We start from the raw sequence: 71,795 nt of genomic DNA, 5'->3' as shown, positions 1-71,795 counted from the left end.
CTGCTCTAGAGCTTTTGGAGGTCCAAACAAAGGGGCTTACAGCCACACCCTTAGCTTCATCATTTGATGTTGTTTTCTTTGCAGCTTCCTGGAGTTTATTTTTGACTGGAAGCCATTTCTTCATTTGGGCATTGTCATTTAAAGAAGATGGGAATAGTCAAATCTAGCAAGCTCTGGATCTCTTTTGTTAAAGTCCTTTAGATTATTTCTTTCTTCTCACATTTTTTAATAATCAGAACTATGGCATCAGTCAGCACCTGCAGCACCCTACCTGGCAATGGGCTAGGCTAGAACGCCCAGTTAGTTAGGCGCGTTTTCTACTTTATACGTTACTGCAGGTGATAGTGTTGCTAAACATCCTGCTGCTACATAACAAGGACCCTATTCCTCCAGTTTCTAATCACGTTTTCTTATTCCCCCTTAAGCATTAATCTACAGTATTTTCAAAAGGCATCAGAATTCTTCTAGCGGTTTCTTTAAGACTCTTCCATACTCCCCTCCAAGTCCTTTCAGCTTCTCCAACTGCCCAGTTCCAAAGCCACTCGAACACTTTGGGTTTTTGTTATGGAAACACCTTACTCTTTATAGTATAATATGCATTATTGTCTGTTAATTAATAATAAATTACCTCCAAACTTTGAGCTCTTTGCGGGGCAAACCACCACACTTGACGTTAGCATTGCCTGTGCATTGGGTTAATCACAGCTGTTAGGCGTTTGCAGGATGGTCAGCAGGCAGCAGCTGTGGAGGACAAGGCAGCTTACATTTGAGGCTGTTTTGTGAGTGCGTGTGAGACTTTGCAAACTGAACGGTGTACTCCTAAAATAATCTGGTGTCTGCTAATTATGTAGATGATAGCTCTTGAGTTATCAGACATTTGAACTCACCCCACATGTGGAAGTCTACGTTCAGAGAGGTGAAAAAACTTGTTAAATGTTAGTCAGCCAGAAGGTAGCTGAATCGGGACTCAAAATTGGAGCTATCCGAGTCTATTTTACCATGTTCGCCTGTGAATTAAATAGGGCACACCCCTCAATTGCCTGACTGCTTCTCAGTAACCTTAACTGTCTTTTTCTTCCAGCCAGGAAATCAATCCCTGTCCCCTTCACCTGTTCTAAAGAGACAAACTGGATTCAGTAAGATTCATAACACAGTACATCTAATTTTAAAAAATAAACAAACCCAACCCTCTAAAGTTGAGAGAACACGGTGGAATTTACAAGTCCACTGCTTGGCTAGAAGTATTTGTCCCCCCTGAGTTGGTCCCGCTTTTATGTCATTAGATTGTCACTTCAGTGACTGATTTCCTGCCCCCTAGCCCAAGCCCCTGCAGTCCCCTAAAGCTCATCTCGTGCCGTTATCAGATTAGCTAACATCGTATCCTATTCAAGCCAGTGCAGTGAAATATACCCTCAAGCCAACCCCAACTCTGCCAAAATATGAAGAATGAAAGCTTTATGGGTGAGCCTGGCCCTTTTTGTTCCTTAGAAGCTTATTGAAGATGGATACCCAAATGATTCCTCGGCCCAACACTCTTCGGAGTATTTTTATTTCATTCAGTTCTCACCAGTAAATGTTTCACTGCCTTGTAATATTATAATGCGCTAAACACCCCCAACCCCTTCAAAAAATAAGTGCATGTAAAGGTAACTCCAGATAAGCTCTGATCAAGGTATTTTAGTTTCAGTACATTCATTTAGTATGTTACTTGCTAAATGGTGTTCATTCCATAACCACAACAAAGAATAAAAATACCTCATTTTTATAACCACCATTTCACTGGCCTCAAGAATTCCATTGGTACTCGTTTCCATTTTCTTCAGATACTTTTTACAAAGTGCCTGCCTGTGCATGCCTCAGTTTTAACAGCGTGGAAACTAAATGCCAAGAGAGTTATTTAAAAGAACATCCAGTCAATTTGAGTTAATCTCTGACTTCCTCTCTGGTCTTCCAGCCAGCTCCCTAACCCCTGGGTGATGTTAATTCTTTTTGGCAAAACGATGTTTTTTAAACTTCTTTGTAAATGCTTTCTTACGGGTGGTCTTAACTTTCATCTGAGTGGGCTGCAGGGAATAAGAAGGACACTTAATCACTTGTAAAATCAGTAATTTGGGGGAGTGAGAAAAATCCCTAAATTTGCCTTCCATTTACTCCAGTTGGAAAAGCAGTCACCTGTAGAGAGGAAGTCATGAAAGACTGTGTTTCAGAGGTTAGTGCCCTGCCCTCCTAGACCAGAAATCTCCCCGAGGTTTGAGCCCTCTGTTAATTTGTTTGTTTAGGAACCCAGGTGCAGATAGGCTAGTTAATCAAAGCACTCAGATGAAAACTTCAGTTGGTGCAAGGACGCTTTCTTACTTCACTTCATTTTAATCTAACTTTATTTTTCCTCTAGCGCCAAACCCCACTCCCATCCCTGCAACTTTTCCCCACAGAAATTCTCTGATATGGTTGATGAACGTCCTTGAATATGTATGTATCTTTAAGAAGTATTCAATTGTGTTTATGCATGTGTTAAAGTCTACATACACTCAAAACTGATTTCTGTTTCTGTTTTTTGACCTAATGCTATGATTGTGAAAATCTTGCATATTCATTCTTTGACATTTGGTCGCATCTGAAATTCTATTTTTTTTTTTTGGTCAATTTAATGCTAAATTGGTGTACTTTGATAACTCGTTGTGGTTTTATGGCAGTTCTTGGGTTACTTTTAAAGATGAATCGTTTTTTTTATACCCTAGCTACATGATACCAAATGTCAAAACTAAAAGAATTTAGTCATGAGTTTGGCATCCTTTATTCAAGGGAAAACAGTCCACAGACTGGGGGAGTGCAGTGCCTCACCAGCAGCACAGCATGCTTCCAGAGAGATTTTGGGCAAGAGTGAGTTTGGTAGAACATTAAAAGCAGCGATGGGGAACAGGGCTGGGGCTGCATATCTGACCTTATTTAGAAAGACCGAGGGACCAGGAAATAAGCATAGAGCCCAGAGTTGGCTGGGCGTTTTCGTGGGCTGATGGAACAGCCTTTGTTTCTGGCCGAGCAGCGCATGTCCAGGGACATCAAAGTGCGTTTTGCTGGCATGGCTCCCTGAGCAGGAGTGCTTCCATGTTGGGCCTAGAAGTATATTTCCATAGTGAATAGCCTACTTTTAGCTTTTGCCTATTTGTTCTCTTATTGTTTTGCAGGATTTTCCGGTACCCTCCAGATAATACCTCAGGCCAGTTTTAGACACTGCAAGTATCTTCTCTTGACCTGTCACTGGGCCATTGACATTGTCTGTAGTGAGGTCCTTTTTGAAGAGAGAGCTCATGTTCTGATGTGGTCAGACCCATCCTCTTTAAGAAGTCCTGCTTTGTCCCAAAATTGTACATCTGTACTTCAACATCTTTTTCTTTCATCTCTATGGTTTTACTTTTCACATTGTGGCCCATGTAGAGGTCACCTTTATATATGACTTGAGATAGAGATCCATCCAAGTTAATTTTTTTCCGTAGAGTGAAATAGTTTTCTCAATATCCTGACTCAATTTTTAATTCTAACCATGAATGAAGAAATTTGTCTCATGGGAGTTACCATAATGAAGTGATTAAGGGGGAGGGGAAAGTAAACAGGTGACTTACTCCTTTGAAGTTTGCTCCCTAAAAGTGGTACCTTTAAAAAAAAATTTAAGGTGATATATTTTCATAGTGTTACAGAACAGACTGGGGTGGGGGGCGGGTGAATGATATGCTATTACTGAGTGGACCCCGCCTTGTGGTCCACCAACCCCTAGCCCCATACTAGGTTTTCCTTGCCCGCCACCAGGGTGAAAAGGAAAGGGATTATTTATCTAAAGAGTTATACAAATTTAAGACTAATGACTTAATGTCTTCACCGAGATCCCAAAGTCCCTTAGAATACCCACAAATGCACACAGTCCTCCCTTTTCCCCTTTGCCCAGTCTGGGTACCGTATCTCAGGAAAAAAAGTAGAAGTCCATGGTTCTTCTCTGCCCAAGCCACATGGTCCCAAAAAGATCCTACATGGCTGCTGAGCCTGGGTTTAAATCCCAGCGCCAATCTTCCTCTGCCGCACCATTTCTGACTCGGCCCACAATTAGACACAGCTGTCGCATTCCTGCATGTTTCCAGCTTTACTGGGCTGCTATAGTAAGTCCCTGCAGGTGTGGACCTGTGTCGTGGAGCCAATCATCCCCAAGCTCTCTTGCAGGTGCTGTAACCAGGGAAAGTTGCCTCCCAGTTACATCAGGGGTTGCAGTCACTCCCATCCCCCTGGCTCAAAGCAAGACCACAGCTATCTGACATATCCATGAGACCAGTTAGAGGTTATAGATATGTTAAACCACCGTTCTAGGGGTTATCTGCAAAGCTGTTGCTATTCAAGACAACTCTCAATGGCTCTGCTCCATGCATCCCATCCCTCAGCTCAGACTTGTGAGAGTGAGGACATTCTACACATACATATTTTTCTAATATTTCCTGGACCCCATTACAAATTCCTATTTGGCCCCCGCCCCCATTGGCTGCATCCTGTTACAACAGTTGTCATTTAGACTATAATGAAGAAGCATTAGAGGAGTGGAACTGATTTGAAGAATTGGCTTCAGTTCAGGAAAAAGACAGATAAACCGGAGGGAGCACAGACACAGTCGAAAGCTGAAAGAGTTATCCTGGGAACTCCTGAGGTAGCCTCTTCTGATGAGGGTGAAATGAAGGGTGAGAACACGTGGTTTCACAGTGGGCCATTCCTTCACTCCTTCACTCATTTAATAAGTTTTCATTGCTTTGCATGGGCCCGGCAGTCTTTGGCTCTGAGGATGCAAGCACAAAACAAGATTGTCGAGATTGTTGCTTCTAGTGTGCTTGTGTTTCTAGTATAAGTTGACATTCTTACATTTCCGGTTCCCCCTCTGCATTGTCAGGATAACAATTCCTCCAAAGTGCAAATTTAATTAAGATATATTGATCTTAAGAACCTTCATCAGAAGATTTCTATGGCCTACTGCAGACTCGGAATGTTATGCAATGTCTTCCCTGCTTCGACCACCTGCCCATCTCTCTACCTTCATCTCTTGTTACTCCCCCACCTCCAGAGGCTGCTCCCTAATAGAACAAACTGTTGTAAGCACTAGACCTTTAGTGACCCTAAATGTAAGACAATGTCCCCATTTTCTGTGGGAGGACAACCCATAAAAACTCAATGGACAACTCGAATATATATATATAAATGTTTGGGAATGTAGCTGAAAATTTTAAATGTATACTTGAAATATCTAACATATTAATTTAAACATTTTAAATTAAATAGTACATGAACTATTAATGTATAAATATTGACTCCTTTTGTCTCTCAAATTTCATGAAATAATTATGTTCTGACTCTTCGTTGGTGGCTCTGACAACAGTATTTGTCTTCGTCATCACTAAGTTCACTCTTGGAGTCACAGGATGCTGGTTTTCAGAGCATATTGTCTTTACAGCTTTGTTTGTTGTTTGTCATATACGGAACTGTTTGAGACTGTGGGGATGATGCCACCAGAATTTTTATCACAAGCTAGCCAGCCACCCCCGTCCATACCCCTTTATTTAACAGTCGGACATTTCAAAAAGTCTCCTATAAATGTATCTACGTATTCTTCATGCTGTAGTCTTGTGCTATTTTTTAAAAATTGTCTTTAAAACGTCAGTTTATAATGAAACGTACTACTAACAATTTTGAATACACATCCCAGGCAAGGAACAGTACTAAATATGCAATGTGTTTAGATCATTTCTCTCTCTCTCTCAAATAATTTCATTTTCTTCCCCCCAAAGTGATTTATTTTATTTAAAATAAGGTAACCAAGAAATCACTCCACAAAGTGAGACTTTGGAAAAAAATAAGATATGACATGACCCTTTTCAGAAAAATAATTTGGGGGAGCATCTTGCCTTACACTTGGCCATGAGGGGGAATTGGTTACTGTGGTTCTCTAAGCTATGCCTTCCCATATGTCCGTGCCTTTGCACTTGCTACTCCCTCTGTCTGTAGTGCACTGCCAAGTCTCTCCCCCAGCTGTTGCCCGCCAGTGCTCCCAGAGCGCCTCTGTTACTGTGTTTCATGGCTCCAAAAGCTGTCTTTCATACTGTGCAGTGGCCTTATTGAGGTCAAGGGCTGTATATGCTGACCATGGTGTCTTCAGAACCTCTCAGAGCATCCAGTACCCATTTTACCCCATGAAACCTGAAGTACTGGGCTAAGAGTGACCCATGAGTGATGAGGTCACCTGATGCGGACCCGGCCCTCGGGATCCGTGTGTTGTGGCTGCGACAAACAAATTCACACGGACTACAGAGTCCTGCAGAGAAAACGGGATGGTATGGCCACTCTCTAAGTGAGTGAGAAGGCCCTGACCCCTGCCTGGACAGGCTTTTATTGTTTTTCTGGGCACATTACATCGAGGACGGTCCTCATTTACTTCAGGTTGGCTGTAGGTGATTACTTTTTACAGATAACGAAGGAAAAATGTTGCTAATTACTTCAAAGAGAAGTGTGTTTCAGATGCAAGGGGAAGCGTGGTTGAACTGGTTACACTTCATACTGGGAAGGTTTAGCTCAGATGTCAGAAAGTGACTTTAAAGATTCGCAGTAAACATTTGCTGCCCCAATCCAGGGTGAGGGAGTTTTAGCAAAAGCAAGTCTCATAGCAGCCCAGATACAATGCAGGCCTGATTCCCCATGGGAAAACCTATCCATGGGTGTGGATCCAAGTGTGCCAGGTGTGCCGACTCGCTCCCCACTGGATTTTCCAAGTCAGAGGCTGGGCTACATTCCCCATGCCACATGGAACAGTTCCCTATAGTCACCATATGGTTTATCACCCAAACTGGGACCCCTTGAGGGTGAAATGGAGCACTATGGACAAGTAGGCCAGGACACTAGCATGGACCAGAATGGCCCTGGGTAAGCTGGAATGCAGTCATCCTGACAAGGTGGCTAGGGGGGCAGCCTGAGGTTCCTAGTCCAAAAATAATAGATCAATATTTTACCCTTCACTTATTCAGCTTACTTCCTGTTTACCCGTTCTTTTCCATTCCTCCTCCCTTTCTTATTTTCTCTCTCTTTGCTCGGTAAGACTCGCAGATTTGCTAAACCGCAATCACTACAATCCCCATCCTTTATTTTACAAGGTAATTTAAGGGTGAGAAGAGCCCTCGAACCCTAATGGAACACACAGCAAGCGGGGGTAGGGAAGTGCCTTGATTATGGTTCTTATGTGGAATATAAACTCAAGACTTTTTAATTTCTTTCCTCAGAAAGAGTCTTAGTGCCTCTGACCAAATGTTCAAGGAGGGAAAACTCTTAGAAGAATTCATACAGGTCTACTCTGGCTTTATTCGGAAATCCATAATGACCTGGAGGCACGTTTAAGAAATAAGTTGCAGAGTTGGGCTGAATAAGAGGCAGAGTTGGGCTGAATGGAAGGAAGAAAAACTTGATTTTTGAGGAAAGGGCCCTTGCAGTGAGTGGAAGCTGCGAATCATGACGGTTAAAAGACCAAGTAGTTCAGAATCTGACCGATCCGGGTATGAACCCTGACTCCACCACCTACTTAGCTGGGTGACTCTGTGCATGTTACTTAACCTCTTTAACCTCAGTTATGTTATTTGGAAAGTGGGGGGCTGTGCCACACCTATTTAATAGACTCACCCTGAGGATTAAATGAGAGTGCATTTATCATTAAGCCAGGCACATGCAAGCTACTACAGTCATGCACATTAGCAAAAGTTGAAAAATGTACTATGTTACCTGTATAAATAGTTATTCCAGGTTTAATGATCAAAGCAGTGTACTGCGAGCGCAGAAATCTGAGATTTTTGCCACGCCTGGGCCACTTTTGGACTGTGTGGCTCAGAGCGGGTCACTTCTTTTGTTTTACAGTCTCCTCTGTGAAATGAATCTCAAACACTTTGTGGCTTAAAACAATAATGATTCCCTGTTTTTCGGGGTCTTATGAGTTGCCTGGGCCGAGCTGGGCGGTTCTTCTGCTCTGTGTGGGGCTGCTCACGCAGCTGCTTTCAGCTGGGTGCTCAGCCGGGTCTGGACCAGCCAGAATGGTGTCACTCACATGTTCGGCAGCTGTATTTGTCAGCCCCTGTGTGAACCATCATCCTCTAGGATCGTTCTCTCCCTACACGGCCTCTCCAGCGTGATGACTGAGACTGCTTTACCTGGCAGCTAGCTTCTGAGAGAGCAGAAATGGAGTCTTCAGAGTTTCTCCAGGCCTAGGCCAGATGGCACACTGTGTTACTTCCACTGCAGCGTATTTGTCAAAGCAAGCAGGCCAGCCAGGATTCAAGGGTTGGGGGAAAGACTCCACCTCCTGACGACTTTCAAAGTCACGTTGTAAAAGAGCATGCACTGTGGGAAAGCCTGTTGTGACTAGTTTTTGAATCAGCCTTCACAATCCCTAGGGCACATGCTGGCTCTAACAGTCCATATTTAGACCTGCATTTCTAAGGTAATCCCACTTCTTCTCAATTTGGCTTATGGACTCCATGAATTCCCCAGTGAATTCTTAGTGTGCTCCTGACCTTGAACCCTTCTCTGCTCTCTGTTTAGCCCCAGTAGATTTTTTTTTTTTTTTTTTTTTTTTGCTTGCCACCCAGTACNTGGGGGAAAGACTCCACCTCCTGACGACTTTCAAAGTCACGTTGTAAAAGAGCATGCACTGTGGGAAAGCCTGTTGTGACTAGTTTTTGAATCAGCCTTCACAATCCCTAGGGCACATGCTGGCTCTAACAGTCCATATTTAGACCTGCATTTCTAAGGTAATCCCACTTCTTCTCAATTTGGCTTATGGACTCCATGAATTCCCCAGTGAATTCTTAGCGTGCTCCTGACCTTGAACCCTTCTCTGCTCTCTGTTTAGCCCCAGTAGATTTTTTTTTTTTTTTGCTTGCCACCCAGTACGCCCTCAGCTTCCTTCTGGTAACTAAACTCCCCCCTCCCTCCAGGGACCTGATTACAACCCAGCTGCCATCCCGCCTGTTTCTGTGCAGTGTTGATTTAGTTGTTTCCATGTTCTTTGTACAGTCCACCTCACATTATAAATTATCTGAGGACCAGAACTGTCTGGGCTTATTTATTCAGAACAGAGCACCAGGAAGCTTAATGATTAAGACCACATTTCATCAAATCTTAGATGCCACCAATTGGAATTCCATATAGCACTACGAAAGAGAAAAATGCTGGGAATTGTAAGACTTCCCAATTTGAGAGATGTCAAAATGTGGAAAAATATGCATCTTAGAGTTCATAAAACAGAGTCTAAAGATTTTTTTTTTAGTGTTGATGTTGATGAACTGTCAACTTCCAGATTGCCAATTCACTCCCAGGCTGAACAATGATTTAGATTTCTTATACTTAAACCCAGACTGTTTCAAATGTCTTAGTAAGTTCCCCTTGAACAATTCCCTTGGAAGTTGTTCACTGTTCAAAATAAAGTACTATTAAGAAGTAGCTTCACGCCCTGGCTGGCATAGCTCAGTGGATTGAGCGCGGGCCTGTGAACCACATGATCACGGTTCGATTCCCAGTCAGGGCACATGCCTGGGTTGCAGGCCGGTTCCCAGCAGGGGACTCACAAGAAGCAACCATACACTGATATTTCTCTCTTTCTCTCCTTCCCTTCCTCTCTTAAGATAAATAAATGAAATCTTAAAAAAAAAAAAAACTCTAGTATATAAAAAAAAAAGAAGTAGCTTCACAAACATTACTAGTGAAACATAGGACTTTTCCTGTGCTGGATTCTGTGCTCAGTGTATCAGATGCACAATCCCTCTTGATTTCTCATGATCATCTTGTGAATAGTTAGGGTTTTAATATTGCCATTTGCAGAGGAGACCGTTGAGGCTCATAGACGTTTAGGTCCTTGTCTAAGGCCACCCAGCTGGCACACGGCAGAGAGAAACTTTGAGTCTCTGCCTCTGCCTTCAGTGCTTATGCCCTTAACTGACGTTTCTCATATAAGCAAAAGCAGGGGGCAGAACACCTCCCTTTCCTTTATAAAATGTTCCCCTCCAATACTCTTTGCATCATATAATTTAATGCCTGTTTTTTCTCAGTCTTTCTAAGCTACTTACCCAGTTATCCCTCCAATAAGTGCTTTTACCTCCCAATACTCATTTGCTCTTGTTCCCTTATAAATCAGTCTCCAGAATTTTAATCATGCTTGGCTCGCTTCTCTAACAACCTTACCAAAGACATGGGCTGGAATTGCAGTCAGAAAAGGGCCCCGAAAACTTTAAAAAACAAAACACTTTTACAGTCCATCTGATCTACACAGGAAATTAGAAAACACCATATACTTAAATGGAAAAATACTCAAAATGAAAGGCGAGGTTTGCTGTTATTTAGATTCTGATTTAAAAAATGTTCATCGCTTATCTAAGGCTCGAGGAAATGAGGGATCTGAAAGCTCGCTTTATAGAACTTTAATGATCTTCTCTTATTATGTTATATTACCGTTTCCTAAGCCTGTGGTCAAATACGGTAGCTTTATTAAAGATGTGATTCAGTTAGAAAGGGGAATGAATTTTTCTGCCACCGGAGCCCTGGTGAGAGATGAGGGAAGCTGATAGTGCTGTTCTCAGGGAGAAAACTCCTAAACAAAGAAAGGGTAGCTGCCCCCCAGGGGCTCACTCCACCAGGGTTTATTCTTCCTTCTCCTAGGAGCCAGCTCTCTTGAATTCACTGCTCAATATCCCAAGGGTACCTTAGCTTGGAGTCCACTGAGAGAACGAAAATAAACAAAACAGAAAGGTGGTCTGGGGTTGCAGTCTGGATTTGAGATAAAGCTGTTTATGTTCCTCCTCCAGTTCTTAAGTATGCGGCATCAATAAAGATAAACACTCCCCCTTATCAAGCATTTCCTACGGGCCAGGCGCGGCGCTGAGCACCGTCCACTTGTTATATCATTGAAAGCCTTCAACAACCTGATAAGACGGATACTGCAATCTTTTGCATTTTCCTGGGGTGGAAACTGAGGCAGAGAGAGTTATTTGCCTCAACTTCACACAGTAAATGGTGGAGCCAGAATGTGAACCAATATTTGACTCCAAAGGCTGTACATGTGCTTGGCCATGACACTACACTGCTAAACACCCACCTGCCTTTGGCCGCAGACCATGCGCCCTGGAGGCGAGTTAGGAATGGGGGAGGGGGAGCCTCTTGGAGAACCAGTCACCTGAATGCAGTCTGAGAAAAGAGAGATTTGGAAGGAAATGGTCGTGGAGCCTTCTTACTGAAGCAGTTCCGGCTTCCTCTGAAGGGAGAGAAATGAAGCAATTCCAAAGAGTACAGGGGGGTTAGAGGTCAAGACTAAGCCACCGTAGCTAAGCGATGCAGTAATGCAAGCCTGTCATTGCTAAAGTGACAAAATAGAATATCAGGACCCATTCGAAACAACCTCGCATAATTATTATGGAAATTAACTGTGGCTGTTTCGGAGCCATTTTTCGCCAGCAGTGTGAGGGACCTACGCCATCACGAACACTCCCTGATGTAACAGAGGCCGAGGGATGGAAATTTGGGACAATTATATGACCTTGACCGGTTACCCTCTCTGAGCCTCCGTTCTCTCACTGTAAAATGGGAATATAAAAGCATCTACTGCTCAGTGTTCTTGTGAGGACTAAGTGGTGATAACGCAGAGAAAACGCTCAGCATCGTGCACAGTGCACAAAAGGTGTCCCAACCTAGTGGATTCTCCCTCTTGTTCCCCTGGCAGTTCCCCCTGCTGTAAAACTGAGCCCTGTCTGGCTGAAGGGAAATACATTATTTGCCCACGAAGAGGTGGATGTGACTATGAATAACAACCGGCATTTGTTGAGTGCCCTCTGTGTCCCGGGCCGGGGGGCGGGGGGAGGGGCGCAGGGTGCCAGAGATACAGAGGTACTCTTGTGGGCCTCAGTTTCTCAAAAAAAACAAGGAGGCCTTTTCTGATTCCCAGAATACCTCAGGCCCCCTGGGATAAGCTCCCAGTCACCCCGTACAGTGCCTTTCTTACTCATTGTTTGCAGTGACTCCCACCTGTAAGCCTCCCCAAGGAGGTGACTAATTAATGCCTCAGGGAGACATGGGAAGTGATCGGAGGTGGGCAGGACCCAGGGGTAAGAGGCACTTGGGGTAGGGGAAGAGCTAGTATCAAGTCTCAGAGTCAGTGTAGAGTGAGACGCGACAAAGAACCAAAAGCCAAAGTGGCCCAGCTCGGCTGAAAATCGGAGAGCAAGAGGTGATCTGTCAGGTCACAGAAAGAATCAGAGATGAGGTTATGGGGGTCTTAACACCCTGTTGCTGAAGCCAGCTCCTCTGGTGAGGCCCAGAGGTGACATTAGGCCTCAGAATGGTAGGATCCTGTCTGTGTGTGTGTATGTGTGTGTGACTTTATATTATTCTACCCAGCCAGGGTTCAGTCAGGAAAACAAAGGCCACTCCACATAGTCCAAGGCTGAAGGGTTATTATACAGGAAGCCGTAGCTTTACAAAACTGAGGGGGTGGCAGAGCCAAGATCAGAGAAGCAGCTGATGGGGTTCAGGACACACTACCTTCAAAATATGTCGCCTTGGTGAACTGAACATCTAAGCTGAAGGGGTCTGAGAAAACAACAAGGCAGCAAGATCACCTGCCCTCCCACCTCCACACACATACTTGTTCCCTGAAACAGGTCATAAATCTGCCATGTGATGGGGACCCTCCCTGTACCAGGAAGAAGACATTCTTTACTGGAGATGGGGAGTTAGGGGCCAAGAAATCTGTACAAACAAACCTTGTAAAACTCACCCTCGATCCTTGTTACTACATCCATTTTCTACCCATGGTCCAGACCGCTCTGTTCAATTCTCCACCAGTGTGCTGTGTCTCTGCCTGAAGGTGTAAAAGCTTTCTCCTCTGGTCACTCCCTGAAGTTTTTGTTCTCTTGTGAAGGCTCTCATCTACATGTAGAATTTCAATAACGTGTGTATGTCCTTCTCTCATTAATCTGTCTTCGGCAGCTTAAGTTTTAGACCTAGCCAGGAACCCTAAGGAGGTTGAGAAAAGCTTCCTCCTTCCCCACTCGGCCTCTGGCCAACTGGTCTGGCGGCCTCAGAGCAGCGGATTCTCAAAGGTCTGCCTGGCAGACAGAGCGGACCTGCAGCTCCCTTAGAAGGAGAATGTCTCCTGTCCTACCTTCCCAATGCACCTGAAACCTCGCAAGGAAGGGGGTCTGGAAGACCTAGTGGCTGGCTTCTCCCCTGTGGGGCAGCTGGCAAAGGCAATCTCCCTGTACAGAGATGGACCGTGTTTATCAAATCTAAGGCACGCTATTATTTTATGTACCATGAAAACGAAAGGGAAAATGCTGCCAATTTCACTGACACATTACTTTCTTGTTATCAGCAGTTAGGTACATCTCCATCTGAAAGTCATGAAAATGTGTGTGTGTGTGTGTGTGTGTGTGTGTGTGTGTGTATTGTGTCTAGGGGAAAAGGGTCTCTCACAATAGATTTTTTTTAATGAATTAAGAAAAAAGTTACATAGTGACTGTTGTGAACTCATCTTCTGGAACAGCCGTCCCCAACTTTTTGGACACCAGGGACCGGTTTCCAGGAAGATGATTTTTCCTCGGACTGGAGTTGGGGAGTGGGAGACTGGAGGCAGAGCTCAAGCCGTAATTAGAGCAGCGTCCACAGACCGGGAGAAGAGAGGCTGGGGACCCCAGTTCTGAAAGATGGTGCACCTTAGGGCAGCCGAGGTAGGGCTGTGGCCTGGCCCGTTGTCAGGACCCAGGCACCTCGCTGGGTGGGAGCGGACAGCCTTGCTTGCTCCTGCCCTGCGCTGACGGCCTTGCTTCACCTCTCAGACTTCTCTGAAGTGACCGGAGGGGGACTGCAGACTCAGACAGAGCCAAGAGAGTTGATTGCCCTTGCTCGCCTCAAGGCCACCCTTAAGGTGTTTTTGTTTGAATGTTTTATTTTTTGTGAACTACACAACACAAACAAAAAATAAACAAAACCACCACCTAGTCAAGAAATGGAGTGTGACTAGCACCCCCCAAACTCTTCCTTGTATCTGCTGCCAATCAAATTTTCTTCCTCCTCCCTAAAGGCAGTCACTAGCCTGACTGCTCACCCCATGGATTAGTTTCGCAGACTTTGAAGTTTTGCATAAATCGCATCAAACAGTAGGTTGTCTTTTGGGTCCGGCTTCTCTCCCTAACATCACTGCCGAGACCCACCCGTGCGGTGTGAGGTCCGTTCGTCCTCTCTGTTGTTCAGCGTCCCCTGGTACTGGCATGCCTTTGCACCGTTGGGCAGCCGGGCGATTCCCAGTTTGGGGCTGTTGCGAAGAGTGCTGCCGTCGACATGCTAGTGTGTATCTTCTGCGAAGACGTGTGTGCATTTCTATTGGGTACTTACGTCCCTAGGAGCGGAACCGAACGCGTATGGCTTCAGTAGAGACGGCCCAACCTCAACTGCTGTGCGCGAATTAAGCTTCCTTGGTTTCATCCCTCGGGAATCACAGCCCCAGAGCGTTTTCAGAAAAGGTTTCAAGTAAGGACTCGAGCCCTTGGAAACATTTCTTTGAGAAAAAAAAATTACTTTCATGACAGCAGAGGAGGCAAAAATGGAGTTGACACATTCTCTCCTGCCAAAAGAAAAGAGCGTGGTGCTGGCGAATATAGTAGGGCAGGCCTGCTGCAACTGGAGAACTTTCCCTGGGAAGCGTCTTTTGGGAGGGTCGGCTCTTCCTTTTGCTTTATTCAGCACCTTGCTACCTGGGCAGATCCAAAGTTACGAGCTTCAGAAACCTCCAAATGCATGGTTGGGTTTTGCGTCCATGACAACGCATGCCTTACATACCATTTTATTTCAAACAATGAGAAACTAAACACTGGATGTGAAGCAATGCCGGGTTTTAGGTTGGAGGGTGGGGGAGGGGGTAAGACTGTGTCTCCCAGTGGCAACTTGTCAGATGGAATGCCTAATGCAATGCACTTAAGGAGAGGTGTTGATAGACTCCTCGTTCTGTGTCACGCATAAAAAATGTCTCTCTCTGCCTGTTTCCTTCAGTCTTCCCTATTCTTGCATGCTGATTGCATCTCAGCATGTAGACTGTGTACAGACACACACACACACACACACACACACCCATGCACACACACAGTAAACCTTGGGATAAAGCAGAAAAACAAACAAGCAAAAAAGCCCCCTCTGTTCAGAGTGTCCGACCTTACAGGCAGGAAAAGAGCTGTAGGCGCTCGCTAAATATTTGGTTAACAGAGAGATGAATAAATGCAACCCAGAGCTCCACGGCAGGAAAAGGGTGACTTTGGGGATCACATTTCACCATGAGCACCAGTTTCCTTATTATGGCTCTTAATGACTTAATTCTGTGATTCTTTATTCCCTAATAAAAACACTTCTAACAATTAGGGGTTGTCTCTCAGAAGTTGTATTTTAAATTAATTAGGCAATGTATTTACCAGCTTCTACTGTCTGTTGAGGCCAACATTCTGGAGAGTGGCAGGTGGGGAGGTACATTCTTGTTTATGGTGACAATGCTGCTGTCTATCTCTTTTCTGTTCTTTTTTCTTTTATAGAAGTGACAACAGCTGGTGGAACTGGAAGGACAAGAAATCAACTGCACTGTTGAAAGGCAAACAAATGTTGGGTTCTCTCTCATCTCCTTTCATGTTGAAGTCACCACTGGCAATAGAGTTTCAGGTGTATGGAAACTTCCCTGGCTCAACAGACAGCATGTGGTTTAGGAGTAGCAAGTCGCAACTCCTTGTCGCTTGCAGAGAATGGTTACATTTTGGGGCAGGTTTTTGTTTTTCTTGTAAAGACACATAAACACACACCTACCCACAAATGTGTGAATGCTTAATATTTAGAGAATCGAGCCTGGCAGGTGAAAATGAGCCCTTTTGACAAATCTCTATTTATTGTATTATTTCACCAACAAAGGCTAAAATGCTAACTTTGGGAATAATTTGTGGATGGGAATGTGATCATTTTTCTAAGTCAGCCAGTGGTGTCAGTTCATTGCACTCCCCACCTAAAAATAAATTCTCTGGCTGACTGCGAACATACCGATACTTGCTGCAAGTGAAGCAAACTTATGGGGACCATTAAAGTGCCAGGGCATTGGAAAATAACAGTGAAGGGAATGCTGATTTGCATTTATGTCATAAAATAACTTGTCACCTTCAATTTATCACAGTAATTGGTACCAGAGGAGAATGTACGATGCTGATACTTGCTTCAGAACCACCTTTCTTTACCTGCCAATCCTTGCCTCTCCCTCTCCCGAAATAGTGATGGGTGCACTTCCAAAGAGATATGACCTCGGACCCTTTCTATGTCCTTGGAATTTTAGAAGTCAGATGCATTCATGTATTCAAAGAAATCAAATCTCACTACAATCCAAGGAAGCATGCGCTGTTATTATCCCCATCTCACAGATGAGAAACTGAGACACAGAGAAGTGAAGCAACCCGCCCAAGGTTGTATAACCAGTAAGTGGGAGAGCCAGGACCTGGGCCCCAGCAGTGGGACCGAGAGCCCACCGTCTTCGCCACTGTGCAATATCCCACCAGTTTGGACAGACTGTAACATGCATCCCAATATACACATGTGGGTGAAGACCAATACCTGGGGAAAGCATACATTCCCAAGATCTTCAAACCTATAAGAAGAGCACAGTGAGAATGACACACCATTACCATTTTAAACCAGGAGAGAGACATGGCCAGGGATAAGTTATTCCAAATGGGTTTAGAAAAATAGCCGGTGGGTTGTGGTTATTACCGATGCAGTTCAGGTGTGGCTTTCTTGACTACAGTGGAATGCTGGGAATCCTGTGATTCTATTTCTACAAGCCAACCAAAGCCAGACAGGATAGGTAGTTGCATCTTTCTTCAGGAAGTTCTCCAGGTTTCGCTCCATTTAGCTATTATCAGAGCATCTATATATTTTAGTTCTGTAAACGAATTGTAAATTGACTCCTCCTACCAATGAATTCTAAGGTATCTCTGAGTGTGGGGCTCACATGTTTCAGAGAGCACGTAAATTGGGCTCCCTCTGAACTGGCATATGAACACCCTGAGATGGGGGTACTTTTTCCAGGCATTTGGGAGTGTGGGAATTGTGCTGCCTTTGACAGCAAGCAGGTCAAGGTTCCAATCCCCCTCCATCACTGCCAGGCCTGGGTCACTTAGTTGACCTCTCTGAACTCTGATCTCCCCTCTGTCAGAAGAAGCTTAAGGCAGGGAAGGCAAGTGTGCACCCGTAGCTGACCTGCGTGGCTCACTTTACAGATTATGGCAATGCATGCCAAGCTCTTTCATTTGGTTCGTGCTGTGTGAGTACTCTGACTACGTATACTGTGCTGTTGTCTTCTTAAAAAATTAATGGTGAAATAAACCTAACATGAAAGTGACCATTTTAACCATGTTTAGGTGGCATTAAGTTAGTTCACAATATTGTGCAGCCATCACTACCATCCATTTTCAGAATTTCTTCATTTCCAACTGAAATTATGTACCCATTGTTAGGTTGGAGTGGCTCATGAAACCGGACGGACACAGGCAGCTAAGGAGAACAGGGTTTATTAGCGGGGAATAAGAGGGAAAGTGGAGCCTGCCAAGGAGCGTTTGGACTTGCTTGGTTGTTCTTAGGTCAGGGTTTTTAAACACAAAAGCTTGCGGTTGGGGTATTAGAGTCTGATTGGCTAGAGCTGGTTGCTGGGTGAAAGCTACATCCTGTTGTGCCGGATAAGCCGACCCCAGACCCTAATCTTCCTGGGTAGGGTCTGCAGGCAGCCTCCCATGGTGCCATTTTCTTGCCTGGTGATTTTCATTCCTCCTAGGCCTGCCTAGATCTAACACCCATTAAACAGTAACTTCTCATTTCCCCTTCCCTCCAGCCCTTGGCAATTATCACTTTACTTTCTTTCTCTATGAATTTGACTATTCTAGGTACTTCATATAAGTAGAATCACAAAACACTTGTCTTTTCACGTCAGACTTCTTTCACTGAGCATGTCTTTAAGTTTCACCATGCTATATAGCATGTGACAGGATCTCCTTCCTTTTCAAGGCTGAATAGTATTCCACTGCATGTATGTGCCATATTTGTTTATCCATTCTTCTGTCAATAGACATTTGGGCTGTTTGGCTATTGTGAACATGGGCATACAAATCCCTGCTTTCAATTCCTTTAGGTATATATATGCCCAGAATTGGGATTGCTAGATCATAATCTCTGTTTAATTTTTTGAGGCTGGATGTCATATATATAAATAATTTGGAATAAAAGAGGTGTTGAGTGGTACCCTGGGGGATGCTCAGGTACTCCTGTAGGACTTCCTCACTATCAGTTCCCAAATTACTTCAGGGACCTACCAGGCTGCTCCGTAAAATCAAAAGCATGCTACTTACCTATTTAGGATCTCTGTTGCCTGCCTGTCCTCCCCTGTTACAGGTGACAGATTTCCAGAGCAGGGGAAAGCAATCCCAAAGATATTAGTATGCAAACCAGAACAGGGAGCAATATGGTTTGGAACTGTTTCTCCACTATTTTGCTATGAATTTGTGTCTGAATGTGACGCATACCCCTCCCCTACCCCACCAGCTCCTCTCTCTGCTGGAAAAGGGGAGGCAGGCACATTGGGGATGTTAACCCTTCCCGAACCTGCATCAGTGACTTCCTCGAAGCATTTGATATTTCAGCAGCCCTGCCTCTGAGCAGTAAGTTAGATGAGAAGCTGTCAAATCACTTGATGGTTTCAATTGTTCTATAACTGACATACACTGCAAAGTCTCATTATCACCAATCACTAGCACACCTCATCCATATCACACTTGTCAAGGCCGTACACATATCCAAAAGGCCAGCTCCAGCATCACACACAAGAAGAATCCTGCTCGGGTAATGCACCTCACCACCATTTAGCCAGTCCCCACGGGGAAGTTGCAGAAGGTCAGAAGTCACCGCTGTTCGGCAAACAAACTCATTCTTTGGATGTTGCTTTTAACCTGTTGCTGACTTTAGCAGACAAGTGAGCTTTTCAGAGAGAAAAGCTCTTAGTGGATCACAAGTAAATGCTTAGGAGGAAGCCCTCTGAGCGGTGGAATTGCAGCTGGTCCTTCAATGGGTTCTTGCCAAAGTCTCCTACCCGAGTCACCCAGCTGGGGTTTTCTAGGAAAATCACCTCTGTCTACTGATCAGGGGTCTGTTTAGGTGGAGGAGTCACTGATGTGGCGTGACTACCAAGGGCTTTGGCATCAGGACTAATTATGTCACATAGGAAAGTACTTAACCTCTTTCTGCCTGTTTCCTCAGCAATAAACAAAGAGAATTTCTTTAAAAAAATTACCTTTCTTTGGGAACTTATTAGCTATATGGGCTTTTATAGATCAACTTTTTAAAATAGAATTTTAAAAAGATTGCATTTATTTATTTTAGAGAGATGGGGAAGAGAGGGAGTGAAACATCAATGTGTGTTTGCCTCTAGCACACCCCACACTGCAGATACAGGCTGCAACCCAGGCATGTGCCCTGACTGGGAATCAAACCGGTGATGCTTTGGTTCACAAGCCTGTGCTCAATCCACTGAGCCACACCAGCCAGGGCCTGGAGACCAACTTTTAATGAGCCTTAGTTTCCTCACCTGCAAAATGGGTAGAATAATTTCTATCTCTAAAGGATTGTTGTGGAGATGAGATAAAATGTAGGTCAATGAAATGGTTCGGAGTAAGTACTCAATAGTTGTCAGATATTATTATGTCAAGCTACCTTTCATCTTTTTGATGGTAGATAGGGCATAAATAATCAGAATGTGCATACAAAAATAAAATTTGGACTCAAAACATTTAAAACCTGTGTTGAATTTATCTGGATGTTTGAGTCTGAGGCCGCCTCCTGCACCCTAGGGGACAGAAGCCTATTAGGATCTGATTCTCCCTGTAGCACAGCAAGAGGCCTCTGGAGTCAGTGACCAGGAATGAAATCATGGCACCTCAGCTTCTGACCCTCGTGATTTTGAACAATTTTCTATTCTCTTTGTATGTGAGTTTCCTGATCTGTAAAACAGGGATAAGAATTGTAGCTGCCTCCGACGAATTGATTAAACAAGACGATCCGTGCAACGGTGCCTACAACGGTGCCACACACCAGGTAAAGCGTTTAATAAATGTTAGCCATTGTTACTATCCAGAAGCTTCCCTGGGCAGCTGCTGTGGTTGGAGGGGTGGATGGGAAGCTGGCTCACACGAGTTCAGAATGGCTTGTGGTTCATATCTTTCCTGGTGACAGCACATTAGTTTGAAATTGGGATCATTCACACCATAGAAACTAGCAAACATTACCCATCAGCCCTTCTCCTGTCTTCCTACCCGAATTCAGTTAAACAAACATTTACCAACACATTCCTGGGTGCGAAGAAACCCATGGTGCCACTAGGCTTGCCTTTCCACAGTCCCAGAACCAGGCAAAAACAGGGATGCTTTTTGAAGGTCACTGCCCAACCAAGCTGATGGGGAGAGGCAGACACCCTCCCCTGACTCTGTCATTGTCACCCCTATGCGTCCCTGTGACAAGGCATTAGGTGCAATATCTGTTGTCAGGGACAATCTTCCCAGACATCAGTTCTACCCCTCCTACTTCCTGAACACTCTCTTTAGTCAGGGACCTGTAATTGTAAGCAACAGAAGCAAACTGATAAACACAAGCAAAAGGAGAATTTAATGGTAGGGAATGCTACATTCACAGGCTTGACAGAAAGTTTGGGGTAGGTGCTTTGGAACAGGCAGGTCCTAGGCAGCTGTAGAAAGTTCTGGTAGAAGGAACAACTTGACTGTCCCTCCAGCTGGAATAATCAGCTTTACTCTTCTTCTTTTTTTTTCCTTGCTTAAGTCTTTTTCTTTCTCTTTAGACACAGTCTTAGGAGGAAGAAATCAAGTGCCTGAGTTGAGATCACATGCTCACTCTTTGGCTATATGGGGCATCTCGATTCAGGACTCAAGAAAATTACCCCCAACTATGTGATTTCCCAAAGTAAACCACGTGCTCTTGAAGAAACAGCGCTCTGTGGCCACAACCGTGACCAATGTTCACTCCACCTTCTTAGCCCTCCTGGTGGGAAATGTTTGGCGGTCCCTTTTTTTGCAAAGCAGATGGTCATGCCAACTGAACTTCACACGCATGGTCTCTCACAGAACGTGGTGCAGCACAGATGAGTGGGAAAAACCTGAGGCCCGTCAGGCTGAAGAACAGAAGACCCCCTGAAGGAAGAGAACCTTGCCTATAGCTCTAGTAATCCTGAAGTTTATGGAGTTCAGGAGAGCACTCACTTCACCAACCGATCTCTGCGTGGTGTCCTCTGGGGAAATGGCCCTTTTCACCTTCAGTTTCTCCTATTCCTGCCCAGGGTGATTAATGTGGTGGTGGCTTTGGTGACAGCTTCACAGAATCTCCGGGGAGCTATAAACCTGGGGTGGCATCCTAGGGCGATTGGTTTCTTCCCAGGCCTCTGTCCATTTCTCCAGGCACCAACCAGGCACTCTGGAAAGGCTTTTGCAAACCCGTCCACAGTACTGCTGGGCCAGGGTGTGCCTTTTCTAGTTTCAATGTCTTTTGCCTTCTATTCCTCATTGTGCTTGATTTAGAAAGGTGGTTTTATCTTCTTTAGCTCAGTTTTTTAACAGTGCTGTAGATGATGGCCTCGTTTCTTTCACACTCTGTGGATAACCCCCCTTTAGCAGCTTACCACTGTGTTTTTTCTTTTCTTTTTTTCTTTTGAGGACTGTGCTAAGAGATTGGCTCAGGAAAGATCAATAATGAACCACCAAAGACATACGGAATCTGCTTTTGATAGAATGGGTCATGGACAGGGGGTCAACAAGTAGCCTTCTCATGAACTATTTTATTATGTAACAACAACACAGACAACATTGGGCATCCTCAAGTGGGACTATTAAGCTCAGAATATTTTATTTCACAGCCACCTTTGATCCAGGTAGAAGGGGGTAGAAGAGGAGCCACATATCTGTCTGTGCCTTCTTTATTTTGTCCTAACATTTCCCTGTCTCTTTAATATATGCTAGGCATTTTTCTAAGCGTTTTGCACGTGTTAACTCGTAAAAGATAGGTCTCATTATTTTCCCTATTTTCCAATGAGGAAACTAAGGGTCTAAGGGCTTAAATTCTGCCCTAGGTTACAGAGCCCAAAAGTGGAGGAGCCAGGGTTAGAACCCAGAGGGTCTTGCTCTAGAACCTGGGCCTTTACCGCTATGGTACAGCATCTCCTTACAGGGCAGGGGCTGTGTTCGCCATCTGCTGCTCTCTGCGCATGGCACTTAGCTAGTGCTCGCTCGACTTTGCAGACTCAAATCCTGCAGTTCCCCTTGTGGGACCACATTCTCTAAAACACTGGCCTGCCTTCCTTTTTGAACAGTAAGCTCCTTCTCTCAGGGCCTCCAACTTGCAATTTCTTTTGATTGAAACTCTTTCCACTTTGCCCTCTATGCTGGCTGATTTCCACTCATCATTCTGGTCTCTTTAAATGACACATCCCTCCCCTATTAACACTTTCATACATCCACCTGTTTTCCTGTCCCCCCACTTATTACAATAACGGTTGGTTTAATGTCTGTCTCCTCTACCAGACTCTACACGCCAAAAGGTCAGAGATCATGTCTGATCTTAGTTTACTCGCCTGTCCCTGCCACCTGCCACCATGCTGAACCCAAAACAAGCGGCCAGAAAATATTCATGGAATAAAAAGATGCTCAGTATCTACTTGCCAGATACATGAATGCTTCGAATAAAGCAGGGAGACCAAACATAGGATTTAGGATTACAATTCCCTTGTTTCTGGGAATTGGTACCATTATACCTCCCACCCAGAGGGTATTATTCAAACGATAGAAGGAGCAATCAGAACTTACTATTGGACTTAGTGCTCAGGCACTGGTCCAAGAGGTTTCCTGATGGTCCAGGTGTGAACCTTTTAGTGGCTGAATCATGGAAGGCTGTAGGGGGTTGCTCAGGAGACAGACTGGGGTGCTTGGGAAAGTGGGAGGGGCCCTCAGGACTCAGGGCAGCAGACATTTATCAACCCAGCTGGAGGTATTTCAACAGTCTAATAACCAACATAACTGTGCTGATACAGACTACATATAACCTGGGCCAAAAATAATCACTTGAAAATAACCCAACAGGGACTTCGCATGGAGCATCAACTTCTGAGATGCTAGATGTGGAAGCATTACGATAATTTGCGTGGTGTGAGTCATGCACCCAGGATCCTAGTATCAAAGATACAAGCTTTATGTGGGATCGGGTCAGACAGGCTATTTTATAGGAAGACTTTGGAGGGGCCTCAGCTACAAACAGACGGAAGAGAAGGGAGCCGAAACATATTTTTGAACATCTTTTATTAGCCGGATGTCTTGAGAAGGCAAAGTTGCTTATAACTTCTTCCTTCATTAGCATCTTCGATGTTGTTCAGAGGTCACTAGAAATGGACTGACTAAACGGTGAAGCCAAATGTGCTGGCCCTGGGAATGCAGGGTTGACACGCGTGACGGTGGCAAAGGCTTTGCTTTCTTCACAAAGAGAATGGCAGATTCTGGTTATCAGCGTCGAGGGGCCAAAGATTAAGGGGGGATGGCCAAACTGGGCATATTTGAGAGCTGTTGCGGAGGCAGGAAGCTGACTACAGACAGAAAGTCATTTTCCCTGAAGTTACTTGACCTTTCTTTAATCCTAAGTGTAACCCACGGAGGCACTAGCTTTCTACCTACAATGTGACATTACTTTTGCTCTGTCTGATGGTGATCGAAGGTCAGTCTGAGGGCTGGACATTCCAGAGGCAAAGGCTGCCCGTTGGGCGCTCTACCACTGTGAATTTTTTAAACAATCCCTTCTCATTCCCCTTTTCTCTTTTTTCCAATATATTCCTTTTTTCCCTCTTTTTAACCATGTTCCTGGTTTATATTTCAAACTTGCTAGTGGCAAACAGAACAGAATTTGTTCTTGACTTCTGGCTCACTTGTTTCATGAATTATTTCAGGTCAAAGTCTATTAAAGTAAATGTCTCCACTGTGGGGAAATCTCTCTGAATAGGGCATCTAGCCCGCAAGTTAGGGCCAGCCTGTTCCAAGCAGGATTTGATAGCAGGGTGGAGAGAGAGCTCAGGAGGACGTTGCTTCTAGCAATAAGGCAAATGACCTAAAATTCTCCCCTGTATAAAACACCTATACATGTTTCATGAAATATAACAAACATTTTTTAAATGCAAAAATGAGTGCATAAAAATGTAAGGAATATCCCCATGGATCCAAAACAGAGAGAGAATTAAAATCAGAGTGATAGGTGTGAGCTGAAACCAGGGTTGCCTTGACTGTGTGTGTGTGTGTGTGTGTGTGTGTGTGCACAAGAGGGAGAGTGGGGAGAATCTTTATATTGAGATGATTTTTTTGCGGGGGGGGGAGTTAGATCTTTTCAAACCAAATATGCTGCCCATGGAAATAAAGGGAGGACCCCCTGAGAAAAACTGTAGCCTTTCATCGAAGGCAGATAGAAGAGGAGGTTGCTTGTCTTAGCCTGAACTCTGGTCGGGGAAAAAGAAAAGTCTCTGGGAAGATTCCTATTATCATATATGTTTAGTATTTTAGTTTATGCTACTTGCTAGAACCTTGACTTCCTGGAAAAGTAATTAATATAAAAGTGAACCAGTTTTGGCTTTAACCCTGGAGGGCCTGACCCAAGGCAATGAAAATCTCTTGGGAAGGACAAAGCTTCAACCCAAATGAAATGGGAGCCACACAGACACCTGGATGAATGTGAGTCTAGAACCCAAAATAACGAAATACGAAGCTCCAGTAAGTCAGGTCGCCCGATTTAGGAGAGTAAAACAAAATAAGACACCAAGGTGGCTTTGAATTTCAGATAATCAACACATAATTTTTAGTATAAGCATGTCTTAAATATTGCATATCACTGACTTATACTAAAAATAGTTTATTATTTGTCTAAAACTTGAAGCTAAATGGATGTGCTGTACTTTGCTGGGCAACCTCACATGCGTACAAGTCAGGACACCTAACACCACGGTTAGACTGCCACAGAATTTCAAATAGTGGAGCAATCAGATGTATACTTTTAGATCATTGAGTACATCTTGAAAACTTAAGAAAAGAAGAACCAAATATAGCTTTGTGAGACAGTTCGGCAGTTTCTTGCAAAACTGAGAGTACTCTTACTATACAACCCAGTAATTCAAGTCCACACAAAAACCTGCACACAAATGTTTATAGCAGCTTTATTTATAATTGCCAAAACTTGGAAGTCACCAAGATGTTCTTCAGTAGGTGAATGAATAAGCGGCAGTACACTCAGACAGTGAAATATTAGTCAGCATGAAAAAAAAAGAGCTATCAAGGCATGAAAAGACATGGAAGAACCTTAAAGGCACATTGCTAAGTGTAAGCAGCCAATCCTAAAGGTTATGTATTATATGGTTCCAACTCTATAACATTCTGAAAAAAGCAAAACTGCAGAGATAATAAAATGATCAGGGGTTGCCAGGGGGAAGGAGGGATGAATAGGTGGAACACAGAGAATTTTCAGCACAGTGAAACCATCCTGTGTGATACTATAGTGGTAGATACCTTTCATTGTACATTTTTCCAAACCCATAGAATGTACCATTTTTCCAAACCCATACAATGTACCTTCAAGAGCGAATCTTAGAGTAAATATGGACTTTGGGGGATGATTATTTATTAACGTAGGTTAATAGATTGTGACAAATAAACCACTCTGGTGGGAATGTTGACAATGGGCACTTTATGCATGTGTAGGGGTAGGAAGTATATGGGAAATCTCTGTACCTTCTGCTCAATTTTGCTTTGAACCTTAAATTTTCTGTCTTCCTCACTAGACTCTATGCTCCGTGGAGGCAGGTACCTTCAGCACCTGGCCTGCTATTGAATCCACAGAGCCTAGCACATGGCCTGGGACGTTTTCGGAGGCACCTTGAAAGTCAGAATCTTCAGGTAGAGAAAAGAAACTGGAAGTTAGGCATGAGATTCGTTTTTCAGGACGGCTGTGCATCCAAACATGGTGTTTTTCTAGAGCTGAAAGGTCTCTAGAGAACACCTAGTGCTGCCGTTGCTTTTCCAGATGAGGAGCGTGAGGAGTGCATCCATTGGCTGAAAACCTAGGACGACTAGGTGGTGGAAGGCAGGCTCAACCCCAGTTCTGCCAGTTCCCAAATGACACTGCTTACATTCTGTCGTGTTGACTTTAGGCTCAAGGTCACGGCTGTGTAAGTGAAAAAACCGAGGCATGAAAGGACAAATATTGCATGCTTCCTTCCAGTTATATGAAATATGTAGAATAGGCAAATACATGGAGACAGAAAGTGGGTTAGAAGTTACCAGAAGCTGGGGGAAGGGAGCGATGGGGTTTATTGCTGAACGATGAGAAGTTTTGTTTGGGATAATGAATACATTTGGAAATAGTGGCACGGCTGTGCAACATTCATAGTATCATATTACTGAATTGCACACTTAAAAATGGTTAAAATGGTAAACGTTAGGATGTGTATGTTATCACAATGACAAAGAGGAAAAGATCATGGCAGTGGTCATTCCCACTCGCTTTGCTTCTCCAGGACATTTGTAGGATGAGGACAAAGACCTCAATGGGCATTTTAAAAAGTACATGGAGAGGAAGGTCTAAAACAAGCAGAGACAAATGCCTGATGTAGGGCCATCAAATAAAAAGTGACACTTCTCTATTATTAGCCTGCAATTTCTCAGCAAAGTAAAATCTGTGAGCTGACACTGGAAAAATGCCAGTTCCATACATAAGCTATTTAATTTTTCTGGATAGGGTGTAAAATAACTGTTAAAACTATAAAAGATACCATATGGCATCAAAGAAAGAGGGGGGGAAAGAGTTGTTGTTGTTGTTGTTATTTGATGAATAGTGAGTTCTCTACTCTCCTAAAAAATAAATAAGGTGCCATTAAGAGAAAAATTTCCAAAGTGTCAAGAAGACGTATCCAAAATGGAAACAAACTTGAAAAGATAACTAAAATGAGCATTCCTTTAACTGTATTTGGTGGAGTCCTGCCAAGGGCAAAGGTCCCGGGGAGGCAGCGTTGAGATGTGGTTTGTCGATACAGACTCCTCCGCAGCCGGACACAGAGAACTTGGTAAAACAATCACATAAAAAAAATTACGACTCTTCCATCTGATCTTTACGCCTACACAGAAAAGAAACTGTCCTCCGGATTTGTCCGTGGGCCATGTTGAGGCAGAGATTAAAGAACTAATTTTTCCCTTTCCAAGCCCCACCATCGCACGGTTTGCTCAAACACGGTCGGAACAGACCGAAAGCAATGTCTCATGTTCAGACGACTTGGAAGACGCTCACAAAAAGCCCTTGTGAGAGGGCTTGTATGAGATTTCGAGCAGTTCTCCCAGTCACATTTTGAAAAATCACTCCTTTTGTTTTTAAAGAGTACACACAATTGAAATCTGTATTCCCTTTGGGGGGAAATGGTAGTAGGTGGTAAACTGCTTGTAAGTGGAATCTCTTAGAATCTCAGATCTGGAAAGGAGTTTACCGGTCGTTCAACCTACGCCGGTGCTCTGCACACTGTGGACTGAGCCGCGCCCATGAATTGACATTGGTTTACCACTGGGAGGCAGAGGACGAGGAGAAATAGAACAAGCTTGAATGGAGTATTAAAAGTGTGGACAGAGACTTCACTTGAGGTGGTGAACACACAATCTGAACGTACATGTACAGATTATGTGCAATAGAATTGTATACCTGAAACCTGTATAATTTTGTTAACCAGTGTCACCCCAGTGATTATTTTTAATTATTTTTATTTAATTCAATAAAAATTAAAGTATTTCTGTTCATACATGGAAAAAAATAAAAGTGTGTGGCATATACTGCTTTGTGAGACTTTGGTTTCAGCTGTATGAGTGTGTATGCGTGTGTGTGCATGCCTGTTGGGTCACAATGCAAAGTCTGTGATTTTCTGTAAGTTCTGGTAACACACACACACACACACACACTGGAAAGTTACCAGTCGTATCAAACACCTCCTGTTCCTGGTAAGTCACCTGGAGCCAGAGAGGGGAAATGACTTTCCCAAGTTGTGTGGGAGTCAGAAGTAGCTCAGGTCTCCCGACTCCCAATATCCTCTACTGATCAAAGCATGCTTGCAAGTGGCGTCTGGGGTTTCCAGACCCCCTCGGCAGCTTTAGTCTATTCTCTTCTGGGGTAATTCCTGCATTTCTGCATCAAATGGACTCCCCTTTCTCCTTATCTAGTACTACTCCAGACCATATACCATATAGGATCACTGGTTCTGCGGGATGGGGTGGATATGTGGGGAGACAAACAGGGAGTGCCCAGGCTTAGATCGTCCATGACTACTGGGTACCTCAGAGGGTGCAAAATTCCACAGTTCCCTGGAGTTGATAAGCCACAGGAGAAATCGAGTCACAGCCTCCCTGTGAAAAAGAGAGGGTGCCTGTCAAGACTCATACTGAGGGCATTCTCAGAAAGGAGACAACCAGCTGACAATGGTGGGCTTTAGGCAATTCCTGCCAGACTCAGGCACTCTGGCTGGTCTTCCTGAGCCAAAGTGGAAGCACGTAGAAAGTCTTCTGTGACTGCAGAGCGTAGCAGGATTGTGAAAGAGGATTCTGCCTGGGACTCCACGTGCCTCTGGTTTTGACTTAGGGGAGAGAATTATCGGGCCCACCAATAAACAAACACTTATATCACACTTACTATGTGTCGGGCACTGTTCTTGAGAATATCACAAATATCTACTCGTTTAATCCACACAATGACCCTCCAGGCCTTAGAGGGCTCTGCTAGCTGCAGTCTAGGCAGGAGGTCGAGAAGTGTTGAGATGTGTTAGAATAATCTGTTTTTCTTCGTGATTCAGGAGGGCGAGCACCCTTAATAGAGTTTAGAACTATGCCATTGACAATGTGAATTAATCAAGTCAAATCCAGGGAGAAAAGGTCAACTGCCCACTTTCTCTTGGCAGGGGAATCGGGAGGATTGTTCTTCTTGCGAAGATTCATCACTTTTTGATGCGTTCCAGAAGTGGTGATGAATTCGCAAGGAGCTGTCTCCTTTTTTTAATCTCTTCATATATTTGTAGGACAGCTCCCTTGGTGCTGGGGAGCCTGCTTAGACCCCGAAACAACCCACTCAGGCCCATACAGAGGTCACGCCTGTGCCCTTGGCCTTTTTGTTCCAGGACTTGGCACAGCGCTGGACGACGTCCTCAATAATTTGTTGAATTAATTTATTACCATACTTCAAAAACTGAACCTGACTTTGGACACTTCTGGTTTGGATGATGAAATTAGTTGAAGTTTACTGAAGTGCAAGAAAGGAAAGGGTTTCTCCCCCCGCCCGCCCCCCCCCCCCACCGCCAAGATGAATAGGAAGTGAGGGGTTTTTTTTGAAGTACTTATGAGGTGCCCTTATGTTTTATATGTTAACATTTAAATCCCACAATACTCTGATCGAATCTCCATTTCCTAGAAGAGGGAACTAACTTAAATGACTTGCTGAAAGCAAATAGGTGAGGGGCAGCATTCCGAATACAGTCTGCCTGCAGAACCCATTACTCTTTCCACATCACGCTACAGAGGCTGGAGGTCGTTCCCTGCTTCATGTGAAAAATGAGTCGGCCCTAGTGCCATGCACTGACCAGGGCAAAACTTTAACTGATCTTTCCATGCCGCAGCCTACTGAGTATCCATGTAGACTAAGCAACAGTTAAAACCTGTTCTCTGTAATTAAGACTGGGTTCCTTTAACAACTCCACCATGCAATTAAACTTATTTCTTGAACAGGCAGATATGATTCACCAAAGGATCTAAGAAGCCATTTAAACCATGTCTAGTTTCTTGCTCTGGGTTAACCCTGGTCAAGTCTGGGCTTGGACCTGAAGTCTAAGGAGGAATGCAGAGAATGCCGTTGGCCCAGAACTCAACAGCATGGAAGTTCTGTGGGAGTCAGAGTGTATTTCCCCGGACAATCTGTGAAACTTCTAGCTCTGCTCATCATTTTCCTCAATTAACATGTTGGGTAAAAATGCAGGTTGCTGAATAGTTATCCTTTTCTTGGAGCAGCCTCCACTGACTTAGGCAGCAAATCTTACATCGCTATTCACTGATTACCAGAGATGGAAATTGTTTCTTGTCTGGAAGGTAATTATCAGAGGTCTCACACTAACAATGTCTTGGAAAAAAAACACCATATATTTGTTGTTATCAGTGCATTGTGGCTGTATTGTGAAAATATTTGGCTGTCACCACAAAGTTGATAATTTTTTTCGGTTGAGATAAGATTTGGCTTAGCAGAAGGCATTGAAATCATAAGAATGGCATTAAATAGTAGTTAAATTACACGCAGTGTCATAATACACAGTGAGAAGGGAACCCACAGAGATTTAATATCTTCAGAAGTCTGTAAAACTCTAGGTTTATAAATGCTAGTCAAATAAAAAAAATTAAAGTAAACAAAAGTTGCTTTGAGTTAAAAGCCATTACATCAAAAGAGGATAATAGGCAAGATCACTTGGCCCCAGATATCAAATAAAATGCCAAGATAAAAAGCCAATGGAGCTGGAAGGAAGTATTCCAAGTCATGAAATCCAAAGACCTACATCCAAGACTGCTCTACCCAGCAAAGCTTTCATTTAGAATGGAAGGGCAGATAAAGTGCTTCTCAGATAAGATCAAATTCAAGGAGTTCATCATCACCAAGCCCTTATTATATGAAATGTTAAAGGGACTTATCTAAGAAAAAGAAGATAAAATATAGGAACAGTGAAAGGACAGCAAACTCACAGTTACTAACAACCACACCTAAAACAAAAGCAAACCAAGAGGACAGCTAGATCAGGAGTGGAACCATAGAAATGAAGAACACATGGAGGGTTAGCAACAGGGGAGTGGGAGGAGGAGAAGGGGGGAGAAGAGACAGAAAATAAGTAGCATAGATGGTAGGTAGAAAATAGATAGGGGGGCAAGAATAGTAGGGGAAATATAGAATCTAAAGAACTTGAGACACATGGACATAAAGAGGGGAAGGGTGGGGGAGGGGTGTGTAGGGTGGAGGGGAATGAAGGGAGGAATTGAACAACTGTAATGGTATAATCAATAAAATATATTTAACAAAAAAAAAGGCCAATGGGTTGTCAAACAAAAGAACCACCTTCCCCCTCCCCCATGGGTCAAAAGCAGTTTAAGGCAATCCAAACGTATCTTTTAAATTTGCAGTACCGAAGAAGAGCCCAATGTCAAAGACAAAGTACTGCACACTTGCACTGTCTCACAATGGCTGCTCTGAGGGGAAGCACACAGTTAGTACCTGGACCCCCCGCCCCCGCCCGCCACAAAACAACACAGTACAGTCTCCTAACAGAAATGGATGATGACTCCAGATGTTGGAGATTATCATCTCCTGGATGCAACGGAACTTATGCCAGGAAAGCGAAGAATTAACGAATGACTTTCTCTACTTGTTTGCAATGAGTTTGCTTATTATTTATTATTTGTTCTCATTGTGATGCATAGTAATTACAATGCTGAAAATCATGTGTGACATGTGACCACCATAGTTAAGTTTAAAAAGGGGGGCGTTTGTCATTTTAGTCTGCACATCTGGTTCTATCATAGCTGCCACATGGTTAATACAGGAATATATTACAGTGAAATTCCTTTATATCAAAGTTTTATTTTCCAGACTTTCCTTGCCTCTCTCTACCTTCTCCCACATTCTGTGCTGAACTCTGAAATTTCCAGCATGAAGGTTCATTGCAGTGAGAACAGGGAATCTGTTCTCGTCTTTGTTCACTTGTGTTAAGTTCCATAGTTACAAATGGGGTACACATGCATCCTTTGTTTTAAAAGCACACCCACAAGGGGGAAACCCCAGAGCTCATTCTAAAACCAGGCAGGGCATCAGATACCTCAAACAGTTAAAACCACAGGAGTTGAATTGTAAATTTTAAACTCCCTTTTATTGAAATATAAGTTTGTTTAGTATATTTACACCACACTTTATGCACATATATACATACTAGGCAAATTTCGTCAAATAAAAAAGTTTTTCTTATTACAAAATTAAAAATAAAAACAAAGTAAAGTGCATGAAACTGATTTTTTTCCTTCTGCTGAACATCATCCTTGTCAAAATTTTGGTCGACTGGGGGAGGGGAGAGGAATCATTCTGTGGCTCAGTGCACACAGCCAGTCAGTCCCTCATTTGCAGCCTTCAGGCCAAAAACACAAGCGGTAAAGAACAAGTGAAACACACAGTCGGGGTCCGCGGGGGTCCCCGGGCTCTGGAGGTCCCGATCTCTTTGTCCTATCCGGATCCGTTCCCCAGCTCTGTACGGTGATCTCACCACCACCAGCTGGAACAAAGGGAGAAGACAGGAAGGGGGCTCCACCAGCCAATGTCACGGCTGTCTCTGGGCCGCCAGAGCTGCGTTTGGTAGGAAACTGCAGAATTAGCTCCAAGGCTCAGACAGAAGTTTTCCTTTTTGGGAAAGGTGGGGCGGGGAAGGGCAAGGAATGGGATGCATCTCCCACAGAGACGGCCACCGGGGGGCCAAACTCGGCAGCCAGTTTCTTCCGATCCAAACTCCCTGCTGGCGCAGGAAAATCATCTTTTTATAGACTAGGTGGAAGGGATGTTGTACTTCTCACGTCGGTGAGTTCTCCCAGAACTTTGAAAGGAAACAGCATGAAAGTGAAAGAAAGGGCCAGGTGGGTGAAACGGAAGTTTTCAGCCGCCTTTTGGCTCACCCCACTGGCTGGGCGTTGGCCGGCTGGTCCTAGGCGGTGGCAGAGGCGACAGCCCTTTTACCATCACCCACTCCCCAGCGAGGGATGTTTCTCTCCCTTCCTTAGGATAATGCTAAGTCCCAGGTCGGCGGCCGTATTTGGCCTTACAGTGCAAAATGTGCTTGGCGAGGAAGTCGAGGCGGCGCTGCAGTAGCTGAGCGTGGGGGTCGGCGAGCTCCGCCAGCTCCGGGAAGCGAGGCTCATGGTGCTGATAAAGGCGAAGCAGCCGGGCGGCCGCGTCCTGGCCGCGGTGCAGCTCCAAGACGCGTCGCGCTGTCCGCTCTCGGAAAACGCACACCGACTGCAGCAGTGGCTCATTATACTTGTCCCACATGCCCGCTACCCGGTAGCCATGCACCAAGCCCGCCTCGTTGTCCAGAAAGACCAGCGCCCCGCCGGGGCCGCGGTGCAGGTTGCTAGTGGCACGCTGCATGACGCGTGGGTCCCACTGCAGGCTGAAGAGGTTGCTGACCAGCCGGTCGAAGTTGGCCGTCAGGTAATCGAACAGGATCAAGTCGGTCCATTGCACCAGGTCTACCAGCTCCGCCTGGCTGCGGTTAGCTAGCTCGTCCCCGGCGGCGCGCAGGGGCCGCAGATGGCCATCCTCCGAGCGCCAGGGCGCGGGCACCACCACGTCCGTGAGGTTGGGCAGCCAGCTCGTCAGGCTTACCACGCTGCCCTCCGTCCAGTGCGCCGCACGAAGCTCCTCCTGCACCTGCACCCACTGCGCCCCCCGAGCCTCCACCCGGGCTAGTGCCAGCGGCGGCACGTGGCGTTGGAGGCCAAGCAGACGCGCCAGGTAGTAGGACAGGGCCTCGCCCTGAATCTGCTCCGGGTTGATGCCGTAGCGCACGCAAGCACGGGTGCCGTCGGGGAAGAGCGCCAGCCGGTTGGAGCTGCGTCCGCATCCCCCGCGCTGCAGGGCCACCACCCGGGCTCCGCGCACGGTCTCCAGCCACGCCGCCGCCTGGTCGTCCGAAAAGCCCCGGGGCACCTGCTCTTCCAGGCCGGGGCTCCAGAAGATGCCGCCGTGCACCACGGCGCGCTCCTCCAGCCGGGGCCGTCCGGCTGGCACGTGCCGCTTGCGCTTGTCCCGGGGCTGCCGGGGCGGACTGTCTACGCCGGCCGCCAAGGTGAGCAGGGACCGGAAAGTTTTCAAGGAGCCGCCGCGGGCGTCCCGCGCCAGGAGCGGGGGCTGAGGAAAGCCAGGCGCGGATTCTGGGCCGCTGCTCCCGAGCGGACGCGGCGGGATTCCGCCTTCGAGCGGCCCGGGGAGGAGCAGCTCAGTCCGCGGCGGCAGGAGCCCGCCCCACAGCGCCAGCAGCGAGCCCAGCACCAGCAGCCAGAGACCAGCGGTGGTGGCGGCGCCCCGCATCCTCCTGCCCATGCTCCCCCGGCTGTGCTGGTGCTGCCGCCGCTTCAAGCCGAGCCCGGGTGCCCGGGTCCCGGCGGCGAGGCGGTACCGGCAGCTCGTTGGCTCCGGGGCTCCGGACGTCTCAGCCCCATCGCGGCTGTGAGGCGGTGCGGGGCTCTGCCCGGCGCTGGGAACTCGCTTCGCCGCCGCTTCCCAGCTGCTTTTGTATTTCGCTGTGAGACCCTCCGGCGGGCTCGATTCACAGGCGTCCGGACCACGTGGGAGCGAGGGGGATCCCACCCCTCCCCTCCTCCGCTGCGTTCCCCGCCCCCCACTCCTCCGCCCCCTTCTCCTCCTCTTCCCCTTAAAGCGGCGATGGCTTCTTCCAAGCTGAAGAGTCGGCCCCACACTGGGTCGGGGACTTAGGGGCGGGGAGGAAGTCCGGCTGGCGGCGCCCGCGCAGGGGCGTCGGAGGGGGCGGTACTGAGCTGGGGTCCGGCGGTTGGGAGAGTCGCGCCCCCGACACTCGCTGGGGTTGGAGCGGTCGCGGGGGTCTCTTGGCCTGGGCAGCGTCTGGCCACCGCTGCACTTCAGACCAACCCTCCGCGTGTTCTGGGTGCAGCCGGGCGAGGGTTAGGGCGGGTCCCTTTGCCTTCTTCGTTTCAGGCGGTGTGATTCACTCTGCCTTATGTAAACCTCCGGGAATTTCTCCGCGCCGCCGAGAATGCGACTCCGGAGGGGAGAGGAGTCAGTTTCGAACCGGCACCCACTTTCCCGGGGCGTGCTCACCACCACTGGTACCTGCGGCTTTCCCAAGGCACTGACAGGGATTTAAACCTCACTGTGCAAGTAGAGCACCTAGGTCCGCGCCAGTTCATTCGTTCATCCGTTCAACAAAGCATCTGCTCTCGGTTCTGGTCTCAGTAAAATCCGCAGACCCAGGGCCCTGGGGTCATGGAGCTCACCTTGTAGGGGGACGTTCAAGTCGCCATGAGAGGCTTATAACCCAGGATGTGATTTAGCGCGGAGTGGGTGGGTGTGTTGGGGGGCGGGGGGAGAGGGGTGTCAGGGAGGTTTTCTTTAAGGAAATGATACTATTCTAATGAGGAAACAGGCACAGAACAGGGATGATGTTTGCTGAAGATCCCACAATTAGCAAGAGGAGAAAGTAAAGTTCAAACTCAGGTCTCCTGGCAACATGCCACTTGATTTTCTCTCCATGTTTTTATCAAGTTGTTGGTGTTTTTCTCTTACTAATGGTGATTTACTCAATCACTTCATTACCGAAATGTGATTTTCAACTCAACGAGTAAAAAAAAATCCCTATATTGCATTTGACTTAATGCTGTAATGATTGAAGGGAAAAAATAAACAATTGGGGGAGGGGTGGAGGAGCAGAAACTAAGAAAACAAACAAATAAATAAAACAACAAACCACGTTGTCTTCCAGGCACCTGTGGTTGAATCCACCAGGAAAGCGCTTGGGTAAGAACGGGTGCCCCTCCTTCCCTCTCTGTACCGGGATGTGTTCCAGGCCCAAACCAAAATTCCCAGGTAAGATACATGATTGCTGGTGGTGGTGGGATCCACCTCCTGATTTCGCAGGAGTTTTAAATGTCTCCTTACATGTGTTTCCATCTCTCGTTTTTTTCCCCCATCACTTGCACATGGGGTTTTCAACTGTATTAGGTCATCACCTGGCACTGAGCGTATTTTATTCACCAGAGAGTGAACGTTCTGGAGTTGTAGGGCAGATACCCTAATGCCTGTGGCAGAGCAGAGGCATCAGACCACACAGAGGGCCTCCGGGTGCCGACTCCGTATACCCTGAGTGTTTCCATATTGATCTTTGTTGCATCTGTTCTGCATCAAACAGTGGCTATATCATTGCCTTTTTATAGATCTTATCTGATGATGAGATTACTATTGCTCCCATATGGACACATCAAAAACCCGTGTTCATTCATTGAAGGGTGCTCTCTTCCTGCTCTGTGCAAGCTCCCTACCCTAACATCCCCTGGAGGGCAGGGACTATGTCCTACCAGCTTTCTGTTTCTCTTAACAGCTAGCATGGTATATCATACTAAAGAGGGGCTCAATAAATTCCATTTAATTTTTTGTCTTTTTGTTGTAACTGCCACAGAGAATTATTTATTTATTTTTCCTTTCCCCAAATGCATTACTTTCAACTTGGGCAAACTGTAAGCAAGATCGCCACCTTGTGGGCATAAGTAGAATATCTAATTAGAGAAAACGACATTTTTAATGGAGCAATTAATGGTTTAAGTTCAATTCTGAGAATGTTATGTGGCTACCATGGCGCACACCATGTCCTAGATTCTGTGGGGAAATACCAAGTAGTTGGGGTCCCTGTCTTTTTAGCTGTTAACAAAAACTGCACGTAACGGCAGGGATAGTTCACTGTAAGCTCCACGAGGAGTCTGTCACAGCTTTGTGGTTGCCTGACGTGATGCGTGGCGCTTGGTAGTGCTCATTGGCAATTTTCTGAATCAATCGCTGGAATGTTAATGATATGAAGCTCTGCAAGTAGCACATCTGAAATCTTTCTTTAAAACACCTTACTGCAAAAGGATACAAAGAAGAACCAAAAGGAACAAGTATCAGTGAAGCCTCTGCTTAACGTAGGAGGAAGCACATGATTTTAGTCTGGGAACACTGGCCTCAAATTCGGATATCCCAGCTCGCAGAATCTTCCAATCACATGACTGTTAGCGGTGGAGAAACTGAGTCTTACAGACGTCGGCTAAGATCTTACACCTGAGAGGACAGTGAGTTGATGGTAGAACCTCTGGCAGTACTGAATGCACAGAGCACCAGAACGGGAGGCGCTGACAGAGACTTGAACAAGTTCATTGATGTGTGGGATTACAGAAAACTAAGGGAATAAATCAAAAGCAAAAAACAAAAGACAAAACCAGTGTGGAATGCTGTTTTGAAGTGGCGTTTGCTTATTTTAGACATTGTTTTCACACGCTCTTCTTTTTACCTGTGAGAGGAATACACTCCTGCTCTTCTTCACTCCTTGGTCTGAGGACACCCCACCACACACCCGTGTGTGGCTTCTGGGGTAGCACAACTCGTCACAGTGTGTGACCTTGGTCCCATCTGCCCCTCTGTCAGTTGCTTGGGGATGAGGCAAGGTGCTGCTCATCTGTCACTACATCGGTGCTGATTTTCACCTTGAAACCTTGCTTAATATAATTCCTCTGAACCGCGACTTCCAGTTGCCTCACAGTTTTTCATGGTCTTGTTTGAAGAATGATCTGCTTCATATAACTGTGCCTCCCGAGGAAGAGAGAGGAGGTGGAGTTGAGGGCCGGGAAAGGGCAGCAGGCTTGGAGTTGGAACATTTTTCAAGTCTGGTGTTTCCATTTTCTGGCTGTTTCCTTTCTGGCTAGTCATGTCTCTGCTCTGCGTGTCGGTTTGTGCGCCTGAGAAATGAGGATAGAGAACTTTACCTCACACTGCTGCTGGGATGTTCTATGAGATATTAATAGTCACCACCGAGTTAGCTGCAAACACTGAGGGCTTATGATGGGCTTGGCCTAGGGCTTTAACCCTCCTAACAGGTGGGTTATTGTCCCCACTTCACAGATGGGAAGACTGAAGCTTAGCCAGTAGCTGACCTGAAGTCAAGTAAATGGTAGTGCTGAGATTCCAGAATGATGGGACCAGAACTCTAAACAAATTGTAAACTGCTAGGGACATGTCGGATGTAAAAGTATTGCATTAAATCGAAGTAGACTCAAAGCAGATTAAGTGTGGATTTGAAATGTTCTCTGGGGTTGCTACTAGGCGAAACGGTTAAGGGCATGAACGCTGAAGCCAGACTGGCTTTTAAAACAAACCAGGTGCGTGACCTTGCGTAAGTTACTCAACCTGTCAGTGTGTACTCATGTGCAACATGCAATAATAATAACGGTATTGGTATTACTAATACTAATTATAAGTTATATAACAATCTCATAATGAATAGTAGTAACTAACAGTTACAAATCCCATAGTTTATTGTGGTGATTGAATCAGTCCCTGTTAGGTGTTTGAATGACTGCACTGTTATCCTTACTCCCTTTTCTTCCTGTGTCCGTTTCATTGCCCAGGTGGGGTCTCCGCCCCTTCCTGTTGCTGTTCTCCAGCACGCATTACTTGGGTCTCGAGAGACCTAATAAACTGGTGTTCCCGCCCAGGATACCCTCTTTATGCCCGGATGGGCATCTTCTCTGAAAATTTTGCTCTTGTCCTTCCCCGTGGAGCTGGGCCAGCTGGACCCTACCGAGGTTCCCAGGGCAGCCCTTCTTGAAAGCTAGCGCCTCCAGCTGGCCAGCCAGCCTTGAGCAGCCGGCTTCCTTCCTCTCACTACGCTGCCTCCTTCAATCCCAGATTTTTCTGGGTCTTCTGAGTTGCAAGTAACCTCCGAAAGACAGAGGCTTCTAAATGCACTCTTCCAGATGCTTCTATGAAAAGGAAGAGACAGAAAGACCATGTCAGAGAGAGGACTATAATATTCCTTGAAACAGGGTATATGGCTCCTGCTTCACCACAGGCTGTGTGACCTTGGGAATAGCTTTCTTGCCTGGGTCAGTTTCATTCTGAAAGTCTCCCTCTTCTGGGTCAGTTTCATTATTCGTGTATTTCTCTTCTCCATTCTTTCTCCCCACCAGGGCAGGTTATTTTTGTGCTTGGAGATCGTTGTCTTTTTCTTGGTGTTTCTCTATATGACCATGATCTGGATCTTCCAAGAATTGCTTAAATGATCTCATTGTCACATACCTGGCTGTCGGGGGCCGGTGTATACACATCTGGTTCCAGGTAAATCCTACTGGATACCTAGAAGGAGGTCAGGAAATGTAAGAGTCTTTGCAACTCACCTGTCTGCCTGAACAAGTCCCATCTTTAAGAATACACTGTTGTGGAAAGAATGTCCAGGTTGACGCGAACCCTTAATTTATGAGGAGACTAATGTTTTTATGATTCTCTTTATTCCGTGTAGCTCTCCTTTTGACCTGATTTTGAAAAAGTTTCCGTTAGAGACCAGAAGCTAAAGGTTAGAGCGCCAGTGGATTTCGTAAATTTTAGAGCAATTGTCACACACACCTCAGTCACATGTCATCACACCCTAGTTTCAGGGGATGATGGTAAAAACTCTGGACTGGGCGCTGGGGGACATGAGTTTCTTTCTCTACTATAATTTAGTTCAACGGACATTTATTGCTCACACGCTAAAGGCCAAAGAACTGGGCACTAGGTGACAAGGCATCAAATTTACTCTGTCTGGCGGGCCCGATCAGGGGGTGTCAGCCATCCACTCTTCACCTTCCACCTTCCCTTCTGCTTGGCAGGTGTCCATGCCCTCGCGCCCCCGCCCCGGTGCCTCATGCGGGAGGGGAGGCTGCATCCTGACGGGGCCAAACCAGTCATGGTGCCTTCAGTCCCCTTGCCACTGTTTGATTTAGGCATGGTCATAAGCATGTGGCACCATGCTGGCCAGTGAGACCTGAAGGAGAGTCTGCAGGGAGGTTTTCTGGAAAATATGTGTGTGCTGTGACCAAAAACCACAGACGGCAATGTAGCCTGTTTCCTCCGTGGGTCAGGTCCGGATCTGAGGCCTGGAATTGGGGCATTAGGGCTCAAGTGCAAGGGGAATGAAGTACACTCCAAGGGTGGCAGAGCAAAAAGATGGAAGGAACCTGGATCCTTCTGAGGTCACCGTACCCCCGAATTAATCAGCTCGGGAGCTGCCCTTCTCGGGACTTCTGCTCTAGTTTAACCCCCTCGGAGCTCGGCTGTCTGTTGTTTGCACCCTCTAGATTCCTAATGATGTACCTCTCAGATGGTTAGCTTACCAACCAGAGAGGGGGCAAACATGTAAACGCGTCTCCTGTCACAGCTGCGCTGCTGGGGAGGCAGTGTGGTGAGGTCTTTTGCAACACGTGTTCTGCAGCCAGGCTGAGTGGTGCGCTTACTGTGCTACCTTGGGGAAGTCACTGAACCTCTCTGGGCCTGTTAACTCATCTGAAAAAATGGAGATGCTAACGGCACCTGCCCCATATCATGATTGTGTGGATGAAATGCACACGAACCATTTAGGAGGTGCTCAGTAAATACTATTGATAAGAAATATAAACTATGGGAGGGCCCAGAGGAGGCAGCAACGAATTTTACCAGGGAATCCAGGAAGGCTTCACCAGGGGGACAGATGTTGCGTCCTGAAAAGCAAACAGGGTTTGCAGGTGGCGGTCTGGGGGAGAAGGACATTCAGGCCAGCCGTGGGAACAGCACATGAGCTCAGCAACCAAGTGCCACCCTTCAGGAGCTCAGTGTCCTCGTCCTTACAAAATGCGTGAGTGCGTTGGGTTAGCCTAATCCTCTTTCTGCAAAAACAGATCTCAGGTCCCCTGCCCAGATTGCAAAGTGCCGGATCAGAGACTGTCCATGGCCCCTTCATCACTCCCTCAAGGTTCCACCCACCCTGAAGAAATTCACTCAGCAAACCTTTGCCGCTGACCGAGGCTTTGTTGCTTTCCTTGTTCATTACCAGTCCCAGCCTTCACTGTGCAATTAGAATGCTGCTCTTCCTCCGCTTCCGGAGGCCCCGCACGTCTCATCAGTCAGATAGATGCTGAAGCTTAATTAAGCTTGTAAAGCTTTCTGATTTCTTTAGATGAAAGGTGGCCTGTGAGCATGTACCAGGTTTTATTTTGGTGCCAAGGGTTATTATAAATAGCACTAGTGTGATGTGGCTGGATTCTTAGGGTGGTAATGTGTCAAGACCAATCATGGCTGCTGAGAGCTGTGATATTATCATAATGGTTCCATCATAGGCGGTGGGTGTTAATGGAAGTGGCTGTGAAAAAAAAAAAAAAAGCACTTCAGTGAGTGAAGCCAGGATAGAGGTGGGGCTGCAAGTGAAATATCGGTTGCTCGTGGGACCTCCATCATAATCATTAGCTATATTAGTCTCAGAGCCATTTTTTTCCTGCCACCTCTTCCACACCAAACTCAAATTCGAATAAAAAATGGACGCGCTAACTCCAAATGAAAATATATGCCTTTGCTGCTTTTTAAAATCCATTTACATGAAAATGATGGCCAGCAGGTAAGTCATTTGTAACTGGGAGCTCTCAGTGGCACAGGCGCCTGTCATCAGAATAGAGAGCAGGCTCAGTGGGGGACCGGGGACGCCTGGACGAGGGAAAAGCCATCCCCGTTGGACTCAGTAGGCTGGGAGAACGTGCGAAGGCAAAGGATGACTTACGGGTGGGGAACAGTGATTGGAGAGAGAGACAGCTTCGTATTTCAATGACGCGGTGGGTGGAAACCAGGTGGAAGGTCTTCAGTCATGCCGCCCTCCTTAAGGATGTGCCAGCGGCCTCAGCCCAGGCTTCAATGTCTGAGACCGGTTTTCTGCATTCTCTGGGCAGGTAATCCATACATCTGGTGATGATGACGGTGGTGATGGCATTGTCAGTGATGATGAAGACAGTGGGGCAGCTCTGTGTTTAGGACCTTTCCTACTCTTTTGATAGCCAGTTATTCTTGACCCAAATTCCTATTCCATTGCCTGGGAGGGTTCAGAGACTTTCCCTCTAATTCTGAGAGTCCCTGGGGCTTTGTTTCTCAAGTTCGTGTTTTTGCTTCCACTTCCTGCTTCTATATTTGTTGCATTGATACCAACACACATTAACATGGGTATGCAGTTCAATGCCTGAACCACTCCCTGCCTCACCAAATCCACTTGTACCAAAGACAGGAATTCAGTGACTTTACTGAAGACTACAGGGGAGAGGGGTCTTCCGGGATAGGAGGGTTGTACATCACTGTGCAAAGCCCTCCTTTGTCATCTGGTTGTCCCCTCCCTCCTTTCTCTCTTCACACCCCCTTTGTAGACACACAGACAAAATGTCCCTCTTACTTCATGTAGCTCAGGGCTGCTCCCATGCAGCTTTCTCGGGCTCTCAGATGCTACCTGAGCTCAGCAGACCGTCAGGGGTTCTCTTGTGATCCGATGGGGGAGGGAAATCTGATGGACACAACATTTCCAGGGTCCTTCTGACATGCAAGGCAGTGTGCTGAGAGCTTTCCATGCGCTTAATCTTTAAGACCACCCCACTTCTGCCCCTGGAGGTGTTGCCATTCCCCCATTTCATTGATGGGAAAACTGGAGCATCATGAGAAGTAAGACTGTTAATTATAACACTACGTGGCCTCTGGGGCCAATAAACACCCTAGGGAGTTAGCAAAGGGACCTCTTACTGGGAACTCTCTCTTCCTGGGTTCTGGCATATTATCTTATTCCAAGAATGCTCGGGACAGGTGCTTGCTTACCTGTGTCCTCTTCGCTGCTGTGTGATTGAGCCCATCTACTGAGAGAGCTGCTGCAGCGTGGGATGCTCCCTGTTGCCTTAGCAGGTGCAATGACAGTGGTCAGAAAGAAGCGGGCTGCTTCTAATAGTCTTGGGGATGGCACTGTCCCTGCCTCAGGACCAGAATGGCCTGAATAAGGATGGCAATGCAAGAACGTCCATGTACCCTCTGGAATCACAGATTGCCACAGGGAAGTAGGGAAGGTGCCTTTGTGGGGCAGGGTGTGGATGTTACTCCCCGTGCACTGAGACTCACTCCTGAATACCTCTGGTTCCTTTCTGTTTCACCCAAGGAAATGAGGACAGAGGAAACCTCAGCGGTCATGCCTTGCCTGCCTGAGTTTCAAGAACGGCAGCATTTTTAGGGACGACATGTGCCTAAGGAATAGCAGGACAAGGGCTGAGGAATAATGATGGTGATATATTTATATAGCTCCTCGCAGTTTGTCTCAGCACTTTCCCATGTCATTCTGGCTGCATTTTCACAACAACCTGCTAGGGAGGGAAAGTGGATGGCTGTTAGTGACTGTTTCTATTGGATGGAAGAGAAAGCTGAGGGTCAGAAGGTTGTGAGAGGAGCCCAAGGTGCATAGCTAGTTCCTGGGAGACCTGGAACTTGAACTCACTTTACCTGGCTTCCACATCCGGTCTCTTCCACGACATTCTTCTTTGCTCTGTTCTGTTCCCATCTGCAGACTGTCACAACTTCTAGTTTTCTACATGGTTACATGTCCATGTTACGTGCATGTTATAATGTTTGCAAAAACTCCAATTTGAAGGGCAGAAAAAGGAATTCAGGGGCCATTCCTAAAAAGCTGGAATATTTAAAGCTTTCTTCCCCTCTAATGGTGCCTTCTATTTCTCTTGTTAGCAGCCAGAACAGTAGGAGAAGGGAAAGAAAAAGCAGAAGTGTTAGGGAAAAAAACATTATTTTGAATTTTTTCTTTTTGCTTGCCTGTGTCTGTTGGTTAACAAACAGAAGATTTCATCAAAGGGAGTCAGAGAGAAAAAGAGGGAGTAATCACTGATCATTGAATCTCCTAATGAAAAAAGTCATAAAACAACTCTCACATGGCAAAGAGGAAATGGTGAGAAACAAAAGTGATTTCTTCTCTACTCCCATGCATGCTGCCCTTGCTCACACAGGGTAAAACCAAGCCAAGAGGCCAAAGCAAGATGCTTGACTTTGTCACCTTTCCCCATTGAGAGGGCCGTTTCAGTAGGGCTGATGGCAGGTCAGCATGGCTGTTTGGGGTCAGGGAGGGTAGGTGGAGTTCATGGAAGTCTTCTACCTTGCTTTTCTCATTTGGAAAATGGGATGTTATTTTTACCTCGCAGTGAGAATTAAATGAGGTACAGGATTAGATAAAACAGAGCGAGTGAAAAGTTCCAATCCAGGTTCTGGCTTATAGTAGGAACTTAACAAACATTTATAACCACATACTCAGCTGTATAGAAACATGTCTGGGAGGGTGCACACTAAGCTGTCAACAGTGTTATTCCTTGAGTAGGTCTCGGTGTGTGGGGGGCACTTTTTACCGCACACATTTTCACGTTAGACATCAGAGAACATTTCGGGGAAGCATGCTGCGCAAGAATTAATGGGTGTATGTGCATGTGTGTGTGGGCTCAAGTTAAAATAAGATCACATAGAATAATCAAGAATGTGACATTTTGGCAACCCCGTCTTCGTGTGATTGTAAGATTTATACTCACTGCACTTGAATCAGTGAAGACACCTTTGGCTAAGTCGAGAAGCAAAAACGGCATTTGATGGGATGTTGGAATACTTCTCAGCATCAGCAGAAGAACTGAAAACTGGGCGTTGGAAAGCACCAGAACGAAGTATTCCCAGGTAGGTAAGCACCTTCCCTCAGAAGTGCAGGTAGAGGATGTCTCAGCTCCAGTCACCTTCCACTCAAACTTTTACATTCCACAGAGGGGGAGTCTGACTGGTCTCTTCTGGGACAGACATTTCCACCGTTGGCTCATGCAGCTTTTGCCACGTGTGAAAGGGCAGGTAACAGGTAAGAAAAAAAGCTCTGTGCTGTACCCTGATTTTGTATGCATCCCCCAACACTTCACTGATTTTTCAGAAATTGTCATCCTGCGTTACTTTTACATAATAATGAGAAAACTCTAACAACTAATAAAAGAAGTAGAGCTGAGCTATAAAATCTCAACAAAATGTATTTTGTGCATCTTTTTTAAGGAACCAATGAAAACCAAAAGCAAGCAGCACAATTCGTCATTCCTGGGCCTAGTGATACATTACAGCCACGCAGCTGCCCACAGTCTGAATGAATGTGGACTGGGTGGCAGACACCCCCACACAACAGGAACAATGCTTGTCTTTGGCTTTAACAGTTAGCAGGCCTAAAATCTCCATAAATTTGTTTAGTGCTGCCTCTCAGATTAGAAAGGGAGTTTGAGACTTTTATTAGGGTAGAGAAAAGTAATGGTGCATTTCTGATTTTTCCATCAGTAGCTCTTATTTTATGGTGATTGAGAGGCAGGGAATGTGAGGCACATGGAAGGTATGCACGAGTGTGTGTGTGTGTGTGTGTGTGTGTGTGTGTGTGTGAATGAGAGAGAGAGAGAGAGAGAGAGAGAAACATTTCATTGCCCTGGGGCGGTATGATTTAGCCAGTCCAGTATGAGGCAAGCTCAACCTCAGACTGCATTTTCTGTGCTGATCGTCTGTGTTTCCCAGGAAAGAGGAGCCCAGTCAGGGTCTGAGAAGTTGAGAAAAAAGTGAGAGGCAGAGAGCCCAGCCAGTTGGAGAGGGGCTGGGGGGCGGGGTTGGGGGGGGGATGCTTGGTGTCCTAGCAACGTGTCCTGGCAATGTCAACACCACTGAGGCTGCTTCCCCTCCTCAGCCAGAGCATCACTCCTGATGTCGACATATCCTCTTCTCAGGCACCCACCCCTTCCTTGTGATTCCTTTTCTGGGAGTGAGGGTTGCTGGGGGAGATGGTCAGAAACTACTTATTTAAAAGTAGGAGCCTCACCTTGAACAACCAGGGATAGACTAATAACGGATATACTTCCTGAAACTTGCTCCACACCAGGCAGCTCACATATCCTCACCACCCTTTCAGATGGGTTTTATAACTCTCATTTACCAAGGAGGAAACCAAGGTTCAGAGAGCTGAAGTCTGTTGCTTGAGCTGTCACAACTTTGGAATGGTAGAGGCAGTGTGTCCCAGGTCATCTGGTCCTAACGCCTTCTCCTCATTGGAAAACTGGCTCAGATGGACTCACAGCCTGGTAGCTCTGCTTCCAATCCCTAGTGCCCTGGGATTAGTCACAGAACACAGTCTCAAGTTTTAGCTACAACAAATTGGGGATTACGATCGAGTTTGCTTCCAGAGCCAGCGCTGTACTAACGTAATCTGAAGCCAAGTCTTGGAGTCTGTTCTTTAGGGCGTCATTCAGAGACCGGGCCACCCTGAACCACCGGGAGTTTCAGGGCTTGTGGGAGCCCTTGGAGAGGCGCTTTTCTGAGACACGCAGGGAAAGCTCGATTCTTCTGCATCTTCAGACATGGTGCGTTCTATCGTCTAAAAGAGAAGAGTGGTTTTACTGGAACAGGACCGTTCGACTGAGTAGTTTTATTGGAATTAAAAATCTTGTGAATTTTGTGCTGCCTCTGGCCATAACTGGAGTAAACATGACATTTCAGGCAACATTGTGCGCCAATTAAACCAGTGGAGAATGAAAGGGTAGAAACGCAGCACCAAGTTGCGGGCTGCAGAACACTCCCCAGCAGGGCGGTTGAGTTCAAATTTCCAATATTTTGAGAGAATGTGGACCTACGAATTGTGTAGGGATTTTTAAAATGTGATTTCAGGGAATTTCCTCTCTCGCAGGTTAGGAAGTTCAATAAAGCTATATTATGTTTTGTGGAAAAAGAAAGTATAAAATATACGAGTCCAGGAGGATACTGTTCACAGCGATGGCACTGGGGAAAGGAAATTTGAAGAGAAAAGACTTTTTTTTTCTCAAAATTTTTGTGTGTATTCCTGGCATGCTTAGGTTCATTATTCTCAGCATGTATTTGTGAGCAGACCGGGAGGATCGGGGGAATGCGTTAGAGAGAATGATTCATGCCTCATGACACCAGGTTATCAAAGGCAGATTAGTCAGGGGCCCATTAAAAAGCTGCCCCAGTGGGCCAGGAATTAAGATGGGAAGGGTCTGAGCTTGGCTGGTGGCAGTGGAGATGGAAAGGGGGAGAGGGGGACTTGAGTGTCATTAAAAGCGAGGAGCACAGGGCAGAGGGGGATAACGGGGAGAAAAAAAATGGGACAACTGTCATAGCATAATCAATAAAATATACTTAAAAAAATCCAGAAGCCAGGGTGCAAGAGTTAGTTTTACGTGTCATCTTGACTGGGCTGAAGGACGCCCAGAGAGCTGGGAACACATTACTCCCGGGTGCATGTGCGAGGGGGTTTCTAGGGGAGATTAGCCTTTGAGTGGCAGGCTGAGAAAACGATCTCCTTCCCCATTGTGGGGGGCACCATCCAATCTGGTGGAGGCGTGAGTAGAACAAAATGGTGGAAGAAGAGTGAATTTGCTGTTTTTTAGTTGAAGTGGGACGCTTGTCTTCTCCTTCTTGGTTCTTAGGCCTTTGACTCAGAAGAGGCTCACATCATCGGTCTCTTGGTCATCAGGTCTTTGAACTTGGACTGACATCACTGACCTTCTGGGTTCTCAGGCCTTTGGATTCAGACTGAATTACAACGTTGACTTTCCTGGTTCTCCAACCTGGGTCTGCTCTGGAACAGCGCCTCCGAGGCTGTGGGTCACTGTGGGGGAGAATGGTTATGAGGTTGGCTGAGAGAACACGGCAGGAAGAACTAAGGTCCAGGGGTCCTAGACGAGGGGCCTCCAGGGCTTTGCTTGTCTCTGCGGGAGCTTGTCATGAGCAAGGAGCTGGTGAGCGATACCCCATGGCGGCACGGAGCAGTGTCATCAGACAGCACATGGGAGGCCATGGACCCAAAGCAGCTCTGGGGACATTGAATGAGTTCCTTGATGTAGGCCACTTAGAGTGCACGGCGTAGAGAGCGCACTTAACCGCTGTTACAGTAAGTGTTGATACTTACCATTGTTTGGAGAAGTGAGAGGACAGCACCAGTGGAAACAGGAGTCCAAGTGATTCGGGACTCCTTCCTCCTTGACAGTGATAGCTGGATGGACCTCCTTTTAGGGCTTTATGACCCTGGGGAAGGGAGGCCTCCGCAGTGTGGTGACTGGGATTCCTTCCAGTCTGGTGTGTGACTGAGATGCTTGTGTCACGTGAGCATGGAGCAGTTCGTATGTACAGAACTGTGAAATTACATGCACACATGCCTCACATACATGATCTCATTCGAGCCTCACCACACCCTACAAGGTAGTCAGTGTTCTCACTGTTTGGCAGAGGAGGAAAGCCCAGCTTGGAGGCGTTTATCCACGCCCTAAGGTCCAGAGCCGGAGCATGGTGGAGCTGGTCCTTGAACCCAGCACCCACCCCCCACACACCCTGTGTCTTCCTAATTGCGCCTAAATTTGGCTAACTCTTCCACCCTCCCCGATGGAGCCAGCGCTGGGGGGTTGTGCCCTCACCCTCGCCTGCAGGGGAGAGGCTGTTTGTTCCCCTGGACCTAGTTCTTATCATTGGAAATCTGCCAATGGGATTTTGGGAGAAGTTTTCTCACTTCCAAGGGAGAGCTACAGGGATCGTTTCCCAATTCTTCCTCCAGACATCACCGCGTCTGGGTGAGACATCTGGGATCGCTGCATAGTCACTTGCTACCAGTCTGAGGACCAAGGTGAGATGGTAGGGCCGAGAGAGAGTCAGGGTCCTTGGTAGTGGGGTGAGTCACTACGTAGCCCATCCTCGGTGCCTCCAGCAGCAGAAACTGCTAGGTGCCTTCCCCATGTCCACTCACTTCCTCCCTAGTAACAGGAACTCTGTGATTATGGATGTGCCAATGTGCACAGATATAATACCACATTTTCCAGACTCCCTTGTCAATGCAGGCAGCTAATGAAATGTTACGTGGCCCTTTGCCTGGATCCTCTTGCTTCCTATGTCCTGGAATATGGACGTGATGGCTAGAGCTGCAGTAGCCGCTATTTAACCATGGGGCTAACTTGAGGGTGGATGCCATGGGTTACAGATGGCAGTACAGAAAGTGTGGGCCCCTTCTGACCACAGCGTTGCCATACCAGCTTTGACTGTGTATTCTGGGCTTTTGCGTGGGAGAAATATAAGCCATTGTTATTTGTGTTTTATATGCAGCTGAGTCTAACCCCAACGGAGAAACCTGTATATTTCAGAATTTCTTATTGGGTGAGAATCAATTTCCTTAATGTGTAAACTGTTTGGAGTTGGGGTGGCTTTTATGTGCGTTCAATAGCATCCTAACTGTTTCCTCTCCAAAACCCATACTGTTAACAACTGCCCTGGGTAGTCAACTATTACAACAGAGTGCTGAGTTCTTCAATTCTTCATTATTCTTGGTGTGAGAGGCCCTAATATTCTACAGACCACATTCTACATACCCTCTCCTGCCTCTAAGCCCCATGTTTGGGCAATAAAAAACTTCCAGGGAGCCCAAACAAAAAGCAAGTATTCTAACCAGCGGTACAGGGGTGGTACACACCGGTGGGGAAGACAAGTGGATTCCTCGGCACCAACCTAAAACTGGCATAGGGAGGACCCTACTCCACGCCTGAGCAGGGTCTGGCTTTCAATGGCCTGCTGGCTGTTCCTCCAGCTTCCACGCTGCCCACTCGTCCTCAGTTCCTCGGCCCCACCATGCGGTCTGCCTCCCACACAATCCTTGGGGAGAAGAGCTTTTAATAACTGGCGAGGCAACTATTGACTCAGGTTTTGTTTGCTTGCCATTAGGTTAGCATTTTATAAATGCAGGGTTCTTGGCTTAATAGGCCAGTCATTGTGCATTATTGAAATAGCACATTAATTATTCAAAGCTGTGCTTGAGATAGACCAGAGATTTCACCGAGGTGGCCTCTCTCGTTCCTGATTCGCAGGAAACCTGGCATTTCTGGCCGGCCAGTATTTATTTAAAGTATAAAGGCGATCTCGTTAAATCCAAGTCTGCTAAATCAAAATGAAAGTCAGGACTTTGTCCTGGAGGGTGGGGGAGGGTGTAGTCCGCCTGCGCGGAGAAAGTGCCAGACTCCCAGCTCCATGACTCCCATCTCGCCCCGAGGTTTCCCACGTTGGCTCGTAAGTGTGGCTGGATTAATCCCTGCTGTTATCCGTGGACAAAGGCACCCACCACCCTCAGCCCAAGCGGCATTCCCTTGGATGTGAAAGTGTAATGTAATGATTGTAGCGACGGCCACCATTTACCAGCACCTAAGATGTGCCAACTGCTTTAGGTCCATGACCTCCAAGTCTCAGGGCTGTTGCAATCTACAGACGAGGAAACCAGGGCCTAGAGGGTTACGTAATCTGCCCAAGGTCACGAGTATGTTAGCTGGCAGAGCTGGGAGTCATAGTCGGTGATTTGGGTTCGAATGCTCATCTCTCTTGCTGCAGAGACTCTGAGGCCCGGAACCTGCATTTTTGTGTCCCACCCAGGAGGGTTCTGTCCCTTGGCTCTTGGCTCAGAACCTGATTACCAGCACAGTCTGTTTCACCTCCCACCCTCCCACCCCACGAAGACGCCCCTTCTTTGCATGGACATGCACGCTTCCCTTCTCCCATGCCTGCCGCGCCTCGCCGAGACTGAAGTGAGCGGAGGCCACCCCGCCCACCTTTGTGCATCCCTCCCTTTTTCCATCCCCATGTGCAGGACTGCTGGGTGTGTCACCCAACTGAAACGAGAAGGAAGAATATTCCCAAGGAAAATATCCCCGTAGAAAAACAATTTTCAATGTAGCCGAGCCATTGTTCTGGGTTTTCCATTGGTGTGTCTCTTGCTTTGCTCTGTGAGCCCACCTGTGCTCCTTACACTGTGGGCCTTTGGTTTACAGTGGAGACCTGGCAGCCCCGTCAGCGGAGGGAACATAAGACAGGAACATCCGACTGCCTGGGGCCTTCAATGTAGCTCACAACGTGGGATGCCAGATGCCTAGTTTGACCCATGACATGATGTTGCTGAGCACACAGGCTGTGTGGTTCAAACCAAGGACCTAAGAGGGGACGTTCTGCTCAGCTTCTACTTAAGGGAGCTAAGTCATTTGTTTTATTCATTCATTCACCTAACCCATATCTGTTGTTTGCCCCCTGTGTGTCCGGCACTGATGGAAAGCACAAGGGCTTTGACTTGACATGAAATGTCTAGAATCCCGAGGGCAGGGCACAGGAAGGACCACTGACTGGAGGGAGTATCTGGCTGAGTTAGGGTGGCCAGTTCTCCTGGTTTACTGGTTTGCACTGGAAGTCCTGCATCCTGGAAAACCTCTCGGCATCAGTGGGCCGCTTCTGCAGTCTACTCGTTAGCCAGTCAGCATATATTTCCTGGGAGTCCGTTATGTGCCAGGCAGGGTTCCGTTGCTGTGGGAATAGTGATAAACAAAACCCAGTCCCTGTGCTCAAGGGGCCCCCTTCCAGTAGAAGTTGACAGACAGGACAAGCAAAGGGAAATAAGATAACTCCAGGTGTGTCTGTGTGCCTTTGAGAAGATAAAGCAGGTACCGTGATACAGGTTGAGGGGGGGGGCTGTTTTAGCTGGGAAGGGCAGGGAAGGCCTCCATGGCAGCTGACGGAAGCCTCAATGAGGAGGAGGCAGTCACAGAAAGATCGTGGTGGGGCGCTTTCTGAGCACTAGGGTCATCAAGGGCAGAGCCCTGAGATGAGAATGAGTCAGCCATGGCTGAGGTCAGAGGGAGGGTTAGTGTGGATGGGTAGAGGGTAGGAAGGAGAGGGAAGGAGGAGGAGGTTGGAGGAGCAGGCAGGGACCAGGTGATGCAGGGCCTTGGGCTCTGCATTAGGTATATGTCCCACAGAAAATAACTTTCAGATGAGGAGTCAAAGGTTCAGAGAGGTCTAGTGTAGCTGGAAAACATACTTCAGAGGGCTGAGATGAGGATTCCTAGCTCCCCCCCACAAATCTGCTTTCTTTGTTGGGTTTTCTATCCTAGGAAGAATGTCACCACTCAGAGTTGCCAGGGCTGAGAACTTCAGTGTCATCTGAGCCATTCAGCCTTGCGTCTACCACCTTTTCTCCGTTTTCCTGGACTCTGCTCTGCTATAGTCTCTCACCTGCATCAGTTTCCTGACTGATCTTCTTGCCTTTCGTTTCTTCCCCATATTGATATGCACTGCCGAAATGCATTCTAAAACGTGAATCATGCCAATGGTCATGCTTAAGCCAATGCACAGTACTTAGCACATGTTTCTCCAGTTAGATTTCCCAGAAGCAGATTCTGGGTTGGAGATTTGTATACAGGAAGTTTATTGGGGAGTGCTCTTGGTTTTGATAGGGTGAGTTATATGCCCTGGTTTTCTGGTGTTTAATTAACCTTGGTTCCTGGGACAAAACCCTCTTGGTTGTAAAGTAGTGTGTACTTTTTGAATAGTGCTGAATTCAGTTTGCTCCTAGTTTGTTAAGGATTTTTGCATCTATGTTCATGGTTTTTCATCTCTTGTAATGTGTTCATCTGGTTTCAGTATGGTTATAACTCTGCCTCCTCAAATGATGAGAGACTGGATTTAGGGGTGGGAATAGTGAGACAAGAGACTGCTGTTTTTCATTGTAAGGTTATTAGCATTATCTGATTTATACTTATTTTGCTCTAGTCAATTTTTTAAATACTAAAAAAATTAAACCTATTATTGTCCCTGACTTGATACTATTTTATTTCACTTTCTTTGGAGTGGATGTAGAGGAAGTACTTAGGTGGGTGGAGGTGGGCTGGGTAACAGATGCAATGTAGGCTTAGGTGGGCCTGGACTTGAGGCGAGGTGATGATCACCATATATAGGGTACTTTCTGTGTCAGGAATTGTGCTGGGCACTTTGCTTACTTGCTTTAATCTTGATGAGAGCTTGTATCAGTTAACTGTTTCTACATACCAGACCAGCTCACAATTTAGTGGTTCAAACAACTATCGATTCCACAGTAAACATAGTGATGCGGCACTCTCCCTTGCAAGAAGCCAGAGAAGGGGATGGGTGGATGAAAAAAGTCCAGAACTTTCCTGTCTGCTTGCTCATTATCTTCTTGTAATTCAGTACCAGAAGGGTGATTACAAATTTGACAGTTTGTATCAGGAAGGGGCATGGGCTCATCTCATTCAGTGACTGGCACAAAACTCGAAGGATCCTCTCTGCCAATGTGGTGAGCATTCTGTGATTTGGGCTGGACAGTTCTTTGGTTTTGCGTGGGGTCACTCGTGAAGACTGCAGTCATCTACCCATGGGGCTCAGCTGGCGTAGAATGGTCCAAGATGGTGGTCACATCATGTCTGGTGATGAGCACAGGTATCCTGATACCCCTTTGCTGGCCTTCCCAGCAAAGTATCCTAGGTTTCCTAGACGGTGGTGGCTGTACTCCAAGAGGGCAAACTGCACTATGCAAACACCTGTCAGATTCTGTTGCTGTCCCATTGGCTGATGTCCTATCAGTCAAAGTAATCACATGGTGAAGTGTAGCACCAATAGGGGAGGGGGATACATAAGGGCATGGATGGATCCTGGGAGGTTGTTGGTGGCACACGGTGTGAAAGTCTGTCACAGGATGCTATGAAGCAAGTATTTGTTTTTATTTTTGTTTTATAGATGAAGAAACCAAGTGAAATGTCTTCCCAAGGTCCTCACTCCTGTCTGGTGAGGGTGGGGTACAGCTGGGTCTCACGCTCCCTTCTCCATCTCCAAAGCCCGCACCTTAGCCAGTGTAGTGTCTCTGGCAACCTGTGTTGGCACTGACTTCTTTTGCATACTCCATGGTCAAATTATCCTGATTTACATGCTAACTCACCTGTTCTCAGGTCTGCTGCTGGTCTCTTGTTTGTCTGCCGGCAACTTGCCCCCCGAACACACACAAGTGCACACACTCACTCAAAAGAGCAGTGTTAGCGTGGTTGACTCCATTTCCCTTTTGTACATACCCCCTAGAGTTACTGCCTGGCCCTTCTCATTCTCATTTCCTTGGTTCATAGGGCCTTGGGTGAACGAATGCCCCTCACCTTTGTATCTTATACCATTTGACAATGAGAGGAGTCCATGCACCTACCTGGCACAATTTTTCCTCTTTTTAATCACCCTTTTAGCACCCAGTTACAAGAATAAAATGGCCAAGCAGGTAGAGAAGCTCTGCATGCTGTAACCCACCCATCTCTTTCTCTGGCTTCTGGCGAGGGAGGCTGCTGTGTTACTTCTCTCCTTCCTTTCAGTTGACTGACGGAAACGGGTGACCTGGGGTGCTGTCCCCATCATCGCCATCAGAAATCTTATAGCACCTGACAGACCAAAACAGATTGCCTTTTACTTAGTGAGGCCTGTCTTGTTGACAGGGTCCAGCCTGACGGCCCCGAGCACCCTCTCAGTGTTGTTGTAGGCGATGTGATTGAGAGGCAGGCTGGGTTGTTTGTCACCTTGGCCTTCCCAGGACTAGCAGAGTGAAGCAAAATACTGAAATGTATGTTGTTTTCAACGAGGTTCCATTTCTGTTATAGACATGATCAGCTTTAAAACATGTCATAAAAATATGGCTTGTTATTAGCCCTACTTTTAGGGCACTTTAAGGCTGTTAGGAGAGGTGCAAGCAGGGAGCTGTGAGTTATTCTTTACAGAGGAGTGTGATGCTGCTTTTTCTGAGATCATTATTTGTGGTCAATGGGAAGACATTCACTTCCTAGTCCCTGGAACCCGTGAACCTGTTATGTCCATGGAAAAGGGAAATTAAGGTTGCAGGTGCAATTGAGGTTGCTAATCACATGGTTTTAAAACAGGAAGACTATTCTGGGTTATCCTGGTGGGTTCAATGTAATCTAAAGGGTTATTCAGTGTGGAAGAGGAAGGTCAGTGGTTGAGAAAGATTCAATTGGCCTTTGCTTGCTTTGAAGATGGAAAGGGTCAGAAGCCAAAGAATGTGGGAAGTCTCTAAAAGCTGAAGAAATGCAAGAAGAAAATTTCTTTCCTGGAGCCTCCAGAAAAAAAAAATGCAGCCCTGCTGACACCTTGGTTTTAGCCCAGTGAGACCCATTTTGGACCTCTGACCTCTAGAAGTGAAAGCAAATCAATCTGTGTCATTCTTAGACACCAAGTTGTTAATTTGTGATGGCATCAATAAAAAAGAAATACGCTGCTTTTTGTTAGCTCCTTGAATATTGGTCACTAGTTAAAGAATACCCTCACACTTATGGAGGAGTTCGGCGTGTATCATAGGAGCAGGATTTATAACTCTTGGTGGGGATATTACTCCACTCTCCACTTATCAGAGAAAACCATCTTAGAGTCCCGTTACCCTTATACTATCAGGGAAGCCGAATAGCAATGTCTGAGCATTCTCTGCTCGTGTGTAAGTTGTTTTTCTTCCCCCAAGATTTTGTGGGCTGGCAGTTTGGGCAGGACTCAGTTGAGATCGTTTGTTTCTGTGCTATGTGGTGTTAATAGGGGTCATTCATGTGCTTGTGGTCACTTGGCATGTTGATATGGTGTTGGCTGATCCTGCATGACGTCATTCACAGGTCCAGCAGTTGGATGAGATTTTGGTGAGGGTGCTTTGGTCTTCATCCACACCGCCTTTCCACTGGCATAGCTAGCTTGGGTTCCTCCCTTTGCAGCTGGGTTCCAGCAGAGTGCAGAAGTCTCTTGAGGTCTTGGCTCAGAAATTGCATGATGTCATTCTGCTACCTTTGATTGGCCAAAGGGAGTCACAAGGGCGGTCCAAATTTAACAGACAATAGAGACATATAGACTGCACATCTTGATGGGAGCAGGGGCAAAGGGGCATGAATGTAGGGATGGGAGGAAATTGAAGATGTGTTTTCAACCTTCTATACTCTCTGTGGCTCCCTTTCTTGGGCTGGATGTCCTAAAGCTGGTATACATTCATCCTTCTGCTCTTACCTCTTCCATGCAGTGAGCCCAGGAGGGCAAGCTCCACCCTTGAGGCGGGGGGCCTGCAGCTGTCCGGCTATAGGTGGCTAAGAGCAATTCAGAGAGGGGTCAGTCCCCATGCACCAGTTGGGTTAGCCAGCGCTACAACTATTATTAGGACATCTGTCTGACTCCTCTGTATATTACTCAACTGCTTCAAAACTTGGAGGGAAGAGAGGTATGATTAATTAGTACTTCAAAAACTTATCAATAACTACTTGAAGGAGACAGAGAAAGAACCAATGACAAGGAGGGGAGCGTAAAGTAGGGGCAAAACCAGGCCATGTTCTACAGGGGAAGGTACAAATGCTACTCACATGAACGGTGGATTCACAACGGATAAGGTGTGCACCACCCTCGTGGACCCACTGTAAAACGTTACAACCAGGATGTTGACTAAGCATGGACAGAATTCTGGAAAGCATTCCGCTGGTTTTGCATTTACATTCTGGTGAAGTCCTTTCTGCCCGAGAGTTGATATTTGGACAGGGCTCCCAAGACAGCAGTGGAGTATAATATAAACTGGCGTTGAAACATTTCAGTTGTCTTGGGTTTGTCTGTTTTCTTGGACGACCCAAAGGAGTGTATACTGCACAGACACTGGCACACACACATTTTCACTGCTGTTGGTGCCTCTGATAATGGGACACAAGAAACGAAGGGTCTCTCGGGGCGGGTGAGACCCTTTCTGAATTTTTAAATTAAGTACTTAATCTAGAAATTGTTCTCTTTCCTCAAAGGTGACGGTGACGAGAGTTACACAAAAGTTTTCTACAGGCTTGAGAGAAGGCAGTGGTACATGGCCACAGGCAGCTTTGTGGTTAGAGCAGACACATGAGGGAGAAGGTAGTGGAATGGACAAGCATTTTGATTAAAGATTGGCCTGGGTTTTTTTTTTTTTTACTTCTGGATTTGCAAATCACTCCCTTTGAAACCTTTGAAATCATGTTTTTCCACCTCCGAGTCTTCTGTAAAATGGGGCTGTGACCCTTGATTCCCACAGCCGGAGGAAGGGTTAAATAAGATGCATTCAAAGCATATACTACTTTGCTTAGCACACTGTAAGTGCACAATAGTGATGTCTGTATGAAAACCAAATTTGCAGAATTGGTGGGAGGGAGTTGTGCCTGAAGCCCTGGCATGGATCAGTGCAGTAGCCAGCAAGAACAGAAGACTGTATTTGAGGCGGTAGAGATATGGTTGAAGAAAGTACTAGGTTTTAAGGGAAAAAAATGCATTCTTAGTAACTGGGACTTTACTAAATTAATTTTTGGTAATTTGTAGTTAGTAAGTGCATTACTAAAAATGCATTCTTAGTAACTACGAAGTAACTAGTTACTTAGTAATTTAGTCACTTAGTAAGGAGAAGTATCAGAACTAACAACCCTTTCAGATAATCGTCTAAGAACTAATGGGGTTGGTCTGAAAAACCATGAACCAGTGTGACAGGGCCAAGGGGACGGAGGATGATGGAGAATAAGATGGCGACAGAATGCACAGAGCTGAAGATTGATGCCGACCCTGGCTCGTGGGGTCCACCACATTGTGGATAAGATATGAGAAATTCACATGGACTACTGAGTCCTATGGAGAAAAATGGATGGCATGGCTTTTCTCTCAAGGGGAGCAAAACCCACGGCCTCTCCCATGACAGGCCTTTTTTTTTTTCTTTTCTGGGCACATTACATGGTGGCCCTCACTTACTATGCACCAGTTTGCTTTAGGTGGTTACCTTTTACAGAAAGGACCCTTTCTGTAAACAAAGGAGCCAATGCTGCTAATCACATCACAGAAGAGGGATGTGCCCCAGGGCACAACCCAAGCATGTGCCCCAACTAGGAATCATCCCGGCAACCCTTTGGTTTGCAGGCTGGCACTCAATCCCCTGAGCCACACCAGCCAGGGCAGGTAAATAAACCTTGATGAAGGGGTTAGGAAAGAGACGTTCCCCTACCTGCCTTGCTTCGGTCATGTTTATAAACAGCAAAGGCCGGTTCAAGCTTACTGTGCTTCAAGGGGGCATTAATTATAAAGACACAGGAATGTCTTGTGCAGTCAAAGAGCAGGAACGAAATGGGGCCGTGGCAAAGGTCTAGGATCAAGGGCTAGAACACAAGGGCTGGACTCATTCTGGGTCTCTTGCCTCCGATCTCCACTATTCCGTTCTTCTTATTCCCTGGAGACATGCTTCCTCTTCTTGATTCACGTGGTGACTGGAACATGCCCATTGTGCAAGTCCGGTCATGTACATAAAGTCATACTCCCTTTTTCTTGGTTCCATTTCCAATTGCTTGAGGATCTTTGATCCACTCGATGTGGGCGAGTTGCCCACCTCAGGTCCAGGAAGTCATGGCAGAGGACTGAGGTAATGCTTTACAAAACGCCCGCCAGAGCTCACTGCTGTGGACGAGAAGGGAGTTCAGGTTTCACGGGGAACTTGGCAGGTATTGCCCCCAAATGATCTACTCAGTGGGTGAGGATTCCAAGAAGTTAAAGATCATATCTGTGAGGATGGGGATGGGGCTGCCTTCCTCTCCCCGCACTCTGCCCATCTTCCCTTGGCCGTTTCTCAGTAGCTGACAGTAGCAAAGACAGCCTGCGGGAAATGCCAGCCTCCCTCCTGCCCTGAGCTGAGGGCACACTGGGGCTTGTAGTGCTAACAGCTGCCAGGAACGCCATCCGGGTCACGCCACTGCATTGCCTGACGCGGAAGCTCATTCGCCATTCGGTTCATGGCCCGAGAAACAAAAATAATATTTAATGAGCAAAGTCTTCTTTGTTTAATTATGGTAAATGTCAAGGTTGACTGCAAGTGCTTTGCTGAAGGTCAAATGCTCAGTGCTATCAAAAAGCATTTAAACCAGGGCTGATGGGCTATTAAAACCCAGACAAGTTAAAACAAGGCACTGTCCCCATTCAGTGATTTATTTCCCCCTCTTGGAAGCGGTACTGTTGGAGCTGGAATAGTCTTCCAGAAGCTTGTGTGCTTCCCTTCTCGTTCCCAGTGTTCTCTTTAGGCCGATGAGGGACTTACTAATGAGATCAATGCCCCCAGGCTCCTGCAGAATTACCTCTAAAGCTGAGGAATCCTGTTTCCATTAGATCAGTGGCTTCCAAGGGGACAGCTGCCCAGACCTCTCTCCCAGAGCTGCTGATTTACTAATTGCTCTGCAGTGAGACCTGGGCACTGATATTTTGTAAAGACTCCTAACTAAAGAGTTTCTAATACGTACAGGGGGTCTAGACCAGTTGGGCTAAATGATCGATTTTCTTAACTAAAATGCCCTTGTATGCCCTGTGCTTTTCTCCACATTGCATTGTCCTTTCTCATAGTTTTCATTCACTCCAAATTTATACTCTTCCCCGCTGCTGCTTATTCTCAGCACCCAGAGCTGCCTCCTCAGAGATGTATTGTGGAGCGCCAGGGAGGGCAAAGCTGCAATGCCCCTTGCACGTGGCAATGGACGGATGGGAGATACCCATCCCCAAAGCGTCCCTAGCTCAATACCAAATGGCTTCATGAAGATCAGTTCTGAAGGCTCAGGAAGGAGATGAGAATTCAGACTATGGCGGGCCCCTTCAGGTAGTTTGAAAAGGATGGGATGGCGAGAGTTTCCTGAGCAGCGAGCAAACCTTTCTCCTGTTATTTATGCACACTGCCCCACGGTTCCTTCTTTCTTTCTTGCCATACAATAGAAATAATGATCTCAGTGCTGGACCCTGTGCTGCGCCAAGACAATTAATCACCCACCCAGTCATTTATTTCCTCCTGCTCTCGTCCACCAGGACCATTATCCTGTAGGTAAACAGAGGTGCCAGTAAATCACAGGCAGAACACGAGTCAGTGGGAGAATAGTTGATGAAGTGTCTCCGTAACGCACAGTTCTACAGCCCCTCTCATCTCGGGGGGTCTCCAAGCACCACGTACGTTGATGTATGCACGCTGCCCAGCCCTGATATTTGTCATTTTCTGCTCCGTTGGTTGCCTCAGGGGGGTGGAATGTTTATTGCCCTTGTCATCTAGTTACCCTCGAAACTGCAGTCATGGGTTAGACCGGAGGGAAAGAAAGAAACGTTTCACTTCCTTGTCCTTTTGGGCAGCAGAAATGAGCTCCCCAGCAGGAAACCAGCAGCAGTCAGAGAGTAACCTACTGACCTCTTGGGGAGAATTTCTTTGGCTCGTGAAATGCTGCCAACATTAGAGCCTTCCATATTTACTCTTCTAAAGTTGGCAACAGAAGAGCAGGCCTTGGGGTTGGGTGGCGAAGTAGGAGAAGAACTGAAGCAAGTTCTTGAAGTTCAGATCCAGAAATGTTTCCGGCTCTGCTAGAATCACAGTCTAGGGGAGAAGCAGTCTAAGGAAGGATCCCTTACGAGCCTCCAGAACTATTCACAATAATTCTGCTCTTACACTTCAGGAATAGGTGGGCTCCTTTGAAAGAAAAGAAATCCCCACTTTCCTCCCAGTGTTTACTACAATTCTTTGAGTACAATGCCACTTTCAAACTTATCCTTACAGCTCTGATACGAAGCATGCCAGGAAAAAGTCCAGCCATTGTTAATATAATGAGAATGGTTTACACACTGATGTAACCTGACAGCCAAGGAGAATGGAATGTGCATGTATGAACAATGATGACTGCACTGTACTAGTCAGTGGGGTGGTAGATGCTGTTGAGTGAGCATGTGTACTGTGTGGCTGTCACATTCAAAATGACTGAGCGAGTAGAGCAATGAATCTGCATCAAATTTTGCATTAAGCTCGAACATTCCTCCATGGAAACTATTGGGATGACTTAGAAGGCTGCAGCTATGGGCAGTTGGTGGCTGGCACTTTTATCAGGTCCCCACCCTGCCTTCATGCATCACATCTCATTCAGATTTTTTGGGCAAAACATAATATCTCCCAGATGACTCAGCCCCCTGTCAGCCAAGATTTGGTGCCCTGCGACTTCTGGCTTTTCCCAAAACTAAAATCACCTTTGAAAGGGAAGAGAATTTCAGACCATCAGTGAGATTCAGGAAAATACAACAGGGCAGCTGATGCTGATTGGGAGAACTGTGTGAGGTCCCAAGGTGCCTAACATGAAGGGGGCTAAGTTGTCATTGTCCTGTCCATGTTTCTTATATCTTGTATCTTCTTCAGTAAATGTCTCTATTCTGCATGGCACCTGGTGGGATACTTTCTGGACAGACCTCATATACATCTAAAGCAAAACCCAAGTTAAATTCAAACCAGTTCAGTTCAGCTGACTATAATTCAGTTGCGTGCCATGGAAGTTGAACACAAATAAAACTACCAAGCTGATGTGATTCAATTTAGCAACACTAATTCAGAAGGAAAGGTGATGTTGTTCTGCTGAAACCAAACCACCTATCAAATGAGAACGTACTATTGGCTTACGCCTCATTGGTTCTTTTAAGTCTGGCATGCTTACCTACTGGGTGTCGCATGGCGACTCAAGTTTTCACCGTTTCTCTCTATTTGAGCTGCTGTGGGAACCTCCTTTGTTCAGTACACCATTAATTTTTTTTGCCTTAATTTGGGGTGAACCTCACATCTCTGTGCGAAGCCCACCTCTGCGTCACAGGAACAGACGAGGCCCCTGGGATCCCCGGGCGTGATCTGATCACGTGTAGTCATTAGTACCATGCAGAAGATGGTAAAATTCAATTTTAAAACTATGATCAAAAGGAAAACCCCCAATTAAAAAATCCTCATAAAAGTTGTTAAGGCTCTCCTGCGGGTCTGTGAGAGCCCTGGACCCCATATTAAAAGGCATATGTCCAAAGTCATTAGGTTTAGGCCAATCACAGGTTTACAGCTGGAACTGATAAAAAATTCTGAGGAACCCCCCCCCCAGAATAAAATAAAATGCTCTGGTATGCCCTGTGCTTTTCTCCACATTGCATTGCCCTTCCTCGTAGTGTTCATTCAATCCAAATTTATTCTCTTCCCTGCCGCTGCTTACTCTCAGCATCCAGAGCTGCCTCCTCCGAGATGTATTGGCGAGCTCCAGAAAGGGCTACCCAGGAGGTAGCACGACAATGGCATTCATTCCTTATCGGAATCATGGATTCAAGTATGGACTCTTGTCATGGGTCTGGGAGACTGCTCATGGTCCAAGCGCATCTGTCCTTTCCTTTTCCTTTTTAATAAGAGAGTCCCCACTGCACAGGCGCTCGCAGGGAACTGGCTACTCAGCCACAGGCCACGCTTCCAGCCTCCCTTGAAGCTCATGTGGCCACGTGGTCAGATTCTTGCGAATGGAGTGGGAGCGGAAGTGTGCAAAGTCCACATCGCTCCTCTGAAAGGAAATTGCTTGCTTCCTCCTCTCTTCTTTTCTTTTCCTCTGGCTGGTGCTCAGATGTGACATTGATGAACCAGCGTCAACCATGCTGCCTCACCCTCGGAAGATGTCGAGGAAGGGAGTTGAAACAGGCTGGGTCCGGGATAGCCTCATAGAGTAGGGCTGTCAGTCACCCTGCTTACCATTATTCTGTTAGATCAGAGACATAAACCCATCTGTTGTTTAAGCCACTGTGTTTGGGGGTCTTTTGTGGTAGCCCCTTAGTCTATACCAGGAGTGTCAAACTCATTTTCACCAGGGGCTACATTAGCCTCGAGGTTGCCTTCAAAGGGCTGAATGTAACACCAACTCCTTAACAGTTAAGGAGTAGTTACATTTATACAGTTCTAAAATTATGTCAGCCCTTTGAAGGCTGATGTGGCCCCCGGTGAAAACGAGTTTGACACCCCTAATCTATACTGTAGTCGATATGGAGAGTGAAAGCTTAAGATCCTGTTCCATTCATTCGACAATATACACGATGTACTTATGATGGGCCGGGAACCCAAGAGGCGGGGCTTTATTGAGACTGCACATTGATGGTAAAGCCCAGGCACAATGCAGGTCTTCCGACTTCCAGCCCAGTCCTCTAGCCACTTCGTGCGCCAACCATGGTGACTCATTCGTGGAAGGCCTAGTGTTCCCAGAACTGAGGGTGGCCTGGTAGGTTCTACTCTCACATGGCTTGTTTGGCCCCTGTTTATTGGTTGTTTTTTTTTAATGGAAAAATAAGGATAGCCCAAAACAAATGAAGGGAGTTAGTAATGCAGGAGAAATGTGTGTTCATTACTGCAGGACCAACCCTATCCCCTGTGTATAGAGGGATGTACAGGGAAGCTCACAGAGTCTCAGGGATATGACTTGCCAGAAATAACACTGTGAGGAGAAGGCAGAAGTTGGAGGGACTAGATGAAGCCAGTGTTTATACTGGAGAAGAAAACAAACTGGAGTCAGGTTAGATGGTCTGGTGCACAGGACAAGAAAGTAGCAGAAACAGGACTGAACACAGTAGGTTTGCTTTCCCCTCTGCCCCAAAGTCATTCTTCATCGCATTGTTCTGCTGTTATTTTCTTTAAGATATTTTCATGATCAGAAATTTTCATCTTCACTTTTTGTTCACAATTTCGTTGTTCCTTTTCCCTAAAACAACATATTTCCACAGCTGCCTTATTTGCCATTGATTCCCTAGTGACCAGAACAGTTAGGCTTTCTAAAGTATTGCTGAGTGAATAGCAGAAGAAATAAATGTGTGAATAGATAATGTAACAGTACAGAAGATGAGCTACATGAATCAAGAAATGTCACAGTTCTGCTTCTTTGGTGACTGCAAAAATAATACGTTCTCAATAAAGGCAAAGAAAAACTGTGACTATTACCTCTTAGACCGGTGCTATCACTTCAGAATAACACCCCTGCTCCACTGCTTCCAGAATCTTCATTGTCATGTGCCTTTGCGGCGGCCAGGAGAATGCTCCTTCAGACCTCTCCTACGGCGGGTGTGCTGGACTTCGGACTCCAGCCGCTGCACTTCGAAATCCACTGCTCTGAGTGTGCTGATGCCACACGTCCTTCTCCTAGTCGATGACAGGCACGTCAGGGATACTGAAGAAGACCCCTTCCTGGGAGACCTAGGGCCCCTCTGACAGCCAGCTCAGGCTTGAAGCTTCCCTGAGAGCTGTGGCGGATCCTTCTTCGACTGCATGATGGTCTGGGATGCTCCCACCTGTTGCTTCTTTCCGCCTCCAATCAGCACCCGACTCATATGACAGTCAGATGGAACTCCCAGCCTTTTCCGACTTTCCCAGTTTTCCTTCACTGGTGGTTCCCCGACCAAACTCTCTCATATCTAGTTTTGTTTTGGAGTCCAAATCTTGAAGGTCTTGGACTCGCACAGCCTCTAGAGAGTTCTGGGCCCTCTGTTGGTTGGAAGGCTGGCTAACCCCAAGCACGATCCAATTAGAACACGGTATCAATTCTCACAGAGCTACCATCCAATTTGCCTGCCATCCCTAGACCCAGCCTAAATTTGGAAACCCTAAGAGAAGAGCAGAATTAGAATGCAAATGCTATTTATTAGTCCACACTCGATACAAGCACTGACAGGGAGAGTAAATATCAGAAGAAGGATATGAAGTTGAATAGAAAGAAACAAAGACATAAAAAATCTCTATTGAGTTCAGAGCCTTCCTTACCATGGGGGAGAATGTCAGGTTTGACAAGCACTAGCATGTTTATTGAATTTTTAAAGGCAAAAGTAGAGAGATTAGGGAATTCAAATGGATAGTAGCAGCTCTTGGAGTGGAAACACTTAAACTGGATGTTTAAGTATTTAAATTGTTGGCTTCGTGTAATCACAGACATGTCAAAAACAGAATTTCACAATGTGCCTTGGAGAAAGACAATGGATGTGAACATTTGTTTCCGAGGACCTGCTGCATTCTCAGGAGCACTGGCCAGACACAGATTTTTTCCCTCATTTATGAAAGGTAAGGATGATTTTACCAATTTGTAACATAACAAAAGAAAATGTATTTGTTATCTATTGCTGCCTAATAAATGACCCCAAAATGCAGAGACTTGAAAATATTTTTTAAAGATTTTAATTTATTTTTTAGAGAAAGGGGAAGGAGAAGGAGTGGGAGAGAAACATCAATGTGTGGTTGCCTCTTGTGTGCCCCACAATGGGGACCTGGCCTGCAATCCAGGCATGTGCCCTAACTGGGAATTGAACCTGCGAGCCTTTGGTTTGCAGGCCCTCGCTCAAACCACTGAGCTACATCAGCCAGGGTGGAAACAACATTTTTGACCGCTCAGTTTCTGTGGGGTCAGGACTCTGGCACCATTCTGATGGTCCTCTGGCTCGGGGTCTGTCATAGGCGGTCGTCGAGGGATCGTCTGGGCTGCTGCCCCTTTGAAACTCCACTGGGAAAAGGTCCGCTTCCTCGTGGTCACTGGCTAGAGCCAGTTCCGGTGAGCTGCCGCACTAAGGGGCTTGGTTTCTCGATGGCTGTTGGGTGGAGGCTGTTCACCCCTTGCCAGGTGAGTCCCTCCAAAGGGAAACTCACAGTGGGTGGCACTGGAATTCATCAGAGTGAGCAAGTAAGAAGGCCAGAGAAAGGATGCAAATAAGACAGAAGCCAGAGTCTTTTGCAACCTAATCTTGGAAGTGACATGCCATCACTCTTTGCCATATTATATTCGACAGAAGCAAGTTACAAGGTGCAGCCCGCACTCAAGGGGAAGGGATTACACAAGGGTGTGCAGACCGAGAGGAAAGGCCCACTGAGAGCCATTTCAGAAGCTGCCTACCACACGAAACACAACTGAAGCCTAAATCAAAGTCGATGTGACTTGAGGGCGTAGTAGGATGACATGGCAGAACGAGAAGATGAAACTGCACTTCCAAGGGTATGAATGTTGATAGGGCTTTATTGGCTTTCGCTGAGGACGAATGACTGGTTAGCATTCAAACAGTGCTAGGCAGACTTCTCCACTGAAATACTAATAACGACGGAAGCTTATAAACATATAAATGAATCCTAGAGCAGTTGGTGGCAAACAAAAATTTCCTTAAGTTTGATGCTTCGTCACCAAGGTTCTCATGAATTTTGTACGCTAGTCCATAATCGATGTGTTTGTTTGAATATAAAAGTATGGAAACTCCTTTTCATGGAGCAAAACTGATTTCCAGGGCGAGGCAGCCAGTGGATGTCGTTTGAGGAGCCTGAGACCTCACAGCAGCGGTGGGTCCCTCCCAACGGCCCTCTCTGCTGAGCCACCGATGCCTGCTTCCTGCGACATGGAGAAGTTCACTACTGTCATCTGCTAAAAAGGAAGAAAACCGAGATTTTGCAACATTGATTTATTTCCTGTTTTCTAGGCATCCAGCTTCCCTCTTCACTAATCCTCGTGTGGGCCACACTGCAGCCACGTGACACATACCCTTGCCCTCCTCTGAGAATAGGCATCTCCATCTCCATCTCACAGCAGGTTATGTGAATGTGTGGTTTCTCTCCTTCCCTGCCCAGTTTCTCCCTGTGGCTTCTCTGACTCTTTTCTGCTCCCCTTAGGGAGTCAGGGGTCGTCTCAGAGAAACAGTGATGCTTCATCTGAGTGAAGGAAGGGCTGGTCCTGCTCTGCGTTCCCAAAGCCACTCTGTGTACCCTTATTTGAGTGTTCAGACCAATAAATCTACGTCACCATCTAATCGTCAGCATTTCCTCCCCTCTGCGTGTGCAGCTTAAGGACAAAGACTCTGACCTGTCTCCCTAATACCCCAGCCTTGGGCATGAAGTACCCACTGTTGGGCGTATAGTAGATGTTCAGAAAATGACTGTCAATTAAATCAGTGGTTCTCACACTTTTTGGTCTTAGAAGCTCTTTATACTCTTAAAATTTATTCAGTACTTGGAAGATTTTTTTGCTCTTCTGCATTACATCTCTTGATATATACTATATTAGAAATTAAAACCATAATAAAGCATGCATAGCAAAATTTTTATTAACTCACTTAAAATAACAACAAACCTATTACGTGTTAACTAAAATAGTATTTTTTTAATTAAAAAATACTTTTCAGCCCTGGCTGGTGTAGCTCAGTGGATTGAGCACAGGCCTGCGAGCCAGAGGATCGTGGTTCGATTCCCAGTCAGGGCACATGCCTAGGTTGCAGGCTGGTTCCCTGCAGGCCAACTCCCAGCAGGGGACGCATGAAAGGCAACCATACATTGATGTTTCTCTCCCTCTCTCCTTCCCCTCTAAAGATAAATAGATAAATAAAATCTTTAAAAAAAAAGAAAAGATGGCACTTAAAAAAATACTTTCCAAACAAAAAGCCAGTTTAGTTGAAAGAATGATATGGCTTGGCATTTTTGCAAATCTCTTTCAAATCTGGCTTAATAGAAGTCAGCTAGGTCCCATCTCTGCTTCTGTGTTTAGTCTGTTTTGATGTTTTATTTTCATTGAAGTATAGAAAGAAAGTCGGGCCCCACACAGATCTGTAGCTGCAAAACGGAAGAACATTTTAGTAGCCTTTTTAGGTAATTGTGGATATTCTTCTTTGGTACGATTCCAAACTTTTCTAGCTTTAATTTCTTAAAGATTATTTGCAGTGTGGAATCTACAACCATGTCAATGAACTTTTCATGCTCTCTTACACTAAAATCTGTTGTTATTTATGGAAATTTGAATGGATCTTTTAGCCATGCATGATTTTGTAACATCATGGAAAATACCGGTCCACTGAGATTATGCATATCTTCTAAATATTCACACATTTCATTATGTAATGTCAAAATGTCATATTTGTCAAAATCACCACTGTCTCATCAGAAAAGTTCTTAAGTACTGGGAAACTCTCAAGCTCATAGTGATGGATAAATTTTTTTCCAAAAATTCCAATTTTCAGATGAAAATGTGAATTTTATTGTTGGTGACATATGCTGTCAATGACCTTCCTTCAAGCAACAAAGTCATTTCACTTTCTATAAAATTCTCAAGTGTAAATAAGTAACATTTATTTGTTCATTGCTATGGGCTGGCTTGTGTTCCCATTTGTAGATTGGGGCCCTAACCCCCAGCCCCTCAGAATGTGACTGTATTTGGAAATAGGGCCTGGAAGGAGGTGGTTAAGTAAGCTGAGGCTATAAGGGTGGGTCCTCATCTAATGTGACTGTAGCCTCATAAGAAGAGAAGATGTGGACACAGAGAGACACCAGGGGCATGAACACACACACAAAAGGCAAGACCATGTAAGGACGCGGCAAGAAGGTGGCCATGTGCAAGCCAGGGAGAAGGGCCTCAGGAGAAACCAACCCTGCTGACCCCGTGATCTTGCATCTCCTAGCTTTCAGGTCTGTGAGAAAATAAATTCTGTCATTCAACCACCCGGTGCGTGGTATTTTGCTATGGCAGCACTAGAAAGCCAATGCAGTGGCTTAGAGAGGAACAGAGACTTTCCAGGGTGAGACCAGCCGGTTAAGAAGACTGCTTAGGGGAGAAGTGAGGGGAGCACACCACCCTTTCCCCTCCACATGTTCTGGGGTCCCCAGGGCCCAAAGCAGCTGGAAGCCAGAAGGAATGGAGTTCTGTGACATGATCGTATGGGTCAGCCTCCCAGGGTGGAGGTGGTGGCTAAGGAAGGAGGGTCAACCAGGAAGTTCAAGTGGAAGGTCACTGGGACTTCTCTTTGGTCAAGGATTCTTAGAGCTGAGAATTTGACCACTGGAAGGGATTTTAGAAGTCTTGCTGTTCGGTGACTTGAGGTTAAATCCTTTCACTTTACAGAGAAGAATCACTAACATTTTTTAAAAAGATTTTATTTATCTATTTTTAGAGGGGGAGGGAAGGAGAGAGGGAGAGAGAAATATCAATGTGTGGTTGCCTCTCATGGGTCCCCTGCTGGGAACTGGCCTGCAACCCAGGCATGTGCCCTGACTGGGAATCGAACCACAGGCCTGCGCTCAATCCACTGAGCTAAACCAGCCAGGGCTACTAACATTTATTGATCACCTATTAAGTACCAGCCAAAGTGGGAAGTGTTTTACTTGTGGTATCACACTTAAGCATTATAACAATCCTGTGTAGTAGGTGCTCTTATTGGAGAAAAATAACACTTTTGAAACACTAACAGATTGTTCCCATCTACCCACTCTCCAACCCCATTTTCTTATGGTTCTCTCTGCTCTCTCTCCTCCATGTCCACATCTGCCCTCCAAGTAGCTCGGCCATTCCATGACCTCAGGAAGTGAATGGGACTGAAGATAATAGAGAGAGAAAAGAGTATTTTTCTGGCTTTTCTATTTTAAGAACTGGGGCCTTGAGAGGAACCTGAAGATCTCAAGTCAGAGATAAAAGATTGGGGAGAAAACGTCCTGAGTCCACACAACCCAAAAGTTAATTATGAAAGGGGCTGAGTGCTCTGCAGTGCTGTGCTAAGGGGGGGTGGGGGTGGGTGTGGGCAACGAGAGTGTGTTGTCTTCGGAAAAAGTTAAAAACAATGGTAAAGTGGATGGATAGTAGGTCTGCTTTTTATTATCACCATGGGCCTGCAATTCTAAATCATGTCAGTGATAAAATATTCCTCACACGAATACTTTTAAGCCCTCAGATTCCTATGCCCCCCTCTGACCCTCTAAGTCAAGATTTTCAGGGTGTGGCTCAGACCTCTGAATATTTAAGGAGCTACTCAGATGCTGTGGATTGAATTATGTTCCCTAAAATTCCTATGTTGAAGCCTTTATCCCCAATGTGAGGGTATTTGGAGAATGGGCCTTTGGGTGATAAGTAGGTTAAGACTGAGGGCGTGAGGATGAGGTTTTCGTGATGGGATTAGTTCCCTTATAAGAAGGGACACCAGAGAGCTTATGAGATGGTTGCTACCTATGAGCCGAGAAGAGAGGCCTCCAGGTGAAATAAAAAAAGGCCTGTCATTTCAGTCCCCAATACATGGTGAATGAAGACACAAAGTAAATCTGAAGTTCGTCCAGGTCTTCATCTAGACCAGGAACAACCAGTGGAGTTCTGCCTTGTGCCTGCCATGCTGGTTGGGAAGGACTTCAAGCCCTCGATGGAAACACGTACTCTACCTGATTGATTAGTAATATTTACCAGGGTGAGGGTGGGGTAAGGGGGGTGGGGTAAGGGAGGTGGGGGCAAGTATCTCCCATGTTCGTAATCCCTGCCATTCTTTAAAGTTGTAACAGCTTCTGTTCTTACATCCTTGAGTTCTCTTCTTTTCCTTCTTGGCATCATAGTTTTCATAGCAATTTAAACAAATTCTCAAAGAACTTTAATGCCTTTATTTGACTCACTCATGCTCCCTGGATTTCGAAAAACAAGTAGAAGAGCCAAGACTCACTGTCTACATTTGCCCATTGGGCTTTTCCTTTTGGCTTATCTAGTGTTTTCCATTTCTTGTCTTTAGAGTTCTGGAACAAGCGTGGGATTGATTCATTAGTCATGTGTTCTAACTTTAAAAGAAAAGAATCTCTGGCATTGGAAATAGAAGGAGACAATTAAACTGTAACATTATTGTATTCCTTATCTTTGTCATTTATTCGGCTATTATTTTTGAGGACCTTCTAAGGGTCAATCCCTGCTACTGGGCATTTGGGAGACAAAGATAAATGGAAGATGAAATCTCTGTTCTTGGGAAGCTCCAAGGCAAACACCAGAGTTGGATTTCTATAAGTGAACACAATGTGTGAAGTGATATGCTGGGAGGTGCTGAGAGAATGCAAAGGAGAGCCCATTTCTGTCTGGAGGGGATGATGAGGGTTTTCTGGGGTGCTCACTATGCCCCTTCCCCTGTGGCTTGCTTTCTTCAATAAATACTGAGCCCCTCCTATAGGTCAAGTTCTGATCCAGGCATTACCTCGGTGAACAAAACAAAAATTCCTGCTCTACTAGAGCTTATAGTGTAACAAGGGGATAAAATCAGCTGAGGCATCAGATGGGGACCAACATATCTGATTTATTAGCTGCTAAAATGGTGTGAGAGATTGTGGTTTGGGCTTGTGGCTGGAGGCAAATGCTCCTCTTTCTGCGCAAGTCCCCTTCCCTGTCACCATTTGCAAGGGGAGTTGAAACCTGCTTCATCTTGCCCCACCTCGGGACGGACTTTAAGATGGGAGGCCCTAGGCCCTGACCCAGGTGTGCTTACCTTCTTACTGCAGGGCAGGAGGGAGGAACGGAGTGAGGGTCAGACGAGCCTGAAAGAGAGAGCTTTTTCTAATCTTGACATTCAGGTGGACTACCCTTCACAGTAGGAGGAGAGTGTAGGAACGGGTGGTGGTGGTGGTGATGTGGATGAAGTGGGATGGAGAAGAGGACAGCAGTCCCCACTTTAGGGGCCTGGAAAAAAGCAAGGGGAGGGGAAGGGAGCCTCCTCTTTACATCTGGAAAAGTGCAGAGATCAGAAATGTGACCATGAGGAATTGCTCACCAGAAAGATAAGGGAAGAGGGCGGTTTCAGTTCAAGGACTGGCATATGCTGTAGCAAAGGCTCTTCAAACAAAGCCCCTGTAATCTTGGTACTTTTACCCCCATTATGTAGACGAGGAAAAGGCACTGGCCATCTCCTGTGCTCCCGTCCTCTTGGGCCCACTGTTTATTCCAGCCATGGCTGCAGCAACCAGAGTGGCGTCGGTGTAACCTACCTAGCCACACTCCGTCTGGCTTGCACATCACTTCTCTCACTTTCTGCTGTTGGGGAAGAATTTTGTTTTTCCTCTGCCCTCTTAGGCTCTGTTCTGGGGAACTGTGGATTTAACTGACAAAGACAGATGAACAAGAGAAAAATTTTACTTGCATGTGGAAGCTAACAAGGAAGGAAGTAGCTAAGATACCTAACTTACCGTAGTAGGGGAAGGGAAGAGGGAGAAAAGGCTCCTATGAATAAATAGATTCGTTAAGGTAAGACCAGTGGGTTTTAGGAGAATAAACAGAAGATCAGAGTGTTAGTGATGATGTTTGTTTAGGCAAGTGGGAGTGGTCTTTTTCTCTTTTGTTTTCAAAGACTTTATTTATTTTATTTTTAGAGAGAGGGGAAGAGGAGAAAATGAGCGTGAGAAACATCAATGTGTGGTTGCCTCTTGTACACCCTCTACTCCCCAGTAGAGGCCCGCAACCCAGGCATGTACCCTGACTGAGAATTGAACCTGCGACCCTTTGCTTCCCAGGCGTGCGCTCAAT

At 46.1% G+C, this 71,795-nt stretch overlaps 1 protein-coding gene and 1 long non-coding RNA gene across 2 annotated transcripts; one reads left to right on the top strand and one right to left on the bottom strand.

The window, feature by feature from the left end:
- Positions 1-32,260: 32,260 nt before the first annotated feature.
- On the bottom strand, positions 32,261-34,597 carry FJX1 (four-jointed box kinase 1). Its single transcript, XM_037040513.1, has one exon. It carries the CDS (start codon positions 34,327-34,329, stop codon positions 33,016-33,018), a length of 1,314 nt encoding a protein of 437 aa, XP_036896408.1. The 5' UTR covers positions 34,330-34,597; the 3' UTR covers positions 32,261-33,015.
- Positions 34,598-51,254: 16,657 nt separating this feature from the next.
- LOC118983213 (uncharacterized) lies at positions 51,255-66,616 on the top strand. Its single transcript, XR_005065662.1, has 3 exons — positions 51,255-51,341; positions 64,460-64,588; positions 65,794-66,616. It is a non-coding gene; the product is annotated as an uncharacterized LOC118983213 (long non-coding RNA).
- Positions 66,617-71,795: the final 5,179 nt, after the last annotated feature.

This window comes from Sturnira hondurensis, unplaced genomic scaffold (assembly GCF_014824575.4).
Source record: "Sturnira hondurensis isolate 20B ecotype Veracruz unplaced genomic scaffold, ASM1482457v3 Scaffold0002638, whole genome shotgun sequence".
Taxonomy (NCBI): Eukaryota; Metazoa; Chordata; class Mammalia; order Chiroptera; family Phyllostomidae; genus Sturnira; species Sturnira hondurensis.
Note: the sequence above shows the minus strand (reverse complement) of the source record. Positions and strands in the feature narration are given on the sequence as shown.

Bases quoted from the DNA above. Each gene is read 5' to 3' on its own strand.
- FJX1 (XM_037040513.1), bottom strand. From the start codon at position 34,329: ATGGGCAGGAGGATGCGGGGCGCCGCCACCACCGCTGGTCTCTGGCTG.